The following is a 64,670-nucleotide window of genomic DNA, read 5'->3' on the forward strand; positions in this document are numbered from 1 at the left end:
CCAGGCTGATGGACAATGAAACCTGGTAGATGGACAGTGAAACCAGGCTGATGGACAGTGAAACCAGGCTAATGGAAAGTGAAACCAGGCTGATGGACAGTGAAACCAGGCTGATGGACAGTGAAACCAGGCTGATGGACAGTGAAACCTGGTTGATGGACAGTGAAACCAGGCTGATGGACAGTGAAACCAGGCTAATGGAAAGTGAAACCAGGCTGATGGACAGTGAAACCTGGCTGATGGACAGTGAAACGTGGTTGATGGACAGTGAAACTAGGCTGATGGACAGTGAAACCAGGCTAATGGAAAGTGAAACCTGGTTGATGGACAGTGAAACCAGGTAGATGGACATTGAAACCAGGCTAATGGAAAGTGAAACCAGGCTGATGGACAGTGAAACCAGGCTGGACAGTGAAACCAGGCTGATGGACAGTGAAACCTGGTTGATGGACATTGAAACCAGGCTAATGGAAAGTGAAACCTGGTTGATGGACAGTGAAACCAGGCTGATGGATAGTGAAACCAGGCTGATGGACAGTGAAACCTGGTTGATGGACAGTGAAACCTGGTTGATGGACAGTGAAACCAGGCTGATGGACAGTGAAACCAGGCTAATGGAAAGTGAAACCAGGCTGATGGACAGTGAAACCAGGCTGAGGGACATTAAAACCAGGTAGATGGACATTGAAACCTGGTAGATGGACATTGAAACCAGGTAGATGGACTTTGAAACCAGGCTAATGGAAAGTGAAACAAGGCTGATGGACAGTGAAACCTGGTTGATGGACAATGAAACCAGGCAAAAGGACAGTGAAACCTGGTTGATGGACAGTGAAACCAGGCTGATGGACAGTGAAACCAGGCTAATGGAAAGTGAAACCAGGCTGATGGACAGTGAAACCAGGCTGATGGACAGTGAAACCAGGCTAATGGAAAGTGAAACCAGGCTGATGGACAGTGAAACCTGGTTGATGGACAGTGAAACCTGGTTGATGGACAGTGAAACCAGGCAAAAGGACAGTGAAACCTGGTTGATGGACAGTGAAACCAGGCTGATGGACAGTGAAACCAGGCTAATGGAAAGTGAAACCTGGTTGATGGACAGTGAAACCTGGTTGATGGACAATGAAACCAGGCAAAAGGACAGTGAAACCTGGTTGATGGACAGTGAAACTAGGCTGATGGACAGTGAAACCAGGCTAATGGAAAGTGAAACCAGGCTGATGGACAGTGAAACCAGGCTGATGGACAGTGAAACCAGGCTGATGGACAGTGAAACCAGGTTGATGGACAATGAAACCAGGCTAATGGAAAGTGAAACCTGGTTGATGGACAGTGAAACCAGGCTGATGGACAGTGAAACCAGGCTAATCGAAAGTGAAACCAGGTTGATGGAACAGTGGAAACCCGGTGAAGGACAGTGAACCAGGCCAATGGAAAGTGAACATGCGATGGCAGTGAAACCAGGCTGATGGACAGTGAAACCAGGCTAATGGAAAGTGAAACCAGGCTGATGGACAGTGAAACCAGGCTGATGGACAGTGAAACCAGGCTGAGGGACAGTGAAAACCAGATAACGGATCTAAGAAATAAAGGTAAGGTTAAAGAATTTAGGATTTTATTGGAGAGCTGATTAAGCTTATTTGTGCATTATCACAGAATAATTATTAAATTAAACAAAACAAGTCTAAACTCAAAGATAAACGATGAAAGTATTGTGATCGATTAAGTCTGTTGACATAATTCCGTCTTCATTACATAGAAACAAACTGACACACTCTGAAAATATTTTGTAAAGTGGTGATCCAAACGTTTTTGTTTTACACAGAAAGATTTAAGGTGATATTCAGTGCAGCAAAGGGAGATGGAAACATAAACATTGGACCCTTCAACACTGAAACAACTTCGATCTACAGATCTGTCTGCAATCAATTCACAGGTAAAAAAGGAAGATCCCCTGAGTCATTCTAATGAGAAACTTTATCAAAATCATTTCAAAGTATTTATTTATATCTTTTTTAAAAGGAAAAGAAAAAAACCCCTCTGGTATGGTTTCTCAAAATAATGACTCATTATGCCACCAGCAACAGATGACAAACTGAAAATAAAGTTGTCATCTTTCCGTTAGAAATGACCACATTGTCATCCTCTCAGTCACTCAATCACTTCAGACTAGTGCTGTAACGTTACACCAAACTCACGATTCGGTTTGTATCACGATTTTTGACCCACGGTTTGATACGAACCGCAATCTTTTTTTTTCAATTGATTTAACATTTTATTGATGTAACATTTCAATAACTTCTGTATATGATACTCTAATAGTATCAGAGGCGCAGTGTTGGGAAATTGAACCAGTGTGAATGGATTAGCCGGCTAAGTGTATGGAAGGCGTGTCCATCATAAGGTCTGTTAGAAGTAGTGTCTAGTGGTATATATTTATAACATTTGGACACCTTTTAATCACCTCTGCGTCTACAGTGGCTGTTTTCTCAGTTTGTTCTATTACCACCTCCACTTCTTTGTAACAAGTCATCATCATGTGAAGAACAACTGATGTTTCTTCTTCTGTGTCCATCTGAATACTACAAACCCTTATGTTAAATTGACAGCATGCTGTTCCTGTTTATTACATGTGTGATGAGAAATTGTCTCCTATTAATAAACATATTTTGTGTTGCACATGTTGCTATTATGACATCATGTTTAACCACAGTAAAGTGTCTCTGTTTAGCTTTTTTTCATGATAAAATAAAACAGTGTTTGACACCACATTTGTTGTCGTGCCTGACCATCAAACAGCTCCCTCTGCTGTGCTGAAGCAGTACAGGAGTTTAATCATGCACAGTTTATGCAATAGCGACTGTAATGAGTGTGGCACAGAGGGATGGCACACAGTCAGATTACAGAAAAGGTCCTTGTCTGTTTCATTCCCGTAAAAAACAAACAGGAAATCAATCAGAGGCAAACAGAAGCAGGCAGGGGTCAGGGGGAGACTGATCCAAATAGTAAACAGGCAAAGGTTCAGGCTGGCACAGTAAACAAGGCTGGAGAGGTACAAGTAGGGCAGAAGGAGTGAGACGGGATTGGTGCTCGCACTTTCACAATAAAGACACCCTGTTAGATTTTGTGAAATGATTATCACATAAAATTATAGTGAAATATTCTTATGGTTCTTAGTAAGAAAAGGAGTAATAGTGTAACTTCAGTTTATCATGTGTTGATTCATATGCTACAGTACAGTAGGACTGCCTTCATTGACTTCACATTACTTTGTGTTTCTTTTATAACTAGTCTTAGTGCTTTTTGTGGCTGATATGAACCCCTTTGAGTTGCCGTGTGTCACCATGGGGCTTTGGTCCAGACCCGAAATGCAGAGATGAGAGGCTGGAACTCATGTTTAAGAGAATCTATTACAGGACAGAGATCTTGAGGAAATAAAGGACGAGGAGAGCAGACAGGAAGACAGGCGGACAGGCGGACAGGCAGGATGGTCTGGTGGCAGCGTGGAATGAAATCAGGTGAGGCATCAGAGTAGGAAGCAGAACAGAGAGGCGCTGGAGAATCTGCACGTGAGGGAGACAAGACACGAAAAACACTGGAGCAGAGGCACGAGTGAAATCTCAACACTACACACACACACACACGTGCACACACACTCAGGGAAAGGAGCAGGTGAGGGAAAGATTGAATGAACTTGCGCTCGTCTTGGGGGCTCAGTGAAAAACAAACATTTCCAATCTTTCAACCCCGCAGTAAGGATCGATTAAATGGTGTTTCCCGTAAAAAGCCACTTGTGAAACGGGATGTTGAATATTAACAGGTCATTATGGAGCAACATAAAATCAGCCAGAGAGGGATCACATCAGTCAGATTTCAGGTGACTGAGTGATCGTGAATCAACTTGGAAGATGCATTTCTTCAGTTTTTCATCTGCTTTGCTGTTTGTGGCTTGGTTCTGGCCCAGGATGATGGTAGTACTGCTGGAACAGAAGGAAATATTGAAGTACAGTCATGCTTTCCTGACATGTGTGATCTCCTGAAAGAGTTTGGTGCCATGACAGAAAAACTTAAAGCTATGGAAACCAGGCTGAAGGACAGTGAAACCAGGCTGAAGGACAGTGAAACCAGGCTGAACAACAGTGAAAACAGATTCTGGAACTGAGGAACAAAGGTAAAAATAACATTTAAAGACCTTATTAATGAATTAATTAAGTATTTAAGGTATTGTGATGGAAAAAATCCTCCAAACCCAACCGCAAGAAGTGTGATCAAAATGTTTTGTTTCACACAGAAAGAACCAAGGTGATGTTCAGTGCAGTAGTCGGGACAGCAGGAACCCTTGGACCCTTCAACACAGACACAACTTTAGTCTACAAAACAGTGATTACCAATATTGGTAATGCCTACAATCAATACACAGGTAATACTCACTTACATCTCCATCGGTATTCTTAAGATTTTTTGCGTTAATATTTACAGTGACTGAATAAAGAAAGATATTGCTAAAGATTATAATGAAATCATGGAGGGGGGGTATGCCATTCCCCTTTGTTAGCAAAATAACCGCAACACTCCCGTGTTAACCTGCCATCCCTCTCCATCACCCCTCAGATCACTAGCCAGACAGCTGTCTTGGTCTCTCACATGACCCACCCTAGTTCCCCTCTGATTGGCCTGTTTTTGGCCACTGTTGCAGTTAAGTTGGCAACAAACAGGCTACGAGTTAGTTTTAGGAAAGCATGATGTATTTGGTTAAAAGACATCCTTCACTACATTAACCACATGTTTTAAAGGCTTCCTGGCTGAAGCCCTGAGACTAACTTCTATATAACCATAGCTGCTGCTGTCTGTGAGATAGTGGAGGATGCAGTTTAATAAAAAATGTTAAGAGCCCAAGAATCTTTAAACAGGACATGACCAAAGGTGTCCTGTATTACAGCGCCTAACCTATTCATTACCACGGATGCTCTTGCTACCTCGTCTCACTTCCTGAAGCCAAATTCTTAAAGGGCTTTCTGTAGTTTTAAACTTCAGCCAGTCCCCCTCTAACAGCAGCAGGTCTGTGGCTGCGATCATGGGAAAACAAATGTCTTTTTTCAGTCTTTGGTAGATGCAGACAAAACGAACAAACACAATTCTCACATGTTTTGTCATTTTTCATTTGACAGATCGAATTGAATGATTGAATAAACTTTTTTTAAAAATTCATTTATTTGGTTGTAAAAACTGGAGACTGCTGATGATTTGTGATTTGAGTTCTCGGTTATACTCAAAAGAATAAGATTAAATGTGACCAACACCCTGTTGTTCCCGCAGGTATCTTCGTTGCACCGGTTGCAGGTGTTTACTACTTTACCATATTCTTTCATGCTGGAGGAGAACACGAGGCAAAGCTGAACCTGTTCAAGAACGATGAACTTATGATCATGACCCACGATCACAAGTCAACAACTGAGACAGCTGATAACGGAGGAAACGCAGTGTTCCTGCAGCTGCAGCAGGGAGACAGAGTGTACGTGAAACTGCCTGCAAACTGTCACGTTTGGGGATACAATCATCATACAACTTTCAGCGGTTTCCTGGTTTCTCAAATGTAAAAGACTGATGCATCTGTTAGTATTTTATTTTAAAAGCTGATGAAACAGAAATAATCTGAAAATGGATCAGTTCTTTTTATGCAATGCTTCATTTAACTCCTCACATTGTAAAGTTGACAGTTACGTTGAAAAGGATGAATTAAAGTATGTACAGTTGCTCCCATTAGATTGTTTACTTGTTGGGCTTATCACTTGTATGATAATGTTTTGTGTCTTCTACAAGGCTCTTTGGATTTCCAGGTTGTTAAAAGGTGCCTGTTATAAACCTAGAGGTCATAAATGTTTCTATTGTTTGTCTCTGTTTCAATAACCCTCTGTGTGATTGAGAGTGTGATTGGTTGGATATGCTCTCCTCTGTCAGCCAGACTGCCAGCATGTTTGATTGTGTACAAGATGTGTTTTTGAATAAAACCATTAAAGAACACTTTGCTGCTGGTGGTGCTGGGAGGATGGGAAAAGGGGAGTTTCGGTTTTCATGTTGTGCCAGGGTTTCCCCTAGACCCTGGGAGTAACACTGCCCTTCTGATGAATTGCCCTGTAAGATTTGAATAAACGTTTTCAACCTTTGAGCCCAACAGTAAAGATTGATGAAAGTGATTTTGGCAGTAAATGTATTAGTATTGCCTCATTGCTTTTCCACTGAACTTAGATGAAAGAGCTGAATAACAGATACTTTACAATGAGACAATAAGCCACGTGTCCAATGACATGTTAAATAATAAAAGATCATGACCAAACAACAGAACAGCAGAGATAACCATTTTATGGTTTGTTTTGATGCATATCATCTTGATTCTGACCCAGACTAGCATGATAAATTTAACTTACTCACACTGTAAAGTTGAAAATTTGGTTGAAAACAATGAAATAAAGAAGATAAAGTTGCTCCCATAATATTGCTTGAGTGTTCAGTTTTCTTCAATTGTGCTGTACAGATTAACTCGTAAAATCTGTGAAAAACTGCCATGTTGGGGCGCCGTTTAGCTCACTTGGTAGAGCGGGCGTCCCATGTGCACAGAGGCTTTGTCCTCGCTGCGGCGGCCTCGAGACACTCCCGTGTTAACCTGCCATCCCTCTCCATCACCCCTCAGATCACTAGCCAGACAGCTGTCTTGGTCTCTCACATGACCCACCCTAGTTCCCCTCTGATTGGCCTGTTTTTGGCCACTGTTGCAGTTAAGTTGGCAACAAACAGGCTACGAGTTAGTTTTAGGAAAGCATGATGTATTTGGTTAAAAGACATCCTTCACTACATTAACCACATGTTTTAAAGGCTTCCTGGCTGAAGCCCTGAGACTAACTTCTATATAACCATAGCTGCTGCTGTCTGTGAGATAGTGGAGGATGAAGTTTATTAATGAATGTTAAGAGCCCAAGAATCTTTAAACAGGACATGACCAAAGGTGTCCTGTATTACAGCGCCTAACCTATTCATTACCACGGATGCTCTTGCTGTTACTCGATAAGAATACAAACTTTTACTTTAGTTCAACAACTCCTATATTAGCGAACATCACCAGTCACACAACCTGAAGCACCATCTAACAACATCTGGATCCTTCACAATTAAAGTTCCCACTTAGTTCCAACACACAATAAAAGGTATCCTTTCCATACAGGCTGATATTTTGCTAACTGGATATATTAGAACAATACAACAGTATATGTAAGGGACAATGTATAGAACGGTGGTCACTATCGGGAAAATAAGCCCGGACAGGACGAACTCGTCCTGAAGGGACTTATTTTCCCAATAGTGACCGCCATTCTATACATTATCCCGCTTATTACACGGTTACTTGCCAACGCGAAAAAAAAAACTTGACACAGTGTGTCTTCTTACAATTGATTTGTTACCGTTCATAGTGTTTTTCAGCAGAGAAATATAGTTCGCCAAACCGACGCCTTTTCGGTTCTCCCTCTTCGCTGCTTTCCTCTCTTTTTCCTTTCTTAACAGGTGACGACAACTAAGCCTTTTGCCAAGAGTTGAAGCACTGTATTTTCCAAGATTATTCAAGTTAATGTGAAACTCATCCATTCTAGTGGCCAAGGAGTACGTTTTTTCCGATATGAAGTAGACTACAGATCAGCTGACGTCGCTTAGCCGAAGATGCTAGGGTGATAAGTGACCGGACTACTTGCGGAGCAAAGATTTAAGAGCGCAGAGTGCTACGAAATACGTGAATCAGAGGCAAAAGGCCACTTTCCTTGACAACAGTCGAATATGCTTAGCAGTGGTCAATTATACGAAAATAATTGACCGCCGAACGTTGGGAAGCCCCATTCAAGTGAATGGAGCATTCTACAGCATTAGTCGTGTAATAATGTAAGATAACACTCGCTACCTCATCTCACTTCCTGAAGCCAAATTCTTAAAGGGCTTTCTGTAGTTTTAAACTTCAGCCAGTCCCCCTCTAACTGCAGCAGTTCTGTGGCTGCCACCATGGGAAAACAAACATCTTTTTTCAGTCTTTGGTAGATACAGACAAAAGGAACAAACTAAATTCTCACTTGTTTTGTCATTTTTCATTTGACAGATCAAATTGAATGATTGAATACACTTTTTTTTAAATGCATTTAGTTGGCTGTAAAATGCTGAAGAAAGCTGATGATTTGTGATTTGAGTTCTCAGTTATACTCAGAAGAATAAGATTAAATGTGACCAACACCCTGCTGTTCCCACAGGTGTCTTCGTTGCACCGGTTGCAGGTGTTTACTACTTTACCATCTTCTCTCATGCTGGAGGAGCACACCCGGCAACGCTGTACCTGTTCAAGAACAATGAACACATTATCACAACCTAGGACCACCAGTCAGACTATGACACAGCTGATAATGGAGGAAACGCAGTGTTCCTGCAGCTGCAACAGGGAGACCAAGTGTACGTGAGACTGGCTGAAAACTGTCACATTTGGGGATACAATCAACATACAACTTTCAGCGGTTTCCTGGTTTCTCAAATGTAAAAAACTGATGCTCTGTTTATTTTTCCATTACTGCTTGAAGATGAATGTAACGATCATTACATAAATGCATCTGTTGGCATTGTATTTTTTTTTTTTTTACTATTTGTTTGGCCTTCATATGGCTTTATTGATAGTACAGCTGAAGACTTGGACAGGAAACAGGTTGAGAGAGAGAGGGAGTGACACACAGCAAAGGGACCCAGGCCGGGAGTCAAACCCGGGTCCGCTACAGCGAGGACAAAGCCTCTGCACATGGGACGCCTGCTCTACCAACTGAGCTAAACGGCACCCCAGCGTTGTATTTTAAAAGCACATGAAACAATTCTTTTGATACAATGCTTCACACTGTAAAGTTGACAATTACGTTGAAAATAATTAATTAAAGCAGATATATTTGCTCTCACTACATTGTTTGCTTGTTGGGTTTTCACATTTTTATTCCTTATCACATTTCTATGGAGCCAGAACGGTGACTTTAAAATTTGGCATCCAAAAAAAAAAAATTGGCATTGAAAACAAAACCAGTACTGAAAAAAGAAACATTGTCATTGAAACATTGGTATTGAAAACAGTTGTATTGGCACTGAAAAAAGAAAGTAATTCAAATCCGAAAATCTTATCATTTTATTTTATTGGGATTTTTTTGTATTTTTCAATGACAATCTTCAGATTTTTTCTTCATGTCACTTTTTTTTCAGTGACAGATTTTTTTACAATGTCAGTTTTTTTTCAGTGTCACTGATTTTCAGTTTCAACTTTCTGTCACTGTTTTGGCGTCGAGAGGGAGGGGCCTGAGGGGAGGGGCAAGTAGAGCGTGGTTTGCATATCATTTGAGAAGGTAATGGCAGCAGCCTGCGGGAAGGCGGGGCTGGACGGTCCAGCCATAATACCGTTGTAGCCGGCCGTCTCTGGGCAACACAGAGTCCAACTACCTCGCGGAATTTTCTTCAAGCTCTCTCCTGATGTGCCCAAGTCTCTGTGTATCTGGTTCTGTCCCGGAGCTCCCGAGCCCCGCTCCTACATGCGTATGGAGTGTGGTAGTAGTACCGGGGCGCCGAGCATGGAGCAATAGCCACAGTTAGCACAACAGTAGAACAGCCTGTTGCTCCGAGCCGGGGCTGCAGCGCCGACAGCAGTGCTCTGGTCTGCTCCCCGAGCTCTGTGCCACCATACCACTACCGGAGATCGGTTTGGGACACCTTGAACTTTCAAAAAATGCTGGTTGCCCACTTTTCCTCAAAAATGCCGACAGGGTCACATGATTCTGAAATTACAGCCCAGTCTATTATGTAATCATACACAGCTTAGCATCACATGGTATCGACAGTTAGGGACGTATGACCTTCAAGTTACCAGAGTTTCATGAACTTCACAGTTCTTTAAGAATGCAAGGAAGGGATTCCAGATCTCTTTGAATTTGGCTGATTTCTTTTTCATTGTGTATAACTTTTCAAGGACAAGGCATGCAGATAGTTCTCTCAGTCAGCAACCAACCGAAGGGCTCTTGACGTCTTTCCAGCAACGAAAAATCAAGCGTCTAGCTTGTACTGAACATAATTCAGTAATTTTCTTCTCTTTGCTGTTTAGCATACAGTCCTTTGATACAAATTAAGAATACAAAGTGTAGGGCAGTCGGGTACTGGATTCAAGGTCATCTAAGAAACGCATTTTATAACTTCATTCATTGTACTCAACTCAATATAAAGTGGCCAGAATATGAGTTTAAATAAATAATCATATAACCTGTCATTATTCACTTAAATATGCTCATAAATCTGTCAGTTTCCCTTCACTTCATAGTGTGGCGGCTGACAATATAGCCCGACAACGCCACCCAATTGGAGAGTTGGGACTCTTACGATATATAAACAACATTTTTTTTTTCTGTTTGCAAGTTCTTTGGTTTGGTGGGAGCAACACAACAGATTTACCCAGGCAACAGTTTGAGTACAAAAAATATATATATTTATTACAATACCTAATTAAATAAAAAGGTGTACACCATTCACACATTCAACTTAAAAACTGGCCTGTTCAAGCACACACATTAATGAGTCCATTAGATCGGGATAGTCCACAGTCCATAAAGGGTACCCCTAACACAAGTCCATCTCGCACCCGGCAGTGACTTCAACGCAGCCGCCGACATGTCAATCACTCACACACACCAGCGCAACACTCACACGAACAAAGAGAGAGCCGCCAGTATCTCCACAGTAGATAAAGAAAAAAAAAACCACAGCAACACAGCAATAAACACAGCAAAAAAGAAACACAGCAATGCAACGCTAAAAGAGCAATCATGCAATTCTCAAAACCACATCAACTTATGAATTATATTTATAGATTGGCTACGGTCAGTAGACAGTCTAGAGCTCCCATGGATTATGTGAGACCAGAGACGTTCTGCTATTGTGGAGACAGATCACTCTGATCATTTTGAATGGGGAAATCTGCGACGCCAAAGATGGCACATATCCTGCCCCTTTCACCAACAACCAATCACCTGCGTTGTCACAGCCGAAACGGGAAAATTATAGCCCAATCATGTTGTTTCACCAGCGCATGCGCACAAGTAGTTTTTACGACAGCGAGAACGTCTCTGGTAGAGTCATTAACACCGGAGTAGTGTCCGAAAGTCCGTTTTTCTTTTTGACGTTGAGCTCACTATATAGTGCACTATGTTGGACTCACTATGTAGTGACTACGGAGTAGGGATTGAGTGGGTGATTTCGGACACAGCCCCAGAGCACAACAGCCGGCACAGATTCAGCCGTACGATGGACGTCGGTGTCGTAAATCCGTGTGCATGCGCAGTGGAGTTCTCCCTGTAGGAAAAGAGCGTTTTAAACATCATTTCTACGGTAAAGTCAATGTTTTTTTGTTTTTATGTGTATCTTATTTCACTGGCGAGCATGTCTGTATGTTTTTTCCGTCCTGCTATCACGTTAAAGGGTGGATTTGACCAAGCCTCCATTCATTTAGATAGGGGTCTGGTCTCTTTGGGCTTTTCGAGGCGTCGCCAAGATGGCCGCCGAGTGGCATGACTTGCCTAGAAGGACTTTGGTGAGACGTAGATCTTGGAGAAAGCGAGGCCGCATAGCCAGCTAAAAAGCGTCACTCACCATCAAACTGGGAGCAGACTAATCTAACTCCCAGTCCTGTTGCACAGCACTTCACACAGCCACACCGCAGGACGAACAAGACAGGGCTCCGGACAGCACACCAGCGGCGGCAACAATCCCAGCGGTGAGAAGAAGGAGAATCAGCCGATGGAAAACGGATCACCGCAGGAGGGCAGGCGGAGAATCACAGCAGCCACCGGGCTTGATGCGAGGACGGGCACACCAGCAGACTTCTGCAAAACAGTACAATAATCCACACAATCGCGCACACAATCATGAGACAGTTAAACAAACCCCAACAAAATAACAGGAGCGACAGAACAGAGTCCACGGAAGCAGCACAAAACTCACGCTTTCAGTTCCTTCCTTTTTAAGCAGCCCGTGAGTATCAATCGGCATCGCAATTATCCACACCTGTTACACTCCAATCCGTTGGGCACGCAGCAGTGACAAAGAAGGGACGTTGCCCCGTGTTCCCAAATCATGACCATGACAATAGTGTAAGGTAGTGAGAGCCCTTCAGTGCGTCGTCATCCAATCCACTCCACATTCACATTCCCGTATGATTATCATCAGTGGATAATAATAATATTACACTAATAATAATCACTCCACCGCCTCTATTGACCTGTAGGAGTCAGGGCAGAGGAGCACAGGGAGTGAGAGGGGAGAGACCTCTACTGGAAAGGTGAGTCTAAAGGATTTCACAGGATAGAGTCATTTGTGATGCAGACAGTCTTGGAATTCCATGGAACTCAGTATGAATATGAAATATGAAACATGTCAGTCAAGGTGCACCATATAATACGTATTTAACTGGAGCTTTTATTGAGGACTGAGTATAATGATTAGAAAGTGGAGAAAGCAAAGATATATATATATATATATATATATAAGCCAAATTAGCCAGACCCAAATATTTTCAAGAGTATCTTAATATTACTTTAATTCAAGTAATTACGTAATATTTTTCAGGGCTTGAAATTACAACCATTTTAGTCACATATGTGCCTAATATGTAATCTGTGCGACTTCAAAATATTTGGGAGCAAACCACTATTTTGCTGTGAGCGAAAGTCATGGCTTTAGCCTCTCTGTTGATCAGTTATTAATTCAACTCATAGTGTTTCAATGTATCTTGAAGGGTCAGGCAGAAGGAGATGCTGAGGGAGAAAAAGATCAACAGGCAAGGTCAAGTCAGAGAGAGCAAGGGGATCCAGAGATGGATCAAGAGGCAGAAGAAGATCAAGTTATCACAGAGAGAGAAGGAGGAAGGAAGGAATAAATAATTTCTCAGTCTTTGTTAGCTGTTTGGGAAGTGTTGTGCTTGCGCACTACGTTCGCTCACATCCTGTGCATCTCTTGGGGCCAAACCTCCCCTGTCCTTAAAACCTAGTGACGCCCCTGATCACCACACAGGACTTAACAATCTGGCACCGGAGTGGAGGAGAGAGACCAGAGTTGAATGAGCTGATGATGTGCAGGTTTGCCTCTCCGCTGCTACGCCCACGCCCACACACACACACACACACACACACACACTCAGGGAAAGGAGCAGGTGAGGGAAAGACTGAATGAACTTGCACTTGCCTTGTGGGTTCAGTGAAAAAACAAACATTTCCAATCTTTCAACCCCGCAGCAAAAATCGATGAAATGGTTTTTCCCGTAAAAAGCCACTTATGAAACGGGATGTTAAATATTAACAGGTCATTATTGAACAACATAAAAACAGCCAGAGGGATAGTCAGAGTTCAGGTGACTGAGGGATCGTGAATCAACTTGGAAGATGCATTTAATCTGTTTTTGGTTTGTTTTGCTGCTCTGTGGCTTAACTTTGGCCCAAGAGGATGGTTATACTGTTGAAACAGAAGAAAATATCGAAGCACAGTCATACCATGCTGACATGGATGATCTCCTGAGCGAGTTCGGTGCCATGACAGAAAAACTTAAGGTGATGGAAACCAGGCTGAAGGACAGTGAAATGCAGATTCTGGAGCTGAGGAACAAAGGTAAAACAAAATCTAAATGAATTCTTAAAGGGACACTATGTAGTTTTGGAAAAAAAAATTCAAACTCAGAATTTCAACATCTATAAAATATATGAGGTAACAATACAAATTTAGAAATTTATATTTTTCCCATAACTGAATAAACTAATAAATAAGCAGTTTTGAATGGGAAAAAGGTCCACAGTTGATTGTTTGAGGCTAGGAAGGTGGCAGGGTCCGCTACATATAAACACAGTAAAACAGAATTAAATGCTATTGTCCTTCCAAGGTCAGTTTGTGTATTTAGTTAGTTTTGGCCCTATAAATCAGTAAAAAAACCATCTTTCTCTTGTGATCCCAAAAACTACATAGCGTGCTTTTAATTATTTTGTGCATAATAAGTGAAAACAAGTCCCGACAACAAATACTATGATCAAAATATTTTGTTTCGCACAGAAAGAACCAAGGTGATATTCAGCGCAACGATTGGAACTGGAGGAGCATTTGGACCCTTCGACACAGACACAACTTTAATCTACAGAACAGTGATTACCAACATTGGTAATGCCTACAGTCAATCCACAGGTAACACTCACAGTCACCTACATGTTTACTTGTGCGTCTGTGTAATTGAGACTTTTTACACAGAGTGTGAATCAAAAGTCAACTTAAACTCTGGTTTTAAATGTAAAGCCTCAGACAGATAGTAAACAGCAATCCAGGTACCTTTTAAGTGGATGAGAGCATGATGGCTATGATGAATGTAACTAAATATATTTACTCCAGTACTGCACTTAAGTACAATTTTAGTTAGAGTTTTTCCATTTTTATGCTACTTTAAACATCCATTTTGGAGGCAAATATTGTACTTTTTACTCCACTACATTTATTTAATAACTTTAGTCACTAGTTACTTTGCAGATTTTATGCATCAGAGCCAAAGCTATAAATACATTTCATAAATTGATTGGAAACTCATAAAAACAATTTCTGGTTGAATGTTAGATTAAATAAAGGGGTCAACCAACTGTATACATATTATATATTTACTTTTACCTGTATTTGTATTACTTAAGTACATTTCTTGCCAGAAAATTACTTGTAAAACTTAAGTACGTAAGTGTTAAAAGTAATTTGACACTTTAACTCGAGTACTATTGGTATTGTGAGGGAAATTCTCTAAAGTCCCTTTATTATTTTGATATGTTATTCTTGCATATGAAACTTAACAAATAGTAATTTGTGTGTAGGGTGAATATTTGTGTTTGTGGGCCTCCTGCATGGTTTCTGTCAAGTGACAGTTATATGTTGCAGAACATATACGGTATAAAGATTTTTTAAAAAACGTAACTAAATAGAAACGTTTATGTGTTCTGACAATGGTTGATGTATGACACACTATTGAATCTACCTGTATGTTAAATGTATATTTATGCTAATTCTGATGTAGAGAAGTGGGAGTGTTATTCTAAGAGAGTCCGGATGTAACCTTGTGACTGCTGCAATTGTGTGTAATGTTTTTTTTTTTTGCTATTATAAAGGACGAGGAGAGACCGCCTCTCTTCAGTCATCATATATGCTCTACTGATGAGTGATTCTTGTTTGCAAGCAATGAATAACTTTTAGAAAAGAAATATTGTGTCGCACTTGGTGTTTTGAGCAACTCTCATCTGCACTTAACAAGTGACTAATTATCAGTTGCCGTGACAGTATTGATGACATGAGTAACATTTTAACAGAGTATCTTTACTTTTACACAGGTGTGACTTATGGGAACTTTTTACACTTGTTTTGAAAAAAAAAAAAAAGATCAGCAATTAACAACAAAACTTTTAGGGCAGCCTTCTAAATAAACTGTCTGATTTTAAACTCCATAGTCAACAGTTACATATGCTCACGCCTTAACCTTGACTTTCGATTCCTAACAAATTAAGCATGAATAATAACATTTTCAAAAAACCCTTTGACACACAATGTATCCTCCAAAAAAGCCTGACTAAACAGTGTACACAAAGTTAAACAATTGCCAAAAGGTAACACACAGTTCAAATGTAGAAAAAGTAGAAAAAAGGTAAATTTATTTTGTATCATGTAATTACATAAAGAAAAACACTAAAGACTGCAGATGATTTGAGTTGTCAGTTCTAATTAAAATAAGATTAAATGTGACCAACACCCTGTTGTTCCCGCAGGTATCTTCGTTGCACCAGTTGCAGGTGTTTACTACTTTACCATGTTCTTTCATGCTGGAGGAGAACACGAGGCAAAGCTATACCTGTACAAGAACAATGAACTCATGATTGTAACCCACGATCACAAATCAAAATCTGAGACAGCTGATAATGGAGGAAACGCAGTGTTCCTGCAGCTGCAGCAGGGAGACAGAGTGTACGTGAAACTGGCTGCATACTGTCATGTTTGGGGAAGCAATTATCATACAACTTTCAGCGGTTTCCTGGTTTCTCAAATGTAAAAGACTGATGCTCTCTTTATTTTTTTCACTACTGCTTGAAGATGAATGTAACGATCTGAGATCATTACATAAATGCATCTGTTATAATTGTATTTTAAAAGCTGATGAAACAAAATAATCTGAAAATGGATCAGTTCTTTTTATGCAATGCTTCATTTAACTCCTCACATTGTAAAGTTAACATTTAAGTTGAAAACGATGAATTAAAGTATGTACAGTTGCTCCCACTAGATTGTTTACTTGTTGGGCTTATCACTTGTATGATAATGTTTTGTGTCTTCTACAAGGCTCTTTGGATTTCCAGGTTGTTAAAAGGTGCCTGTTATGACCCTAGAAGTCATAAATGTTTCTATTGTTTGTCTCTGTTTCAATAACCCTCTGTGTGATTGAGAGTCTGATTGGTTGGATATGCTCTCCTCTGTCAGCATGTTTGATTGTGTACAAGATGTGTTTTTGAATAAAACCATTAAAGAACACTTTGCTGCTGGTGGTGCTTGGAGGATAGGAAAAGGGGAGTCTCATTTTCATGTTGTGCCAGGGTTTCCCCCTAGACCCTGGGAGTAACACTGCCCTACTGATGAATTGCCCTGTAAGATTTGAATAAACGTTTTCAACCTTTGAGCCCAACAGTAAAGATTGATGAAAGTGATTTTGGCAGTAAATGTATTAGTATTGCCTCATTGCTTTTCCACTGAACTTAGATGAAAGAGCTGAATAACAGATACTTTACAATGAGACAATAAGCCACGTGTCCAATGACATGTTAAATAATAAAAGATCATGACCAAACAACAGAACAGCAGAGATAACCATTTTATGGTTTGTTTTGATGCATATCATCTTGATTCTGACCCAGACTAGCATGATAAATTTAACTTACTCACACTGTAAAGTTGAAAATTTGGTTGAAAACAATGAAATAAAGAAGATAAAGTTGCTCCCATAATATTGCTTGAGTGTTCAGTTTTCTTCAATTGTGCTGTACAGATTAACTCATAAAATCTGTGAAAAACTGCCATATTGGGGCGCCGTTTAGCTCACTTGGTAGAGCGGGCGTCCCATGTGCACAGAGGCTTTGTCCTCGCTGCGGCGGTCTCAGGTTTGAGTCCCAGCCTGGACGCCCTTTGCCGCGTGTCACTCCCCCACTCTCTCATCCTGTTTCCTATCATATCTTCAGCTGTACTATCAATAAAGCCGATAAAAGGCCAAAAAAATATTGAAAAAAAAAACTGCAATGTTTAACCTTTGAACCCTGCATTAAAGGCTGATAAAAAATGGTTTCTCGTAATGAATGATTATTTCCTCATTGCTCCTCGAGTTGAAAATTAACAGGTCCTCATTAAAAACATTATAACAGCAGTTTGAGGGATCACATCAGTCACAGATTAGGTTACTGATGTGATCGAGAATCAACTTGAAAGATGAATTTCACCACTTTTTGGTTTGTTTTGCTGTTTTGTGGCTTGGTTCTGGCCCAGGAAGATGGTAACACTGCTGGAACAGAAGAAAATGCTGGATTGCATTCATGCTTTCCTGACATGTGTGATCTCCTGAAAGAGTTTAGTGCCATGACAGAAAAACTTAAAGCTATGGAGACCAGGCTGAAGGAGAGTGAAAACCAGATAACTGATCTTAAGAATAAAGGTAACGTTAAAGACTTAAAGATTTTATTGGAGAGTTCATTAAGCTTTTTTGTGCATTATTATAGAATAATTATTAAATGAAACAAAAAAGAAGTGTAAACTAAAAGATAAATGATGAAAGTATTGCAATCAAGCATTACATAGAAACAACTGACACACTCTGAAAGTATTTTATAAAGTGATGATCCAAATGTTTTTGTTTTACACAGAAAGAATTAAGGTGATATTCAGTGCAGCAAAAGGAGACGGAAACATAGACATTGGACCCTTCAACACTGCAAAAACTCTGATCTACAGAAGGGTGATCACCAACATTGGTGATGCCTACAATCGATTCACAGGTAAACAGTTGTTCACTTCTGCATCAAGTGTTAATGAATACAGGCAGGTATGAAAGACAATTTCTTCCAATGTGATAAAAAAGGAAGATCCTCCGAGTCCTTATAATGAGAAACCTTCTCAAAATCATGACAAATTATTTATTAATTTATTTATTTTAAAAAGAAAAGAAAAAAAAAAAGACCTCAGGCATGCTTTCTCAAAATAATGACTCCGTTTTTCAAAATGATGATTTGTGAATGATAGACAGATTCTTTTTAATTCTTCAGGGATTTTTTTAAATCAGTTATTTGGTTGTAGAATGCCAAAGACTGCTGATGATTTGTGAAATTAGTTCGCAGTTTTATAATCATAAGAAGAAGAAGAAAAAAATATGACCAACCTCCTGTTGTTTCCACAGGTATATTTGTTGCACCTGTTGCAGGTGTTTATTATTTTTCCATCTTCTATCATGCTGGAGGACGATATCCCGCATCTTTAGCAATCTACAAGAACGATCAAGTCACGGTCATGACAGGTCATAACCCGTCAAAATCAGCTATTAATGGAGGAAACGCAGTGTTCCTGCAGCTGCAGCGTGGAGACCAAGTGTTTGTGCGCCTGGTTAGAAACACGTATGTTTGGGGATCCCTCTACCATACAACCTTCAGCGGGTTTTTGGTCACTCAAATGTGACATTCAGCACACTGTATATCAACTCATTCCTGCTAAATCTATAGTATTGTGGATAAAAGTATCGGTACTGAGCAAGGATTTCAACTTTCAACTTTGCAATGATATTCAGCCCTCAGATGTTGAAGTCTGTAGTTAGTTGAGCTCATTCATGATCTCCAGAAGATTAACCCACTCCTCCACTTGTCTGACGCCAAGCTTTCAAAAAGACGCTGTATCTCATAATCTGTTGGTTTTCCTGAAATGTGCCGCAGACAATTGACTGGCCAAGATGTTAAACACTGTTGATGTTTATGATCACTCTTTTCTGTGACATTACTCTCCAAATAAACATTTACACATCCATAATCTTCAGTATGGTGTTGTAGTGTGAAGCTGATTTTAGAGCAGAAAGATGTTAAGAAGCTTGATACTGGGTAAGTTGTTTCATAGATGTTATTATTCAGTTGTGTGTGATGATGATGATGATGATGATGATGATGATGATGGTCAGTAACAACAACAAATGTGATGTCAAACATTGTTTTATTTCATCATAAAGGCAAAAGCAGCAAACAGAGACACTTGTGATAAACTGCAGGATGTGTAATCTTGCTTGATATAACATGATGTCATGATAGAAACATGTGAACCACAAAGTATGTTTAACAGTAGGAGACAATTTCTCATCACACATTTAATAAACAGGAACAGCATGCTGCCAACTCAACATAACGTTTGTAGCATTCAGACTGACACAGAAGAAGAAACATCAGTTATTCACATGATGAACTTTTTTACAGGTGGTGATAAAACAAACTGAGAAAACAGCCACTGTAGAAGCAGAAGTGATTAAAACTCGTCCAAATATTATCTATACACCACTAGAAACTACTTGTAATGACACTTGTCTTAAGATCGATGGAAATATTATTAATTAGATTTCTAACAAGTTTCAGTGGGAAATGTGAACAATAAAATCTCATGAAAGATAAAAATGAAACTTGAGAACAATTTAAGAAAAACACCTCAAAGAAAATCTGATTGTTTTACAAACAAGAATGTCCCTTTTAGAATAAAAATGTGTGAACTGATCAAGTGACTGTGAGGATGAGAAAGTGGTCATTTCTAGCATGCAGCTGTTCTGAGCGGAGATCTCATCAACTCAGTTCACAGCACCAAACAACACACACAAAAGTTATTACGTACTTTTTTAAATTTGCCATTTGTAAATTTACTTTGGCTTCAAGTTGTAACATTTAAGAATCGCTGTGTGTATGGCTGTGATCGTTGCTCTAACAAGGAATTTCAAGGGCAGGGGTGAATGTGACGGTGATCAGAGGGATGATGTTCATCTCGTGTCGAATGAAATAAACAAATGAGAGTTTTGGAGCTTGTTAACTTGCTGTTCAAAGTCATTCCTGTTCAGGACTTTGTGCAGTCGCCATTTACAGCCTGGACTCACACCGCCTCTACCGGTTAGATATTCTTCAGTCGGATAACTTCTACCTCGGTTTGTACAATATCTTCACTCAGCCGACTGTCACAAGGCTGAATGCAAATCTCTTTGCATGAAGCAAACTTCTCCACGCTTTTAATATTATGGATATTAAAGTGTTACACAGCTGAGGTGTCTCACTGCATACACTCTCTCTCTCTCTCTCTCTCTCTCTCACACACACACACACACACACCACGTCATTAATTGACGTCTGTAAACAAGTTACTGTCAGTGTTTAATTTGCGAGTCGACTTAAAACACGAGAGAGAAAATCAGCAAATGTCCGCCATTTTTTGTTTGCCTCAGCTGTGTCAGAATGGCAGTTAGAATGAATTAATAAAGAGCAGAAATGAATCGAATGACACAGAGAAATAATTCCAATGTGTGTTAAGTGGCACTGAGGAGAAACTAGTTCTGCCACATCAGTCCGATTAAAGGACAGGAAACATCCTCAATGACTTTATGTCATTATTTGGATTTTATTGAACTGTTGTTTTGTGTTTCTCATGTATTTATTTTCATTAAGTCACATTGTTGTTCCTCCATATATGAGGTATCATGAGTAAGACTTGATCAGGTTCCCCTGATATAAAACTTACAGATGATATGAATCAGCAGGTCTAATCAAACAATCAAGCGGCTTTATTTTCATCTTCAGTGTGAACACCTTTAAACATAATTTATTTCCAGTGTGTGTTATTTTATAGCTATTGTATTGTGTCTCTGTTTGACATCATGTTTTTGTCTTTTATTGTGAAACAACTCCTGTTTCAGTGAATGAGTGCCCTTTCACGGAGAGCTGCTGTGTAGCTGTCAGGCTTCTGTTGATCAAACCAAATGCAAATGCTAAGATAGACGTGTCAGCCAGGGCTTCTAGTAAGATAATGCAGACATACTGCACACCATCACCTGCAATTGCACTAAAACACTGCAGAGCTGCAGCTCATCTAGTTCCTACAACAAATAAAGAAAAAGACTGAAACACAATTTAAAGTCAGAAACCTGCAGGTATTATTCAGTGGTGTGATGATGATGATGAAGGTCAGTAACAACAAATGTGACGTCAAACTCTGTTTTATTTCATCATGAAAGCAAGAAACAGCAACTCAGAGACAACATTTGAAGTTCAAATTTGATTCTGTCAGGCATGTTCGTTTGTTTGAGATTCGAGATTTGAAAATAGAGAAGACAGACTACGACGTACTGTTAACTATTTATTAAGAAGAATTGTATCATTAAGCATAGGCTTGATATCAAGGACCTTCTCTGTTTGAAAAATCACAGGCAGCAGAGCCCTAAGCAGCAACGCTATTAACTGTAACCAATCGCCCAGAGAAAGATGCACAGTTTCAGTGTACAATGTATTTTATGTTTTCAGCTAACACAGATGTGTGAATTGTCATTGGTTAAGCAAATAGATAAGTTGAATAGCTTTTATTGGTCAGTCAGCCAGGTAAAAAGGTGGGGAGATAGCCCTCCCAGTTTGGTACACAAACTGGTCCCAGTTCTGTGGCACAGAAATTTGATCCCTCGGAGACATCAACCTGTTGGAGAAAAAAGAGTCCCTGTCCTGTCTTCCTGCTCATCTGCTCTTGTTTAAGCTAGGGTTGGGAGTGTAAGGCGTTATCGCTGGCCTTGAGGCCTCCGCGGTGAAATGTGTGAAAGTAAAAGGGTGGTGGGTGCTTTCTCATATCCTGGCTTTGCTCTCCTATGTTTAGTCCCTCATAAAAAGGCCTAACGCTTCTGACCTGTCTCATTTGTCAACAGGATATGTACAGCTCTGTTAATAATGTGCAATAAGATAAGATGGGAAAAGTTATAGTTGATAGTTACAATGGGGCAGACAATGAGCGATGCATGGCAGTGTTAGGCACAGACTATGCATGGGGCAGACATAAGATGACTGGGATATATGAATGCATACCATTTAGCAGGACAGGGGTCATAGGGTCACTTCTGAGCAGTCGACAATGGTGTGGTGGTTGTTAATGAAAAAGTGTGAATCCTAACAATTCATTTCATTTTAATGTTTCAAAGATTAATCAAGGCATCAATTTGATTGCATACAAAGCAAAACAAACAGGATTACAATAAAGTGTCAAACAAACATTTTGAGCTAAGCGTACATGTTTTAACAAGTTTGTAAATTAGTTTTTAGGTTAAAGGTACAATACGTAAGAACTGGCCCCCTTTACTTCATACGACTAACAAATAGGGGGCAGCATATCACCAGAAAAACTGCTAACTGCTGCTGACTGAGTTCTTCTTAAACAGTCATGACTAACTTCAGTGGATATCTCTTCAACACACACACATCTTTGACACAATGTCTCACATATTGCACCTTTAAAATGGAAACCTCGCCATAGTAGATAATGTTTAATACAGGACAACTGAAATTGTATAAAGAAAAATAGTACCGTTATTCATAGTTGTCTCTTCATGTCATATGTAGCACTTGTTTCTTCCATAATGCTCATCTCACAGAATGTTGTGGAAGAAGCTTTAAGATGTATCCGGCAGAATTTGTGGCTGAAGAACAAGATCAATGATTTTTTTTGTATTCTTATAAGCAGAAATCATTTAATCATTAAGTTGAGCTTAATTGAAACTTTAAACATCAGGGATATATGAGCCTGGCAGCTGGAAACAGAGTGAACTAACTCACGATGATGTGTGTCAACTGCAGAGTACATTTGTTGGTTGTTGATTATTGTATTTCTCATAATGGACAGGGCGGCACAGGTTTCCAACATTATTACACGCTACAACAACATTCTGTTGGCGAGGAATTAGACTTGTAACCGTGCATTGCCCATTCACCTGTTGAGATATAACATCATATACAGTCATGATTGAGTTGCTGATGCACAGGTTTCCTCCATCCACCACACGCCGGCCACTGTTATGGCAGATCTGCTGAACTTCGTTCTCTGAGGCGTCGATGAAGGACTGAACTGGAACTCTGCCACAGAGTCCCTTCCCTGTTAGGTAGCTGTGTAATGAGATCATTGTTTAACTGCACAGTGTTGACATTGTTTATGTACAACTTTCAGCTTTCATAGTCTTCAGTGTTTGTACTTATGGCCGTTTTCTAACTGTAGTCATACAATCATCATCAACTGTTGGTACATGTTACAACTATTAAACTGATCATCGTTTGTCAAGAGCGGGCTGGTCCGTCTGGACCACAGAACCGGCCTGATTGGGTGATATCATGGCCCCCACCACTTAAAGATTCAGAAATGGGCCCCACTAACCCAACAACCCTTGTCAGTTTAGGTAGCTTGGATTCAATTATCCAAAATTGCTCTCTGGTTAAATGTAGCTAGCAAGCTGACGGCCCACAAACATGGTCAGGCCTATTCAACGTCTTTATAAGAAGAGCCATATTAACTTCACTTTGTTTATTAGTTTTCACAATGAAAATTGAAAAACAATTACTATGCAAAAGGAAAGAAAAAAACATTGCACAACATTTTGTCATTCTGTGCTTTGGACATAAATAACTACTTGTGATCTTGAGAAACAAAATTGAACTCACGGGAAAACAAAGGAAATAATATGTTTGACCCATGACCATATATGGCTTCCATACTGTTGTGCTTATTGACAGACATAAGTCTTAGTCTAGTTTTAGTCGACTAAATATCATAAGAGTTTTAGTCTTAGTCTAGGCTTAGTGAGTGGTAAATCTCTCTCTCTCTCAATTCATTTTAATTCAAATGGCTTTATTGGCATGAGGTAACACTGTACATATTGCCAAAGCAAGGGTTTGGAAATAATAAATGATAACAATAAAGGAAAACCATATTTACAACAAATTACTTATAATCTATACTGTTGGTAATACTGTAACTATGATTGACTCAATCATAGTTACGATCAATTAATCTCAGTCAATAAGTAATTAATAACAATGAATCAATCAGTTTGTGTCAACTGAAAATCTCTCTCTCTCTAACTCTCCGTAAATGTCGCTTCAATTTGGTGGTGTTTTTGCTCCACACGGTTTGCAGACGGTCTGGTTGTCATATGTGATGTGTGCCCAGATGTCAATTCTTCGTTTTCGTCCTGGACCTAGCTCTGACATTTCTGTTGTTCATGAGGCATGCTGTTGCCCTCGGACCGGGTGCACTGCAAACCGTTAACGCTAGCGTCTTGCTAACGAGCGAAGTCAGCGGAAATCCACCAAAGCTGTGCAACTAAATATCATGTTAACAACCTAACTCTTGTGAAAACGTCCACAAAACTGTGCGAAGTTCTGCAAACTCGTCTATGCTCGCCTTCTGTGTAGACGCTGCTGCCTGTTTAGCTTGCCGTGGCTTTTTAGAATGGCTCTGCTGTAATCTGCATCGGTCAACCTACCCTCAAGAGATTCGCTCTGATTGGATCTCTTCTCCATTCGTCCCACCCTAACATTTTTGTCTCGTTTTTATTCGTTGACTAAAGTGTCAGTTATATTTCGTCACAGTCTTCGTCATTATATCTGACTTTTTATTTTGTTTTCATTTAGTTTTCGTCCGTGATAAAGGTTCGTTGACGAATATTTTTCGTCATAGTCTTCGTCAATGAAATTAACACTGATGAGTGAGCTAATTAACATACTAACAAAATGAGCAGGGGCCAGACTGATTTGTTAAAGCATTTGGGAAGCAAACTTTGAACAGTGCAGGTTTGAAAACACCCTAAATTTTTATGAGAACAATAAAACTGAATGTGGCTCACTGATAACACACAGCTGGTGCTGTTTGAACCTGAGTGTTCCTGTGTTGTCATGTCACTACCTGATAACAGATGCTAGTTAAACACTAGCACTGAACTGTAGGATTGAGTTCAATTAAACTGCAAAAAAACAACAATTACTGGTTCTTTCTAAAGGAAATAATTGATCAAACTTTTAACTCACCTTGCCCATGAAGCTTCAGAAGTTCTGTTCAAGTTATTGTCGTTCAGGATGTGTCTGTGGACAAATGTGTCGTACGCATTGTTGCTGTTTGTCTGCTGACAGGGCTGTGAAGCAGGGACTCCGGCGATATAATTATATAATCTGAGGATGTAAGAAGACTTTCCTTGCCCCCCGAGATCGAGGGCTACAGCCAAGATGATGGCAGTCAGGAGAAGGACTTTCATTATGTCTAGAGTGAGAAAAGAGATTAAAAGCTGATTAATGCCTTGTTCTCAACAACATTAACATTAATAATGACCAAACACTCTGTAACAGTGATGACTGCTGGAATATAAAGCTATTCAACACTTGTTTCAATAAGTAAATATCACTTATAGCAGCTTTAAGAAAGATTTCATTTAAACCTCAGTTTAGTTCAGGTCTAACTTAACAAGAGTCCTGGTTTTACAAAACAGAGTTAAATTTTGAATTGTGCAACAATAAACTCTACTTAATCATAATCTGGATTCAAACCTAGTTTTGCAAAACTCTGATTAGAACTAATCTTAAACTAATTCCACACAGCTTTGGTGCTAAGTGATATAAACTGAAATTTTGATTAAATCTGCTTTAAGAAGCTGATTCCTTGTTAGTGCAACACAACCATAGTCTACAGTTATCCATCAGCCCATCATTTGTTTAAAGAAGTGTGATAGAGTAGCAGTGAACAAGCTCTTTTTATTGTATGTATCGTGATTTACAATCCGTCTATTATCATCTGGACTTGACATACTGTGTGGGCTAACTGGTTGCAGGTTTTCTCTATATGTTAAGTACAGTAAGGACAAACAGACACACAAAACAATAATGTAATTTGAGTTAAATAAAGATCAATATGGCAAAAATTTAATTCAGACAGATGCAGAGAAGGTTTCTCACCGTCCCCGCTTGCGTTGTCAGTCTGGGGTTGATCAGCACTCTCTGACAGATTTCTTTCTTTGTTTGTAAATCTCCTTTCGTCTTCATGAACGACGATAAATGATCACAACCCAGAAAGTTAACAGCCAATTGAAATACTGCAAAGTTGTGCAACGTCCACATGTTGGCAACCAACTGCATTTGTGCATGAGGAAGCGGACTTTTCTTGGCAGCTGGGAATGAAACTGTGTGGACGGGTACAAGAACAACAAGAAAAACAAGATCAACTCATAAGCACCAAGTCACTGTGAGACATGATAAGATGCAAATTAAGGACATGAAAGATTCACTTTCCACCAGGTTATTGTTTCTTAAATCAGCCCAAGAAAATCAGTCAGGGGTAGTGGGGTTGCCCTTAAATATGTCCGTCCTTTCCCAATTTCACAAAGAGGTTTAAAAGTCTAAATCTTTATTTCTATGTTGCTTCTTTATTTGAGAACAATCAGTCCAGCCCAAAAATGTTGCTCAACATGGTTAGCCAAATCATGAGTGAGATATTACGTGTCAGCCCTGAAATATGTGAAGAATTTCTTTCTTTCTGTCTTATTGTATATTAGAAGTTGCATCTCTCCCCAAGATTGTCCAATCATGGTCTCCCTCTGGTAATTTAATCCTATTTTGTTAACCTCTCTAACTGATTTGGTAATAGAAATGAAACCTTCAACCTGTCCTTCATGTATTCTCCCTAAAAAATTCCTGAGGCACATTTTTTAAAGCTCCTGTTGGTAAGATAGTTTTCAATCTCATTCCCAACTCTTCAAATACGCGCTTTGTGACTGTAGGTTGGGTCGGCTGCCATCCAGAAGTGTCAGTATTTGATGAGTTGGGAATGAGACTCAACTGTTATCAACCATCTTATCATTGGGAGCTTCACTGTAAATACCACTCTGGTTCAACCACTTTGAAAAAGATGTTCTCAGTCACATTTCTCAGTCTTCTGAATGACAATGAATGATCACAGCCCAGAAAGTTAACAGCCAACTAAAATAATGCACACTCGTGTAACGTCCGCGTGTTGACGAAAACCAACTGTATCTTGTGAATGAGGAAGCGCACTTTTCTTGGCAGCTAGGAATGAAAGTGTGAGGATTGGTACAAGAAAAACAAGATGGGTCAGTCATTGATTAAACTCCCGTACTGCTTCAGCACAGCAGACGGTGATGTTTGATGGTCAGGTACGATGACAAATGAGATGTTTATCATGAAAGTAAAAACAGCTAAACAGAGACACGAATCTTGCTCAGAGGCAGAAGGGATTAAACGGTGTCCAAATGTTATACATATATACCACTAGACAATGCTTGTCATTAATGACACTTGTTTTAAAAATGGAAGGAAATATTATTCATTAGATTTCTAACAAGTTTCAGTGGGAAATGTGAACAATAAAATCTCTTGAATGATATACATGAAACCTGAGAACAATTTAAGAGAACATCTCAAAGAAAATCTGATTGTTGTACAAACAAGAATGTCCCTTTTAGAATAAAAATGTGTGAACTGATCGAGTGACTGTGTGGATGAGAAAGTGGTCGTTTCTAGCATGCAGCTGTTCTGAGCGGAGATCTCATCAACTCAATTCACAGCACCAAACAACACACACAAAGCAGTGATAACGTACTTTTTTTAATGTGTCATTTGTAAATTTGCTTCAAGTTGTAATCATAAGAATCGCTGTATGTACGGCTGTGATCGTTGCGCTGACCAAGACTTTCAAGGGCAAGTGGTGATCAGGAGGATGATGTTCATCTCGTCTAGCATGAGAGAACAAAATGAGAGTTTTGGAGCTCGTTAACTCGCTGTTCAAAGTCATTACTGTTCTGGACTTTGTGCAGTCGCCATCTACAGCCTGGACTCACACCGCCTCCACCGGTTAGATATTCTCCAGTCAGATAACTTCTACCTCGGTTTGTAAAACATCTTCACTCAGCCGACTGTCACAAGGCTGAATGCAAATCTCTTTGCATGAAGCAAACTTCTTCACGCCATCAGTTCATTTCAATAGATAATAAAACCAGAGTAAAGATCTGACATCCCACGTCCTCACACACACTCTCTCTCTCTCCCTCTTTATTAACATTATTATTGTAGTTTAGTTTATATGGCTGCCTCACACTTTTTCTCACTATGAAAATAAATGGTATTCTAATATTAGCCTCCAAATGAAGCTTTAAACATAAAGGCCTACAGGCTTTTAATATTATGGATATTAAACTGTTACACAGCCGAGGTGTTTCACTGCATACACACTCTCTCTCTGTCTTTCTCTCACACAAACACACCATGTAATTAATTAACGTTGTGTTGTACTTTGTGTAGGAATGAAATAACAAAAGATATCCTGACTTCCTGTTGAAAACAGTGGAGAGCTGATGTTGGACGTCTGTAATCAAGTTATTGTCAGTTTTCCTGACGACTCAAAACAAGAGAAAGAAAATCAGTAAATGTCCGACATTTAGTGTGCCTGAGCTGTGTCAGGATGGCAGTTAGAATGAATGAATAAAGTGCAGAAATGAATCGATCGACATGGAGAAATAGTTCCTTCAGTGTGTGTTAAGTGGCACTGAGGAGAAACTAATTCTGCCACATCAGACTGACTAAAGGACAGGAAACATCCACAATGTCTTCATCTCATCATTTTGAGTTTATTGAACTACTGTTTTGTGTTTCTCATTCTTTAATTGAAGCTTAATTGGCGAAGTTTCAGGAGCAGGACCACACCTCAACAGCGCCAACTTCAGCATTTCTATAAATAACCACCTGACCCTCTCATCTGCTTCGCTCTCGTATTCTGCGCTCTCGCACCCAGAAACGAGATCACGCGACATCGCCTCGCCCGAGCACATCCAAACTTTTGTACGAGCAACATCAGGCTCTACTCACCTCATCATGGACTTCGTATCACTATCCCTGTGGGATGATCTTTCAGACGAGATCAGGATCACCATTCATCTGAAGCCGACAACTTTCCCGTCACCTCCGTTCCCGAGACCCTGATTCCAGTGGCCCTACAGCCGGCTAGGGCGCGAGCGAGTTCGCATCCCGCCTGGTTCATCTCTCCTCAACATCCAAGATTATCATAGTTCGTCCAACGACTCTCCCGTGTCTCCCAGCCCACCTCCTTCCGCAGCAAAGAGAGGACGAGGAAATTCCGGAACAGAAAGTCACCGTCGCTGCAGTTCGCCATGGTTCGCCGACTCCTTCACCTCCAAGAAGCGAAGCCTCCCGCCATCGTTCCGCCAACACCGGCCGAACAACTCGCCGGTCTCAACGTCTCCACGCTCCGGTGAGTTCCCCCGACCGGCTTTCATCTTCTACAGTCACCGATTGGACAGTAGCCACTCCCCAGAAAACTTTAAACGACAAATGAATTCTGTTTCACCGAATGGACTATAAAGCCAAACTTTCTCCACACGCATGTGTGCTTCTTCCGTCAACACCAGCTCTCTTCCGGGTGACGTCATCACGCGCACGCAACACACCGCGACGTCGACGCTCCTGTTAAAAGGGACAGTACAATTAAATACTACAGCCCAAAGACAGCAGAAAGCTCATAGACAACAGAAAGTGCAGCAGCAAAAGTGGAGACAGAGATCCTCAGCCAGATCAAATGACTCTAGAGTTTCTGCTACCACTTCTCGTCATCACTCCACTCCAAAGGGAGTGCCCAGATGGATTTCAGGACCTTCCAATCCCCATCAGGATTTTCATCATCGACACCAGATCGCTTCCAGGTGACGTCATCACGCACAGCCCTACAGACAGTGACGTCTACGCTCTTGTTAAAGGGACAGTACAATCAAATAACACAGCCCAAAGAAAACAAAGAGCAGCAGCAAAAGCAGAGACAGAGATCCTCTGCCAGATCAAACAACTCCAGAGTTTCCGCCACCACTTCTCGCATCACTACACTCCAGAGGGAGCGCCCAGATGCATTCTAGGACCCTCCAACTTCTATCAGGATTATCATCATCAGCTACAGCAACCTACAACCTCAAGGGCAAACTCCACAGTGCCCACCGCCATCCAGTTCCAGCCATCACCGCAGCTAACCTTTGGGGGGGCTCCTGGCACCGGGATGCCAGCGCCCCCCGCTGCTTTTTTCCAACAACCACAGCAGCGCGCTTCAACCGGGGCTCCTGGCACCGAGATGCCAGTGCCCCCTACCGCCCACTGCTAGCAACCACAGCAGCTCGCTTCAACTGGAGCTCCTGGCACCGAGATGTCAGCGCCGTCTGCTTCCTGTTTCCAGCAACCACAGCAGCTCGCTTCAACCGCTCCGGTCTGTATATTAAAAATTACTGTCCATTCTTGCACTACATCATGTAAATATGTATATACGTCGATTCGATTCCATTTTCTTTCCCTTTTTAATTATAGTGTCCATTCTATTATCTATTTTGCTATTGCTCTGTTCTCGTAATATTCTGCTGCTGCGAGAAACAAATTCCCCCGTCTGCGGAACATTAAAGGATTCTGATTCTGATTCTCATCCTGGCACCGAGATGCCAGAGCCCTCTGCTTCCTGCTTCCTGTTTCCAGCAACCACAGCAGCTCGCTTCAACCGGGGCTCCTGGCACCGAGATGCCAGCGCCCCCTGCTTCCCGTTTCAAGCAACCACAGCAGCTTGATCAACCGGGGCTCCCGGCACCGAGATGACAGCACCCCCTGCTTCCCGTTTCAAGCAACCACAGCAGCTTGATCAACCGGGGCTCCCGGCACCGAGATGTCAGCACCCCCTGCTTCGCGTTTCAAGCAACCACAGCAGCTCGCTTCAACTGGGGCTCCTGGCACCGAGATGCCAGCGCCCTCTGGTGCCTATTTCCAGCAACCACAGCAGATTGCTTCAACCAGGGCTCGTGGCACCAGGATGCCAGCGCCCTCTGCTTCCTGTTTCCATCAACAACAGCACCTCGCTTCAACCAAGTCTCCTGGCACCAAGATGCCAGTGCCCTCTGCCGTCTAATTCCAGCAACCACAGCACCTCGCTTCAACTCCTGGCACCAGGTGCCAGCACCCTATGCCGGGATGCAGGGAGCTTCCATCTCCCAGCTCCATCAGTCCCAGCAGCTCATGTCGGCTGGGGTCGTCAGCACCGGGATGCCGGCACCCGTTCTTCCCCCTCAACAGGCAACCACTAATTTCACTTTATACACAGCTACCCACACTGGGCCGCACAAAAAACCAAACAAGAGCTTCAGCCTTCTCTCGCCTGTTGTCGGCAGCTCCACCAGCACCCATACCTCCAGAACAGATGTCATCTACCCCTTCTGTCATCTTCCCATAATCAACGGCGTATATAAGAAAGGCAGGCCCGTCATGCACCAAGGAGGTTGTTCGATTTGCAACAGCTTCAACAGTACCGGATGCACCGTGTCCCAGTGCCGCTTCCTCCACGTTTACTCCTTCTGCAGCGGGGGCCACGCCCACCCCGAATGCCCGTACAACCTACCTCGCCAAAGCTAGTTTCTCATAAAGGACTTGAAGAAGGTCTTCACCCCGGACTCCACACAATCATCTATCTCTTTTGAAATCGAAAATCTTCAGTCGACCATAACCGAGCCAGATTCAGTTGACCGCACGCTCGCTAAGGAAGTTAAGGAAGGTCCAGGAACAGACCAGTGCTCTTAAAGTCCTCCCTATTCACCCCGACTTCTGCCGTTTCTTCAGCATCCATTGGCGTGGTATATATTACTTCGCCGTTAGGCTCACCTTTGGTCGCAAAGCAGCCTAAACTCTTCGACACCCCACCTGAAGCCCTCAGCTGGATCCAGTCTAACAATTTCCCCCCACCACATCGCCACCCGCTTCCGGCCTGATTACCCTGACTTCAGTCTTCTCCAACCTCGGGGTCCCATCGTCGCAGAGAAAACAGAGGGCCCCTCCACATCCCTTGAGTTTCTCGGAATCATTCTTGACACTAACAAGTTTTAGACTTCATTCCCGGTCGGAAAGCTCAGCCGAACCTTCTTCTGCGCCCAGCGCCGCACCAAACGTCAACTTCTGTCCCTTCCGTCCCATCACTCTTGACCTCCATCTCCCTGGATAGCTCGAGCCTTGCTGAAATCTGTCCGTGACTCAACCCTATCACCAATTGGAACGGAATCACTTTCTTTTACGATGACCAACCAACTAACCCACATGACATCCATCTGTACAGCGATGCTGCTCCTTAGGCCGGTTTTGGGGGTTTCTACAAAGGAAGATGGCTTGTGGCAGAATCGCCCCCGAAGCTCGCTAATGAATGCCAGAAGTTCAGAAGCTTGGCACCTCACGCAGATACCTTCCCTACGCCAGTTGGGCGTCGACATTTAACTCGTAAATCCTGCGCTTATACCCCTGATAAGCGACTACCAGAGCTCCACCATCAACATCCTATCACCCTCGACCCTCTCTTCCTACTGGACAGCTTGGAAAGCTTCCATTACTTTCACGACCAATACAACACAACCTTTCCGTCATTCGATCTCATCACCACGACTTCTTCAGTACTTACACCCATTCCTCATGACAAATCACGCACCACCAAGCTTACCTTAGCGGTATCAGCTTCTTTCCAAGACAATAACCGGCTGTTCGTTAACAGTTCGTTAAGCCCTCGCCGTCTTCCTCTTAATGCCAACTTGCCGTTAATCTGCCTCCACACAATCCGTTCCGGGTACGGCACTCCTCAAGTCGCCCAAACCCTGGAAGCCATGTTCTTGCTTGCCTTTTGGCTTCCTCAGATGCTCCGAATTCACCTCCTCAACCATTCACTTCGACTCAAGCCGTCATGCTTGCATTTCTGACTTGTCTTGCTTTTCAGACGACACTATGGTGTTCCACTTAAAGCAAACCAAAACCAATCAATTTGGTCCGCCTACACCCGTCTTCTTCTTCAAGGTCCAATCACCACTGAATCCCTTCGAAACCCTCGCAAATTTCTTGCAATTCCGTAAATCTCACAACAACGACAGATCCTCTTTTCATCTCCGAATCCAGCCAAGTGGCTACTCGATTCTGGTTCCACCATCACTTTCGCCGGGTGCTCTCATTGTCTGGTATTTTGCCCGACAACTACTCTGGGCACTCCTTCAGAATCGGCGCTGCCACTTCAGCCTCCCGTAATGGCTTCCCAGAACACTTCATACATCTCATAGGCCGCTGGTCCTCCCAAACGTACCACCGTTACATCTGTTCAGACCTCAAAGATCTCAGATCCGCTCAATCTCTTCTCAAGTAATTGGAGGTTTTTGGGGGTCCGTCGCTGCCCGGGAGCGGCGGCGGATTCTCTACAAGAATCCCCACAACGCACTCGAAGAACACAAAAGAACCAAGATCTTCGACACTTCGTTATCCTTTGTCACTAATAAATCCTTAAACGCATCTCGTTGATGGTGTGGTCCTTGCTAGTGAATTGAAGCTTAATTGGCGAAGTTTCAGGAGCAGGACCACACCTCAACAGCGCCAACTTCAGCATTTCTATAAATAACCACCTGACCCTCTCATCTGCTTCGCTCTCGTATTCTGCACCCCTCCCCCCCACCCCATTTCTCTCTGTCTGTTTCTTCTTTCTCTCCTCTCCTTCGTAGGTCCATGAGGGGGTCCGTCGCTGCCCGGGAGCGGCGGCGGATTCTCTACAAGAATCCCCACAACGCACTCGAAGAACACAAAAGAACCAAGATCTTCGACACTTCGTTATCCTTTGTCACTAATAAATCCTTAAACGCATCTCGTTGATGGTGTGGTCCTTGCTAGTGAAGTTGTGTTGTTGTTCCTCCATATATGAGATATCATGAGTCAGACTTGATCAGGTTCCCCTGATATAAAACTTACAGATGATATGAATCAGCAGGTCTAATCAAACAATCAAGTGGCTTTATGTTCATCTCCAGTGTGAACACCTTTAAACATCATTTATTTCCAGTGTGTTTTATTTATAATTATTGTATTTCACATCATGCTTTTGTCTTTTATTGTGAAACAACTCCAGTTTCAGTGAATGAGTGTCCTTTCATGGAGAGCTGCTGTGTAGCTGTCAGGCTTCTGTTGATCAAATCAAATGCAAATGTTAAGATAGACATGTCAGCCAGGACTTCTAGTAAGATAATGCAGACATACTGCACACCGTCACCTGCACGTGCACTAAACTACTGCAGAGCTGCAGCTCATCTAGTTCCTACAACAAATACAGGAAAAAGACTGAAACACAATATGAAGTCAGAAACCTGCAGGTATTATTCATTGGTGTGATGATGATGATGATGATGATGATGAAGGTCAGTAACAACAAATGTGACATCAAACACTGTTTCATTTTATCATGAAAGGAAAAAACAGCAACTCAGAGACACATGTAGAGAAACATGTGAATCACAAAATGAGTTTGTTAATATACATTTTCTTATCACTCATTAGGGTGGCTGTAGCTCAGTGGGTAGAGCTGCTGGACTAGTGATCGGAAGGTCACTGGTTCGTATCCCGGCTCCCCTGGGGTGGAACTGAGCTACATGCCGAAGTATCCCTGAGCAAGATACTGAACCCCAAAATTGCTCCTGATGCGCAGTTGGCACCTGTGTGGCAGCCACTGCCATCAGCAAGGGTCCTGCAATGAGCTGGCAACTTGTTTAGGGTGTGCCCAGGCCTTTGCCCACAGTCGCTGGATTTGGCCCCAATAACCTCCCCTGAAAAAGGGGGGATAAAACATCTCTGTGACCCTCACGGAAAAAGCCGAAAAGAGAACGGAACATGTGATGAACAGGAACAACATTTGAAGTTCAAATTTGATTTTAATGTTTCAAAGCAGCTTTAAGGAATCAATTTGATTGCATACAAAGCAAATCAAGCAGGATTGCAATAAAGTTTCAAACAAACATTTTGAGCTAAGCATACATGTTTTAACAAGGCTGTAAATTAGCTATTAGGTTAAAGGTGCAATAAGTTAGAATTGGCCTCCTTTAATTCATATGACTAACAAATAGAGGGCAGCATATCACCAGACAAACTGCTAACTGCTGCTGACTGTGTTCTTCTTAAACAGTCATGACTGTAGCTACTAGCATGCTAACTTCAGTGGATATCTCTTCAACACAACAAACACATTTTTTACACAATGTCCCACATATTGCACCTTTAAAATGGAAACCTCACCACGGTAGATAATGTTTAATACAGGACTACTGACATTGTATAAAGAAAAATAGTACCTTAATTCATAGTTGTCTCTTCATGCCATGTGTAGAACAAAACATCTGACAGAATGATGTGGAAGCAGGTTTAAGGTGTATCTGACAGAATGTGTGGCTGAAGAACAAGATCAATATTCTTTATATTCTTATAAGCAGAAATCATTTAATCATTTAGCTCAGCTTGACTGAAACTTTAAACGTCAGGGAATTATGAGCCTGACAGCTGGAAACAGAGTGAACTAACTCACAATGATGTGCCTCAACTGCAGCGTACATTTGCTGGTTGTTGATTCCTGTATGCCTCATAATGGACAGGGCGGCACACGTTTCCAACATTATCACACGCTACAACCACTTTCTGTTGGCGATGATTTCGACTTGTAACCGTGCATTTCCCATTCACCCATTGAGATCCAACATCATATACAGTCATGATTGAGTTGCTGATGCACAGGTTTCCTCCATTCACCACACGCCGGCCACCGTTACGGCAGATCTGCTGAACTTGACTCGCTGAGGCGTCGATGAAGGACTGAACTGGAACTCTGTCACAGAGTTTCTTCCTCGTTAGGTAGCTGTGTAATGAGATCATTCTTTAACTGCATAGTGTTGACATTGTTTATGTACAACTTTCAGCTGTCACAGTGTTCCATGTTTGTACTTATAACAATGGCGGTTCTCAAACTGTAGTCATACAATAATCATCAACTGTTGGTACATGTTACAACTATTAAACTGATCATCGTTTGTCAAGAGCCAGACTGAGGTTGTTAAAGGGGCCTTTTGGGAAGCAAACTTTGAACATCACAGGTTTAAACACGCCCAAAATTTACCAACTGTCCGATATGTGAAACTTTAGTTTTGAGAACAATATAACTGAATGTGGCTCACTGAAAACACACAGCTGGTGCTGTTTGAACCTGAGTGCTCCTGTGTTGTCATGTCACTACCTGATCACACAGATGCTAGTTAAACATAGCACTGAACTGTAGGATTGAGTTCAATTAAACTGCAATAAAGCAACAATTACTGGTTCTTTCTAAAGGAAATAATTGATCAAAACTTTTAACTCACTTTTCCCATGAAGCTTTAGAATTTCTGTTCAAGTTATTGCTGTTCAGGATGTGTCTGTAGACAAATGTGTTGTATGCATTGTTGCTGCTTCTCTGCTGACAGGGTTGTCCTTGAGCCCCGATATCGAGGGCTACAGCAAAGATTACGGCAGTCAGGAGAATGACGTTCATTATATCTAGAGTGAGAAAAGAGATTTCGAGCTGATGAATGCCTTGTTCACAAGAACATTCATGTTGATAATGTATATGTATATAAGGGTTGAAAAGCAGGCCTGATGATGAGGAAACTTTTCAAATAATTTCGACTGGGTTACACCAACGATGATTAAAATGATTTAAGATTAGTTCTGTCAAAATCGTTGAGATCCATTTACTCCTGTCTAATATAAATACCAGTATGTACACACACACGGAGACAGTGTCAGAAAAGTTGAGAGTCATACACTCCTGCCAGACACAAATACAAGAAAGGGACAGAATACTTAGGCCTGAAATGATTCTGAAATATATTAAAGCTTTGCCGGCTGCATTGTGTTTGCCATAAATTCACTGGAAAGTGTTAAACCATTACATTAAAGGTGTGTTGAAATAGGAAGTGAAGAGGAAATGGCGACACATTGTGTGTGTGAGAAAGAGGAAATATTACACTCAAGGCTTTGTTTTTGTCTGGGGTTGAGCTGAGGTCATGAGAAAGTGTTAAGAACTGGTCAGGTCAACGTGAGGCCAAAAGGAAGTGTCAACATCTGATTTGGGCACGGGCAAAGACCGTGACCGAGGCATGTTAGATCATTATGAAATTGTTAGCCGTCATCAAGAGACTATTAGTCATTGAACGGAGAGATGGTGGGAAAATGTCCTAATAAGGACATAAAACCGTGCCACCGTCCAAAGCAAGAGAGAAGCATTATGAAATGTTAATCAACGTGTTATCAACCAGTGAATGGAGAGATGCTGAAAACCTGTCCTAAAAAGGACACAAAAACAAGCCAGTGTCCGAAGTGTATATAACCTGAGGAGCACGGACTAAAGTTCGTTCTTCCACTTGCTCAAGCCTTGAAGAAACACCTGAGACGGAGAATGTGAGCAGCCTTAACATCGCAGAAAGGACTTCAAGAAATCTTCAGCAGAAACAGACCAAGGAATTAAGAGCACAACAGATTAACCATTTTTGCCAACATGATGTGGATTACAATTTGGATATTGGAGTGCTTTTGTTCACTTTGCTAGCGTGAAGTTTGGACATTGAGGAAGTTACGAGAACTCGGCCGGGGTTGTGATTTGCCTCAGGGACTTGGACTCTCAGCAGGAAGAGAAGGCAAGCCATGAAAAGACCTGACCCTCTCCATCTCACTTAAATTTTAGTATTTCTAACCAGGCTTCAGCTCTTTAAGATTAATTTGTTATTTACAGTATTGTGATTTATCAATAAGGATTTTTCATAATGATTGATAGTAATTGAAATAAGTATTGCGCTGTATGTTTTGCCCTTGCTAAAATCTATGCAATAAAACCTCCATAATATAGTTAAAGTTAAAGTTGTGGACATTGATTCTATGTCTCTTTGAAAGTAAAAGTCAGGTGTTAAGTGTGAAAAATATCTTAAAGGTTCTTAAAGGTTACTCTAGCCAACCAAATTGAAACAGTCCCTTAGGGTTCTGACGCAAGGGCTATTCATGTCAGGTGCCAAACCAGAGGAAGCAGGGTGGACGTTTGGATTCAGGCAGTTAGAAGCTAGGCGAGTCTCCTCACCACCAGCTTAAGCAATCCCTATTTAAAATTGCAAGTTTTAAGCAACCTCTTGTAGGTTCAGGGATCTAACCCTTTAAACGGAGATCTGGTCGAGTGCCTCCTGGAGGGGTAAACTCGGGATCTAACAGTTCTAATCAGAGTTTAGTTTTAATCTCAATGATGTTCAATAAAACCAAGTTTATCAGTGTAAACCAAAGTTAAACCTTCCCTCTTCACTTCCGGCTGCTCATCATAATCTTACATTATCCGCTTTCTGCCGTTTGTTACTGCTGGTGAAATCCCCTCATTTCCTGAATTTGCAGCTTCATAATGAAAACTTTTAAATAACAACATAACAGGGGAATTTTATTGTGAAGAATTTATAGAAAATGTAACGTGTTTAAGACCGAATTAGAGGACGTTTGTCAGTGAAGATTCTTCAATTATAATAACACTGTGCAGGGAAGAAGAACACTTACAGCTGCTACTTTCAATGCAAGTCACAGCCACGGATCAGTTTGACGTGATTTGCCTCTCACCACAATGAAGCTTCCTGCCTGACGGTGTCTCTTTTGTCATGAGTCGATGATGTTTAAAGGCAGCAAGCTGATCCATGGCTGTGACTAGCGGTCAGTGGAGTTGCTGTGAATGCTTTTCCTTTTCTGCAATTTTACTGACCAATCGGTGCTGACAAATCCTCTGTTAATTCAATAAAACACACATATTTAAATTCCCTGTTGTTAAGTTGTTTATAGGCTTTTTTTCTATGATGAAGCAACAAAAATAGAACATTTTTACCAACAGTAACATGAGATGACTCCTGAAACAACCGAACATGATGAAACGTTTTAAGTAGCTAGCAAATAATGTACGTTTTTGTCAAGTACTACAGAGCAGCCAAACGGAGACACAGGCTGCCAGTCCTGAAGTTGTTTTTATTTACCTATTTATTTTCATTTGGGGGCATCTCAATATTACTTCATCAAATTTTGGTTTACATCAATAAACGTAGTTTCGCAAAACAGACATCAATTGGTAATTGTGCAACAGATCTCTGGTTAATTTCAAATCTAAATGTATTCATTTTAAACCTAATTTGCTGAATTCTGCTTAGAAGTAAAAAAAAAAAAAAAAAAAAAGAAAAACAAGCAATGAAGATATTTTTGAATAAAAATGAAATGTAGACAGACGTAGAGGTTTTCTCACCTTACTCTGTTGCTGTGTCAGTCTGGAATCTCTGACAGAAGCCTGGAGTGAATTTTGCCTTTATAAACCTCCTCTTGCCTTGTGAACATCTGATCACAACCAATAATTCGGCCAATTACAATACAGAGAAATTGTGTAATGTCCACGTGTTAGAAAAACCCACAATTTCTGCTGAATGAGGAAGTGCACATTTCTAGGTAGCGAGGTCATGAGGTCACATGATAGGATGCAGGACAAATCAGGACATGCAAGACAACCAAATCAGCTGGGAGTGGCTAAAGATGGCGCTCTAACCACACACGTTTGGACAAGCTCCGCAAACCTAACTTTTTTTTAAAAGTGTAAGATGTGAACAGACTAACTACCTTAACTGATAACGACAGTATCTTTACCCGGCTACTTCTGGAGAATGTCGAAACCCAAAATGAAAAGCTCTGACAAAAGAAAAAGCGATGTTTTAAAGATGCTAGCGAGTGCTGCTAACTCTATTAGCAAGCCTGCTACGCCCACGCCGCCCGCTGATAACGGCCAAGTACAGGTATCATTTATGGAAGAAGAGTTTCCACCTCTTCCCATGACACCAACTAAACCTCCTGCAGTTAAAGGATAACTTTGGTCGATTTCAACATGCAGCTTTATCACTCAAGCTACCCTTGACTTGCCAGTACCGAAGACGCAAACACTTTTGGTCCAACCATTACAGAGCTCCTTGAACGGAGAGTTAGCATTGACAGCTAACAGCATGGGGTCAGAAGTTTACACTGTGTTTTAAGCGTTTGCTCCAAATCTCCCCCCAAAAGTTATGCAACATCAGCAGACACCTTACAACACAGCACTGTAGCGTGTATGACTCAACATGAATAAAAAAGTGGTTAAAACAGTGTGTTTGTGCAAGGAGCTACATACCGTAGTTTGTTGACATCCCTGTCTTCCGTAAGACAGGCTGTAACATGAACATGTACGTTATGAACAAAAACGAAAATGCTGGAATACGTTTCTGTCTGCAAAATTCAAGTTTCCGTTTCTGCCAGTGAGGGAGTAAGCGCACGCTCCAAAGATCGACTAGTTTGGACTACCGGAAGACAGGGATGTCAACAAACTGGTATGTGGCTGCTTGCACAAACACACTGTTTTAACCACTTCTTTATTCATGTTGAGTCATACACGCTACAGTGCTGTGTGCTAAGGTGTCTGCTGATGTTGCATAACTTTTGAGTTGAGCTTTGGAGCATGTAAAGATGCTTAAAACACAGTGTAAAGGAGCTCTGTAAGAGGTAGACCAAAAGTGTTCATGTCTTCGGTACTGGCAAGTCAAGGGTAGCTTGAGCAATAAAGCTGCATGTTGACATCGACCAAAGTTATCCTTTAATTAACGTTGTATTGTACTTTGTGTATAAATAAAAAAAACAAAAGATATCCTGACTTCCTGTTAAAAACAGTGGAGAGCTGATGTTGGACGTCTCTATTTCACATCATGTGTTTGTCTTTTATTGTGAAACAACTCCTGTTTCAGTGAATGAGTGCCCTTTCATGGAGACCTGCTGTGTGGCTGTCAGGCTTCTGTTGATAAAACCAAATGCAAATGCAAAGATAGATGTGTCAGCCAGGGCTTCTAGTAAGATAGTGCAAACATACTTCACACCATCACCTGCACGTGCAATAAACTACTGCAGAGCTGCAGCTCATCTAGTTCCTACGACAAATACAGAAAAAAGACTGGAACACAATATAAAGTCAGAAACCTGCAGGTAATATTCAGTGGTGTGATGATGATGATGATGATGATGAAGGTCAGTAACAACAAATGTGACGTCAAACTCTGTTTTATTTTATCATAAAAGGAAAAAACAGCAACTCAGAGACACATGTACAGTAACATGTGAATCACAAAATATGTTTGTTAATAAACATTATCACACGTGACTAACAGGAACATTTTCTTTCAAATTTAAAAGATCAATTAATGCAGCTTTAAGTCATCATTGTAATAGTATACAAAGCAAAACAAGCAGGGTTACAATACAGTTTCAAACAAACTTTTTGAGCTAAGCGTACATGTTTTAACAAAATTGTAAATTAACTTCAGCATAAAGGTGCAATATGTAAGGAATAGTTTGTAGTAGCACAGTAGTAGTACTTAGTAGTAGTAGTTTTTACAATTTATTTGTTACAATTCATAGTGTTTTACAGCAGAGAAATATAGTTTGCCAAACCGACGCCGTTTCAGCCTTTTGCCAAGATTCGAAATGACCGTATTTTTCCAAAAATATTAAAGTTAATGTGAAACTCATCCATACTAGCAGCCTAGGAGTATGTTTTTTCCAATATGAAGTAGACTACAGATCAGCTGACGGCGCTTAGCGACCGAATATGGGGTGGTAAGTGACCGGACTACTTGCGGAGCAAAGATTCTAGAGCACGGAGTGCTACGAAATACGTGAATCAGAGGCAAAAAGGCCACTGCTGGGAGAAGCTGGTTAGCATGCTAACTTCAGTGGATGTCTCTTCAACATAATACAGAGACGTCTTTGACACAATATCAGAACTGTAGTTTTTTAGTCTGCTGATAATTTTTAAATGATTTAAACTATAATTCTCACATATTGCACCTTCAAAAGGGAAACCTTGTCACAGTAGATAAATAGTACTTCAATTCATAGTTGTCTCTTTGAAAGTCATTTCTCTCTTACAATGGTTTCTTACAGCATCATGCTCGTCTAACTGAATGTTGTTGCAATAGGCTTTAACATGTATCTGACAGAAAGTGTCACTAAAGAACAAGAAGGAACGTCAATATTCTTTTATATTCTCATAAGCAAAAATCATTCATTTAGGAAAGCTTGATAGAAACTTCAGATGTCAGGGAATAATTAGCCTGACAGCTGCAAACAAGGGAGAACCATCCCTCCATTAAAGTCAGTTACTCTCAGGACACTAACAGGGTTTATTTATCACTTTTGCTTTACTTTTTGCCTGATAATGGACAGGTTGGCACCCATCTCCAAATTTATCACATGCTAAAACCAATTGACGTATCCAACAAGTTACTCCTGTGACAGTGCAAACTTTACCATTCCAAGTAGAGACAACATCATATACAGTCATAGTGTGAGGGCTGACACACAAGTTGTCTTCTGGATTCCGACAGTCTTTATGACAGATCTTGCGAACATTTTCCATTGTGTTGTAGATGAAGGACTGCGGGAGCTTTCCAGTTCTGCCGCAGAGGCCTTTGTCCTTCAGGTATCTGTGTAATGACATCAGTGTTTTACTGCTTAAGTACTGATGTTGTTTCAGTCCAACTTTTAGCTGTCACAGTGTTACACGCTCCTGCTGTTGATTATGGGTTTTTATTCTTCATTGGATGAGTTTTTAAACCTGTTTGTTTTTCACACATAAAATAATATATATGGACCATAATGCATCACTAAAAGCAGAGTGAGAACGTTCTCTCTGCTCACGTAGGAAACAAATCCTGTCCATCCAAATATAAAATCAGGAAACACTGATGTTACTCTAATATAAAACTACTCTGCCGCTGCTTTGTTGGTTGGATTTAGGCACAAGGATTGATTATTGATTAGGATACCACTGAAGCTGATCAAAGGCAGAGTAAAGTAAGCTGTGGGAGGACGTAGCTTCAGTACATGAGGCACACACTCTAACAACTGACACCAACCTACTGGTGTGACCCTAGTTTGATGCAACATATTCTCAGGTGAGTATTTAGCATATTTGTGATGTTTATTTATTATGTCCCTGGTATGTAAAGGACTTAATTTGTATGATGCTACGGCTTTTGACACATTTAGTGTGTTATTAGAAAATGCGTGTGCATCAGAGAGAAGACAGCAGTTTTTAATTGTTCCGTCGCAGTGGTGGTAGTTTTTTTCAACTCACATGCTCCACCTAGCTTTGTCCACTTTAAGGTCCTCCCGAAGGATGTGTTTCTGTTTAAAGTCCTTGTCTTTACCCTGCATACAAGGTTTGGGATTCTGCCCATTAACAAGGGCACGGGAAAGGGAAAGGGCAAGCGCAAGAGCAAGGGCAAGGGTGACTGTGACGGTGATCGGGAGGATGATGTACTTCTTGTCTAGAATGAGAGAAGAAAGAAGAGTTTTGAAGCTCTTCAACTCATTGTTCAAAGACATTCCTGTTCTGGACTTTGTGCAGTCGCCATTTACAGCCTGGACTCATACCGCCTCCACCGGTTAGATATTCTCCAGTCTGATAACTTCTACCTGTGATTGTAAAATATCTTCACTCAGCTGACTGTCACAAGGCTGAATGCAAATCTCTTTGCATGAAGCAAACTTCTTCACGCCATCAGTTCATTTCAATAGATAATAAAACCAGAGTAAAGATCTGACATCCCACGTCCTCACACACACTCTCTCTATCTCTCGCTCTGTATTTATCAACATTATTATTGTAGTTTAGTTTATATGGTTGCCTCACACATTTTCTCACTATGAAAATACATTATCTTATAATATCACCAACAGGCTTTTAATATTATCAACATTAAACTGTTACACAGCCGTTTAATAAATTAACCTTGTGTTGTCGTCCAGTTGAATCACTGTGGTCCCTCATCAAAAGTATCAGTTTCACACTCACAAATGTAGAAACACTGTGGTCACATGTGGAAGTCAGGTCATAAACATGTAATGCCATAGATGAAGTGCTGATGCACAAGTTAACAGACACATACTGGCCATGTTCACTGCAGATCTCCTTAACTTGATCCAGTGGGGCGTTGATGAAGGTCTGCACCTCCTCTCTGCTGCAGAGACTGTTGATCCTCAGGTATCTGTGTAATGAGATCAGTGTTTTACTGCTTAAGTATTGACGTTGTTTCATTCCATCTTTTAGCTGTCACAGTGTTACACGCTCCTGCAGTTGATTATGGGTTTTTATTCTTCATTGGATGAGTTTTAAACCTGTTTGTTTTTCACACATAAATCATCTGTTTATGGGACAAATTGTTTGGGAAAAAGACCTTTTACTTATGCATCTGCTTATTTACTTTTGTTGACTGATAATAAACTGCTAATAAAACAGGTAGATACTCCCATTATTCATGATTGACCCTGGGATGGACCAATCACAGCCGAGGCCCCCTTTAGTTTTGCTAAATTCTGATTAGAAATAATCAAAATTAATAGTTGGTTCAACTCAACCTTAGTGTATACTCGAGCTCCTTGTAGGTTAGTATGTATTTTTAAATAAAATTCATTTTTGAATGAAAATTAAATTTTCCAAAAATAAAATCTAGACAGACGTAGAGAGGTTTTCTCACCTTACTCTGTTGCTGTGTCAGTCTGGAGGAGATCGATACCAACTGATGTTGAAGTCTCTGATAGAAGCCTGAGGTGAATTTCACCTTTATCAACCTCCTCTTGTCTCATGAACATCTGATCACAACCGATAATTTTAACTCAAAAAGTTAGCAGCCAATTACAATACAGCAAAATTATGTCCAAAACAACAATTTCTGTTGAATGAGGAAGTGCATGTTTCTTGGTAGCGAGGCGTTAAACCGTGGGAATGGGATTACACATGAAAACACATACTCAGCAAGTCAGACATGATATGATGCAGTTTCAGGAACCAAAAACCAGGGCCGGTGTTGATATGCAAAACCACAAAACAGCTCTCCAATTGGTTTTTATTTGAGCTTAAAAAACAAGCCATTTTCAGCAGCAATCACTCCTGTGGTCTGATGGCACATTGTGTCAGCTAATCCAAGCTTCTCATATTAAAAGTTTAATTGATCAGTAAAAAAACCCCGTGAAACCCAGTTTTTTTTTTAAATCCTCTTGAGAAAGGAGAAGTGTCTGTCATTAACAAAATGAAATTAAGGAACCATGCATCCGTTGATCATGGTACAGTTCTGTATTATGGATATAAAAGTGCTGATAGATGTGACCAAGGAGGTTGAGAAGACACAGATGGCTGAGAAATAGGGAACTAAATAGATCAAAATAAGGACAACTTTGTTCATCATGGGTTATATGTTTTCCATATAACCTTTTGTTTCCTAGAAAGTGGCTCACACCATCTGATGCTCCACCCAGGCCTCAGCTTACTAATATTGAAAGTAGGATCCATTTTAGGTGATTAGGATATTAAAAGGTATGAAAACCTAGGTTTTAGAGAGAGATCAGCATTCAGGTTAGCAATTTGGCCAGCAATGAGGTCACTACGTCATTCTGAGCGAAGAAAGTCTTGCAGAGATTGAGGGAGCTTTCACATATGCCCTGCAGTTTGTTTGAAAGCTGTCAGTCAAACCCTGGGAAAGAACAAACAACCATCTTTCTCAATCACTTCTGGCCCAGAAGCAACCTTTGACACCACTGTCTCAACCAAGCAGGGTCAGGTGCTGGTTCGGAGCCAGCGTCTACTTTGGAACAAATTCTTTGCATTTAGACAGAAATGTTTCCGTATTCCCCTTTAAAGATGCAATATGTAAGAATAACAGTTTGACATTATGACATCCTCATGCTAAACCAGCTAGCTCATATTTCCCAGTCTGGACCACTAGATGCACGGCTAACCAAGCTAACTAGCTAAAGGTAGCTACTGTTTCTCAGTTACTCAGGATTTTTATATATAATTTGAGAGGTGGCCAATTCTTACATGCTACACCTTTAAACTGTAACAAACTAAGAGAAGCAAAATAGATGAAAGTTGGTTTGTGATGTTGGAGATCTGCTCGCACCTCTTCTGACAAAAGCCACACAAATTGATGTCTTAGTGTGCTCTGTAGTTTTGATTATGGACCAATCTCCAACTGCTGACAGATGGTGACAGGGACTTGGCTCAACTCTGTAAAAAATAACTGATCTAATACATCCAATGCCTCTCCTATGCTACTTGTTATATGAAGCAAACTTACAATATGGTCTTAACCAACATTGGTAATGCCAACAATTCATCCACAGGTAATACTCACAGTGATTTACATGTTTATCGCTGCATTAGTAACACATTACTGAGTTATGAAGTTTGTAGTATGTGATTGGTCAGAGGTATGTTTGTTTAAGGCTCAATTCACTTAATTCACACACTCAATGTGCACCAGTTAAATAATTTATTCAGTGAAAGCCACACAAACAGGATACCTGACCCATCACCCCTCACAAGGAAATGTCTCAAAAGAAAACTGAGATCATAAAACATTAAGAAACAAAAGTAACCCTGCTTTTCCGGTTGCTAAATTAAATATCAAAGAAAACTGAGAACTCATTTTTTAGTTTGGGTTGTTGTAAGGAAGTTCAAGAAAAGAAGAGAAAACTGAAGAAGTGCTGATGATTTGTGATCTGATCCGTAAGCTGTAACTGACACCTTGTTGTTTCCACAGGTATATTTGCTGCACCTTTTGCAGGTGTTTATTACTTTTCTATCTACTATCATGCTGGAGGAGCGTGTGAGGGAAAGAAGTTTCTCTACAAGAACAGACTGTTAATGATCGCAACCCACGATCAAAAGTCAGACTCTGACACGGCTGATAATGGAGGAAACACAGTGTTCCTGCAGCTGCAGCAGGGAGACAGAGTGTACGTGCAACTGGATGCAAACTGTCATGTTTGGGGATCTGACATCCAAATACGATGAAACAGGTTTCAGTGTCCCTGTCAGCGTAATGACAGATTTCTGTAGTGCCTCTACAGAAAACCATTTTGCAATTTAAGCTAAATACTTAAAAATCAATGAATGTACTCCTGACTTGATCACTCACTAATTCAAATCAATCAAATGAAGCGAACATTGTGAGGTCACATGCCATGTTTCCTTAAAACCTAATACATGCTTTGTATTTAGATTCAGGAGTCTCACAAAATTCTCCTTTCTTTTAGATCAAATGAAGTTACATGATGCCTAACCATAATGTGTTCTTTCATCTTTTTTTTTTTTTTTTTGCGCATGTTGAGACGTTAGTTTCATTTACTTTGCATGCCAGAGTGGCACTGTGGCTCACAGGATCAGAGGAGGAGAGGCAGCATGGAGGGAGCTCCGACAATCGTGAAATTTGGATTTAAAGATTATGTCATAGAAAAAAAAGAGAACAGCTGTATGCCGAGTATGCAGCTCTAAAATATGTGACAACAACAACGACCACATCAGATTTCATCCGTCACTTCAGGACCCACAAAGAGAGGTAGCTGACCATGTGTCTTTAGCTAACTTTAGCTAACACCATGACGTTTTAGATGCAGGACAGAACAGACATGTCCTTTAATTTTCAGCCTCCTTTATAGAGGGAGGGGGAACAATACCTGAGAGTAATATTCTCAGCTGTCAGGATGTGCAGTATGGTGCAGTTCCAGGGTTGATATTAATCTAGTCTTATTCTTGTATTCATGGGTTTAAAAAAAAATTCTAAACTTGATCAACTATGCAATTACATCATATTATTGACTAACCACCCACTTCTGTTTACTGTGTCTACAGATATGAAGAATACATTCATACAAAAGGGACGTCGGATCCCTTGCCTGCCTCCCATCTCCCACTACATCAAATCAACAAAAGTGCAGTTATAGGACTGCAACCACTCCCAGCAGAAAGCCATTACACATTCCATCCTGTCAGACCTCATTATAAATTGCAACATGCCACTGTCCATCATTGAAAATCAAAGCATTCATAACTTTTTGTCAGTAGTGGACAAGAGTAGTACTCTTCAGTGAGTCGCAGAACAATTTCTTCAAAGCTAAAATGTGTGGTGGCAGAAAGGCAAACATAACTAAAGAGTGAACTCGCAGGGGCAGATCATGTGTCAGTGACAGTAGACATATGGTCGGATCGCAGGATGACAGACTTTCTTGGAGTCACAGCACACTGGGTGAATATCGAAGACGACTATCTTCAGTTGAAGTCCCAGTTGCTTGCGTGTAACCGCTTTAAGGGTTCCCATACAAGAGAAAGGATATGTGAAGAGCTTGAGCAAATATGTGAAGAGTACCAGATCAAGAAAAAGATTGACCACATCAACTGTGACAATGCTGCAAACATGAAAAAAGCATTCACTACATGTTTTCCAGGACAGGGAGAAGAAGATGATGACCTCGATGATCCTGACATTTAGATGACCTGACAGTGGAAGAGCAACAGAGGGTTGAAAACTCCTTGAGCGCAAAAACCCAGACAAGACTTCAATGTTTTGCTCATACTCTTTAGTTGGTTGTAGGAGATGGCCTAAAAGAGACTAAGTTAGTCAGTGCAGCTCTCTCCAAAGCTTCCAGGTTGGGCTAGTTGCTCCACACAAGCACCTCTTTCAAGGAGAAATTTGAGGAGGAGTTTGGCCAAAGTGGAATCCCTGCCTCTGTCATTACACGCTGGAATTTCACTCTGAGACATCTGAAGTCAGTGCTCAACTGTGACCACCTCAAACTGTGTAAAATTCTTGAAGATGGGGGACACAAAGAGACAGTATTTACAGCTAGAGAGTGGAACTGGATTAAAGAACTTGTGGATGTCCTTGAACCTTTTGGAGAAGCAACAGAGCTTACACAAGGAGAAAAAACTGTGACCATAAGTGCTGCGGCACCCTGTGTCCCTTCTCTTAATCACCATCTGGAAAATCAGAAAGAGAGAGTGCGCTACATGGGTGGCTTGGTCCGTAGCTTGCAAGGATCACTCAAAAGACGATTCAGAGGAATCTTTGTAAATGTGAGGATGGAAGATGACCAGAGTGATGGAGGAACCTTGCCCTTCTCTGACCCTTTAAACCTTAAAGCTGCTGTGCTGGATCCTTCCTTTGGCAGCATGTGGTTGAACCACGATGTTCTGGCCCCTAAAAACGAGAAGGAGTCTGTGTTCGCGGTGATAAAAGGTATGGAATGTTTTTAGTGGTAATGTAAGTTAATGTCAGACTATAGAAGCAATAGGCTATAAAAGACATTTTCAATATGTTCATTGTTATGACATGGCTGTTAGTAAAAACCCAGTTAGATGTTGAATACTGTATCCCAACAGTTTAACACATGAATGCACTTTCTGACTACTATTTGTTCTTCTTTATCAGATTTATTTCTCAAATCTCAAATCGCAATGCATTGTAAGTTGCCTGTTTCCAGGCAGCAGGATTGCTACCAGTATTTTTTCTCCATGACATGTTAAAGAGAATGATCTAATTAAGCAGTCTTGTCCATATAGATGTATAAAGTGTTTGGTGTTACAGAAAAGTTAGAGATATTTCCATAGAGATTCAAAGAGTGAGCAATGTGAAAAATTCTGTTGTTCTCATGCCATGTGTGGTAAATTATCTTCTACAGCTTGTGTAGATTGACTCTATACGGCCACCTGAGCCTTTATTTTGTTAATAGGTTGCAGATTTCAGTCACTTTTTCCACTAAGTGACAGTATTGCAGAAAATTCAGTGTTTAAAATAAGATGAATAGTGAGCCATATTTGAGGAAAGCCTTTTAGTGACATACAAAAACCATTATACTTGAAAAGTTTGACCACATTTTTCAGGGATTGATGTGAGTCATGTTTACACTTTAGTTTATATATTTTTTATTTAATTTAATTATTTAATGTTTGATGTTGAAAATAAAATTCCACCTTTTCATGACCACTATGTCTACTTACTGATTTAAATGAGGAAACTGGCAGATCATAATTTTGTGTGATGAAACTTCTTGTGACTTGCTTGACCTTAGCCATGACTTGACTTGCTTGATTTTCATCACAGTAACTTGGGACTTGCTTGAGACTTGAAGGTTAAGACTTGAGACTTGCTTATAACTTGCACATATGTGACTTACTCCCACCTCTGCCGGTAAGTATTCCTATTGAATTAACACGAACAATTGAAATATTTTTCTTAACTTACCTTTTTAAAAATAGGATAACAACTCAGCAAAACCGCACGACGGTAACTGGTTGACGATGTTGATCTTGGATATCTCAGTTGAAGGTCTTGTGGGCCCTGGTGAATTTTCCATGCACGCTGTGTATCGGATGTAAACATTACATAGTGGTCTCAAAAACGTATGTATAAACTATATTTGACTTCCCCCATTCTGAGGTAATGTAATGGGCACAGTCAAGAAACTTTCAGTAGCCCTGGAGGTCCATCCATCACTAGCAGTGTTGGGTATAGTTACTTTGGAAAGTAGTTAATTAGGTTACAACGTTACCATCAATTAAAAGTAATCAGTTATGTTACAGCATTACCTATGAATGAAAGTAACACGTTAGAGTACTTAAGCGTGACCAAAAATTAAAAGCCGTTTGCAGCGCCTCGCACATGCTGCAACTTAACTGACACACACACAGCCTCCTTTAAATGCACCATGAAGTCGTGACAATGATGAATAACGTCAGTCATCTAGCCTTTTTTTTTTTTTAATTTGAAGTGGAATTTTTTGCGGTCGACAGAAGCTTTTCACCAACGCAGAGTATGCACTTTACCGTTATGTTGTTCTTGTCCTTTTCAATGGCGAATTGAAAATGGTGTGCGTACTTCCACGATGCAAAACACGAAAACACTCACACACACACAGACACACACACACACACAGGTAATGTAGGTCAGCAGCAGGGCACAGACGCATCACAGCGCTGACACATCCGCAGGTGGCATAGTACTGTCTGACAAAAAGCAGGCTGCAGTCGGGATTTTCCTTTCCTTATCCGGAGAAATTCTTAAAATAACGGATTACATTAAAAAAAAAATAACAAAGTTACTGATTGCTTGACGCACAAAACTAGCGCGTTACGTTACACGAAAAAAGTAATTAGAGAACTCTAACGCGTTTCCTAGTAACGCGTTACCCACAACACTGATCACTAGTAAGCGCTACAAAGGCTATGTCAGACAAGTCTTTAACAATTCCTCGTCGGGTCTCTTCATAAAGTGCTGGAATTACCTGCTGAAGTGTTTGCGGCGGGGAATTTAAATTGTGGCTTAAGTGTTTCAATCATACAACAAAATGCCGCACCCTCCACCACAGCAAAAGGCTGCATATCTTGGCTATGAAATACCTCACTCCTTTCATTATGCATTTTGTGCTGTCTGACTCATCACTGTAAGGCTGTTTAAAAGCTGCGGGGAGTAGAAGTTGTCCTGTAGACTTTCTCCCTTTCCTCCTTGTTAGTGTTAGCCTAAACAACATGCATATGTTGCACGATGCACACTGTCGCACTTTTGTCAACAACTTTCTTACCGCCGTAATCGTAGATCACTCTAAATGCAAATTGATCCCATAAAGCAGACCTATACAGTGCTGCTGGCGCATCTTCTAGCTCGGACTCTTTTCCACTCGCCATGCCCACAAACGGCTTCATAACTGACCCAAAGATATTCTATTACTATCTGCTACACCGCTTTGCTTCTTCTTCTTGTTTACTGGCGGTTGGCATCCAGCTCAGTACCGCCACCATCAATGTTTTACTGCATAGTATTGATTCTGTTTAAGTTCAACTTTAAAAACCCTGTGCAATCATGGCAACACTAAGTCTGCCAGTATAAATGAGACTTAAAATTGTGTTTACAGTTTCAACATTTTTAATTGGGTAGTAAACTGCTGAGACACTTTATTTCCGCCTTTCCCTTCAGAACAAAATAATCGCAAAAAATCTGTCATTTTATCATTGATGCAGACTCTTTGTTTGGGGAGGCCACAGGGGGTCACTGGCCCCTGTTGGTGCCCCTGGGACTGCCACTGCTTACAGATTATATGAATCAGCAAGTCTAATAAAATAATCATGTGGCTTTATTTTCTTCAGTGTGAACACCTTTAAACATCATTTATTTCCAGCGTGTTTTATTTATAACTATTGTACGGTGTCTTTATTTGACATCATGTTTTTGTCTTTTACCATGAAACAACTCCTGTTTCAGTGAATAAGTGTCCTTTCATGGAGAGCTGCTGTGTAGCTGTCAGGCTTCTGTTGATAAAACCAAATGCAAATGCTAAGATAGACGTGTCAGCCAGGGCTTCTAGTAAGATAATGCAGACATACTGCACACCATCACCTGCACGTGCACTAAACTACTGCAGAGCAACTTCTCATCTAGTTCCTACAACAAATACAGAAAACTGACTGAAATACAATTTAAAGTCAGAAACCTGCAGGTATTATTCAGTGGTGTGATGATGACGATGGTCAGTAACAACAAATGTGACATCAAACACTTTCATTTTATCATGAAAGCAAAAAACAGCAACACAGAGACACGTAGAGTAACATGTGAAACACAAAATATGTTTGTTAATAGACATTTCCTTATCATCATTATGATAGCATACAAAGCAAAAATAGCAGGATTTCAATAAAGTTTCAAGCAAAACATTTTGAGCTAAGCATACACGTTTTAACAAGGTTGCAAATTAGCTTTAGCTCAAAGGTACAATATTTAAAGTGGGCCCCTTTGAATTCAAATTAACAACCAATAGGTGGCAGCACATCACCACAAAAAAATGCAAATTGTTGCTAACTGTGTTCTTTTAATACAGTCACAACTATAGCTACTGTTAGCTCTGTTAGCACAGGAGCTTTTGACTCTTTTCTGACCCATGGTTAGCTGGTTAGCATGCTAACTTCAGTGGATGTCTCTTCAACATACAGAGACGTCTTTGACACAATGTCAGAACTGTAGTTTCTTCACAGTCTGCTGATCATTTGAGTTATTTTTTGAATCTTGTAAACTATAATTCTCACTTATTGCACTTTTATAATGGAAACCATGTCACAGTACATGATGTTTAATATACAGTAGGACAATAGAATTCAGGTAAATAAATAGTACTTCAATTCATAGTTGTCTCCTTGAAAGTCATTTTTCTCTTACAATCATTTCTTACAGCATCATGCTCATCTCACTGAATGTTGTTGCAGCAGTCTTTAACATGTATCTGACAGAATGTGTGGCTAAAGAACAAGAAGGAATGTCAATATTCTTTTATATTCTCATAAGCAAAAATCATTCATTTAGCGAAGCCTGATCGAAACTTCAGATGTCAGGGAATAATTAGCCTGACAGCTGGAAACAAGGGGGAACCATCCCTCCAATTATTTAGTGCAGGGGCCACCTTTCGGAATTACATTAATCTTTGCCTGATAATGGACAGGGATGCATTTATTTCCAACTTTATCACATGCTACAACCACTTTATGATCTTGTTGTTTGCTTACGTTTAGGACCTCGCAACCCTTCATTTTAAAAGTGGATTCAACATCATATACAATCATTGATGATTTGCTCAGGCACAAGTTACCAGACACATGCAGGCCCTCTTTACTGCAGATATCCTTAACTTCTTTCTCTGGGGCGTCGATGAAGGACTGGACTGGAACTCTGCCGCAGAGTTTTTTCTCCTCCAGGTATCTGCCCAATGAGATCAGTGTTTTACTGCTTAAGTATTGACGCTGTTTCCGTCCAACTTTTACCTGTCACAGTGTTACATGCTCCTGCTGTTGATTATGGGTTTTTTTTCTTCATTGGATGAGTTTTTAAACCTGTTTGTTTTTCACACAGAAAATTATATATATGAACCATAATGCATCACTAAAAGCAGAGTGAGAACGTTCTCTCCGCTCACGTAAGGAACAAATCCTGTCCATCCAAATATAAAATCAGGCAACTCTGATGTTTTTAATATTTTTTTATGGCTTTATTGACAGTACAGCCGAAGATACAACAGGAAACAGGGAGAGAGAGAGGGGGAGCGACACACAGCAAAGGGACCCAGGCCGGGAGTCGAACGCGGGTCCGCTGCAGAGCCTCAGCACATGGGGCGCGCGCTCTACCAACCGAGCCAAACGGCGCCCCGGCAACTCTGATGTTACTCTAATGTAGAACTACTCTGCTGCTGATTGGCTCACACTCTTTGCCTTTGTTGGTTGGATTTAGGCACGAGGAGTGATTATTGATTAGGATACCACTGAAGCTGAACAAAGGCAGAGTAAAGTAAACTGTGGGAGGACGTAGCTTCAGTACATGAGGCACACACTCTAACAACTGATACCAACCTACTGGTGTGACCCTGCTGTGAATAGTTTGATGCAACATATTCTCAGGTGAGTATTTAGCATATTTGTGATGTTTATTCGTTGTGTCCATGGTGTGTAAAGGACTTAATTTGTATGATACTATTGATTTTGACACATTTAGTGTGTTATTAGAAAATGTGTGTGCATCAGAGAGAAGACAGCAGTTTTTCATTTTGTCTATCGTAGTGGTAGTAGGTAGGTACTCACGTTTTCCCACTCAGCCAAGTTCTGTCTTTCAAAGTCCCTCAGAAGGATGTGTTTCTGTATAAAGTCCTTGTCTTCACCTTTCATACAAGGTTTGGGATTATACCCAAGAACAAGGGCATGCGGAAGGGCAAGGGCAAGCACAAGGGCAAGGGCAAGGGCAAGGATGAATATGACGGTGATCAGGAGGATGATGGTCTTCTTGTCTAGAATGAGAAAAAAAATGAGAGATTTGAAGCTCTTCAACTCATTGTTCAAAGTCATTACTGTACTGGGCGCGGTGCAGTCACCATTTACAGCCTGGACTCACACCGCCTCCACCGGTTAGATATTCTCCAGTCAGATAACTTCTACCTCTGATTGTAAAATATCTTCACTCAGCTGACTGTCACAAGGCTGAATGCAAATCTCTTTGCATGAAGCAAACTTCTTCACACCATCAGTTCATTTCAATAGATAATAAAACCAGAGTAAAGATCTGACATCCCACATCCTCACACACTCTCACTCTCTCTCTCCCTCTTTATTAACATTATTATTGTAGTTTAGTTTATATGGTTGCCTCACACTTTTTATGAAAATAAATGATATTATAATATCACCATCAGGCTTTTAATATTATCAACATTAAACTGTTACACAGCCGTATAATAAATTAATCTTGTGTTGTCGTCCAGTTGAATCACTGTGGTCCCTCATCAAAAGTATCAGTTTCACACTCACAAATATAGAAACACTGTGGTCACATGTAGAAGTCAGGTCATAAACATGTAATGTCATAGATTAGGTACTGATGCGCAAGTTACCAGACACATACTGGCCATGTTCACTGCAGATCTCCTTAACTTGATCCAATGGGGCGTCGATGAAGGACTGCACTTCCTCTTTGCTGCAGACCTCTTTGTCCTTCAGGTATCTGTGTAGTTTTGACGTTGTTTCAGTCCAACTTTTAGCTGTCACAGTGTTACATGCTCCTGCTGATGATTATGGGTTTTTATTCTTCATTGGATGAGTTTTCAAACATGTTTGCTTTTCACGCATAAAATAATATAGACGAACCATAATGCATCACTGAAAGCAAAGTGAGAATGTTCTCTCTGCTCACGCAAGAATCAAATCCTGTCCATCCAAATATAAAATCAGGCGATGCGCTCTGATGTTACTCTAATGTAATACTACTCTGCTGCTGATTGGCTCGTACTCTTTGCCGTTGTTGGTTGGTTGGGTTAGCTTTAGCATCGGGAGAGGTGATTGGTTCCAGTGAAATGCCAGGGTAAGCCAATCAGAGGCAGAGTAAGGCGGGTCTTACCTTTGCAGTGGTATGATTCATAAAGACATTCAATCCCAACTGTTGACTTCACTTATCCTCATCCAGTTACACTTATACTGTGTAGTTCACTTACATTATGTAAGCTGTAACTTTACTATTGCTTCATAATTGGTTGATAAAGCATTTTACTGTTTGTTAACAGTAAAATTGCTTTTAATGAACTTCATGATGTTATGTTCCATAATCTGTTTATGGGACAAATTGTTGCAAAAGTTGTCTGTGAGGGTATATTGGTCCACATCTGACATACTGGGAATTTGCCCAATGTGTCGGCAGGTCTTTTGGGAAAACGACCTTTTACTTATTTATCTATTTATTTACTTTTGTTGACTGATTGGCCAATAAAACAGGCAGATACTCTGTAAATTGGTAAATAAATTAATCGATGGTGCAACTCAACCTTAGTGTATACTTGAACTCCTTGCAGGTTAGTACGAATTTTAAAGAAAAATACAATAAAAAAATACAATAAAAATATAAAAGAAACAATGGAGTCATTTTTGAATGAAAATTAAATTATCCCAAAATTAAATGTAGACAGACATAAAGAGGTTTTCTCACCTTACTCTGTTGCTGTGTCTGTCTGGAGGAGATCGATACCGACTGATGTTGAAGTCTCTGATAGAAGCCTGGAGTGAATTTTCCCTTTATCAACCTCCTCTTGTCTCATGAACATCTGATCACAACCAATCATTTTAACTCAAAAAGTGAGCAGCCAATTACAAATACAGCAAAATCATCTAATATCCAAAACAACAATTTCTGTTAAATGAGGAAGTGCATGTTTCTTGGTAGCGAGTGTTAAACCGTGGGGACGGGATCACACATGAAACCACATACACAGCAACTCATAAATGATAAGATGCAGTTTCAGGAACCAAAAACCAGGGCCGGTGTTGATATGCAAAACCACAAAACAGCTCTCCAACTGGTTTTTATTTGAGCTTGAAAACAAGCTATTTTTAGCAGCCATTACTCCTGTGGTCTGATGGCAATTGCAATACAGCACGTGTTGACAAAAAAAACCAACAATTTCTGCTGAATGAGGAAGTGCACGTTTCTAGGTAGCGAGGTCATGAGGTCACATGATAAGATGCAGTGTCAGGTCAAACCAGGACGTGCAAGACAACCAAATCAGCCGTCCAATGTAAGAAACAAGTCTGCACTAATGTTTACAAGTTGTTTGCGGTTCAACGAGAAAAAGGGAAATGTTTCCTTCAGAGACGATTTTATTTACTGATTAATTTTAGTGCCTATGGCTTTTTTTCTTATCGTCTCAATCACCTTCTAACCCCTCAGATTTATCTCCAGGGCCGTTTCTGTCTTTTTGCGGGCTCCATGCAAGATGCTGTTTGGGGGCCCCTATTTTGTCAAACTACGATGGATAGATTCCTAACCCTTTTGGGTGATCCATAAAGATGCAACAATCTGTTACATTTTAACAGGAAAACAGGCTAGTGTCGTGAAAACCTCTCTCAAATTAAAATCAAACATCTTAAGTTGACCCACACTAGTAAGTTGAACTGATAATGATAATACAAGGTAAACAATAGGGATCCTTGATAGGTCAATACATGAAATGATGATGGAGTGTTTCTCAATTTTATTTTATTTTAAGTTGACATTAAACATATAACATACATACACACAAAACTAAAGTTAAAGTTATATAGAAAATAAAATAGGCTATTATTTAGAAAAGAAAATCACAATGAGCCAGCATCCATATCAATATGCAAACAATAAAAACAAAAAAACTAACAAGAATAATACAGTTGAGGTAGTAAGGAACCTTTCAAATGCAACACAAGACCTCCAGGACCAACACAATAAACCAGCATACAATAAAAATGCAACAATGAAAACAAACCAACAATAAAAACAATACTTTAAAGGAACCATACAGAACTATATAACACAATCACACCACTTTCTGATGATTATCAGTATCATCTGAGTCTTGTGTTTTAAGCAGATCTACCCTAAGCCCCTCCTCAAAATTTCTGCTTCCTTGCTGGCTCCAAAATACTTCAGAATTGCTCCTGCAAAGACAAAACTTCTCAGGTTACCAAGCAAAACAGATCCTAAGCATACTATATAATTGAGTTCTGTTACACTAATGGAGAAATTCATTATCTGTTTTTATTTTAAACCTTGCAATATACAGCACAGTGTCCCTTTAAAGCATGCACACAATTTCAGAGTTGTCCCTTTTAAGCAGTTTCAAAGAGTTATCCAACAAAGATAAATGACTGATGAGCTTTATGTGATATTGAAGGAATATCTTAGTTTATATTTCACAGAGCATTACAAAGTGAACTACTTGCTTAACTGATGATTTGGTCTTAATTTATATTCTGTGGGCAGAACTAACGGTCCTATATAGTATAGTTCTTTTTCTTTCTTTTTTTTTAGTTCCACTGTTCACTCGGCAGGTTGTGTGTATGTGTGCATATGTTAATGCTGACCATGTTGCATGTTTGTTGCCACTAAAACAGTTGCAGGAGGGAAGCGAGCCGACGAGTGTCGGGCAGATCAGTGTGTGCACCCTGTGACAGTCGTATGGTATGTGTTGCTTGCATTCTAGTTTGTGTTTTAATATTATAAGATGGATGTTTTATAGCTTGTATGTTGCACTGCTGGCTTGCTATATGTTGTTGGTGAATAGTATTTGTTTTGTGTTGTAGGTGCATGAGGAGCAGCGGTGTATGGCCCAACTGCTGTTCCTTTTCCTCTTCCTTTCTTTGTTTGGTTGATGTGTTCAGTTGAGCAGCTATCGCTGAGCAGGATTGCGCTCCTTTGTATGGCCTTGTGTTAAGATAACAGAGAGCGGAGCTGTTCAGCTGAGCTGTCATTTATTTTTGTTTTGTTTGTTTTGAACACTCTCCTACCTATTGACCAGGTTAAGCAGTCAGCTTTAAGTCTCCAAGGGTGCTCAGCCTGCCTTAAACCGAGGGGCTTAGGGGTTTGCTGTGTACACCGGCAGGAGTTGTATTTTGAGTGTGTGCAGTGGTTATGGTTGCTCTGTAGAGGTGCCGTGTTATAGTTACTGTCAGGTGCGTGTGTAACATTATTAATCACTGTTTTGTTTATCCCATCTCTCGCCCGCAGTAAGCCCGAGGGAGCCAGGCCAGCTGTGAATCTGGGCCCGTATTCACAAAGAATCTTAAGGCTAAAAGTAGCTCCTAACAGCCGAATTTAGGAGCAACTCCTAAAAATAATGGGCGTGTCAATCGTAACTTTAGGACTCCTAATTTTTGAAAATAAGAGTTATTCACAAAACAGCCTAAAAGTAGCACCTAAGTGTGGGAGACCTTAGAAGTAGTCCAGAGGACTCCTAACTCGCCAAGACCTGGTCACAGCCGAATGTTTTGGAGACGCTAAATAACAGGGAATTATTAAAACGATATCAGATGGACCGCAAAGGGATTGAAGTTGTGGATGAGTTGGTGAGGGACGCAATAACAGTCCCAACCAACTGAAACAATCCAATAACGCCACAGTTTAAATGTTTGGCAACACTCCGGTATATACGGGGAAAATGCAGCTCTTTGCAAGGGACTAGTATTACCTGGGGACCTCAAGTGATTTAGAAATTATCCCACCACGTCCGTGTTTCGTGCAGCGCATTCGCACAGGATAAGCGAAGATTGTGTTTTAACTCGGATTTACTGACATTATCCCCCGGGTCGATCGCACCGGAGCCCTTACTGGAGCAGCACAACAGTTAGATATGGATATTTTTAATATAATAACTGGTGAGCCTGATAAAAGATGGAAAAATGTTCCTTACCGCATGCTGCCATGCATGTAATCCATCTAACCATCTTTCGAGATTTCGCTCTTCTGATGAGCCTCCTGAATTCACACCCAAAATGCTGTCTAAACTTTCATTTATAATTCCCAGCGCAGCCTCCATAATTCTCGACCGGGAAAAAGGCAGAAAAAAGGTGGAAAACACAAAAAACCTTAAGAAAAACAAAAAACCACCCCAAATCACAGAGATGCCGATTCGCACAGGACTCATATTATCACATGAACTCTGTTTGGTGAAATATGGTAGGTAATTTGCAGTGGAATTTTTACATTACAAATTACAGACATGGCAGATTCGCACAGGATTAAGACCACAGACGACCTCTGCAATTATTACAAATTACTGGAGGTCCCCACGTTATACTAGTCCCGTGCGAATAGGGCTTTTGTCAATCGGAAAAAGTTGCATTCCATCAACACGCAAATTGTATTTGACGCATGTTACAATATACTGGACATTGTTGCAAAATGGCCCGATTCCCGAATTTTAATGGAGAATTGTTTGACGCAGCTTTTCGAGCAAATGCCGCTTTTATTGACAATTCATGCTTTTCATCGCAATCTTCCAATCAACCAGGTGTCAGGTCGTTTTCACATCTTTTCCTTCGGGTCATTCCTCAGGTATTGCAGCTGACTTTGCAACTTGAGGGGGCCCCCTAGTGGCGTGGGGGCCCTATGCACCCGCATAGTCCGCTTATAGCAAGAAACAGCTCTGTTTATCTCAACAAGCATATCTTGACAAAAACTGAAAAAACATAATGTCAAATATTAATACAGTCTAGACATCAGCTATGTGGTTAATGACTATTTCATTGGGAACTTTTTTTTTTAACTAATTATATTCATATGTATACAGAGGGCCATTTTTAGCAGCCATCACTCCTGTGGTCCAATAGCATTGTGTCAGCTAATCCAAGTTTCAATGTTAAAAGTTGAACTGATCAGTAGAAGACCCCTGAGCAACCATGGCGGCACAACTAAAAACTGTTGTGCTGATTAATGAAACAATCAGCCTTCCTGAGACTAATTGCTCTCTTGTGTCATGTCACTACCACATGACACAGATGCAAGGTAAACATATCACTGAACTGTAGGATTGAGTTCAATTAAACTGCAATAAAGCAACAATTACTGGTTCTTTCTAAAGGAAATAATTGATCAAAACTTTTAACTCACCTTGCCCATGAAGCTTCAGAATTTCTGTTCAAGTTATTGTCGTTCAGGATGCGTCTGTAGACAAATGTGTCGTGCGCATTGTTGTCTCTTCTCTGCTTACACGGCTCCCACAAATACTGTCCTTGTGCCCTGTGATCGAAGGCTAAAGCAAAGATGTCGGCAGTCAGGAGAACGACATTAATTATATCTAGAGTGAGAAAAGAGATTGCAAGCTGATTAATGCCTCGTTCACAGGAAAATTAATGTTAATAATGTATCAATACTTTACTTGGAATCATTGTTATTATAATAATATATTATGATTATTACTGGTATTATTATTATCGTCATTGTTATTAATTACTGCAAAAATCAGTGATAAATAAATCATCTTCACACTGACTTGAAACTTTTTAAGATGACATGGTCCTAAATCCAAGGTTTGTGCCCTGTAGCTGGGACAAGAGGTGCCCCATGTGCGAAGCCATCGCCGTCTGGAACTCTTCCTGGCGTGTGATGTGGGCTTCTTGGGTTCGCAGGACTTCCGACAACTGAGTCCATACTGGCCAGAGTTTACTGTCAGGTCTGGGCTTTAGAGAGGACTCAGATGCAGAATGAGAAAAGTCCAGGCAGGCTTTTATTCTGAAAATGCTTTATTCTCTTAGACAGAGCGATAAATAAACAGGCTATAAGAAACTTCTTCCTAATCTAGAAATGCGAGGAATCATCAAGAAACAAAACAGACACTAAACACTGAGGCAAAAGACCTCAAAGAAAAATCGAAATAACAAAAAATCACTCCAAAGGACGCAATGAAAAAGGCTATAAACTAAACTACTCTGCGAGTCTGCGCTATGGTCGTCTTGACGACCAGGCACAGAGTGACAGACAGGGTGAGCAGATAGAAGAGACAGATTCAGAGAGTGAGAGAGAGGAGCCCCCTACCGCCCAGTGGACCAAGAGGATCTATCTAAAAAGTTAGACACACTGAATATTATTTGATCTTTTCCACCATTACCTGCATTCCAAATATTGTGGAGTTGTGTGGTTTAGGTGCCCTAAATACCCCTATATTTTCTAGTGAGACATTACCACCCCAAAATGATCACATAACGATCTTGGCCACCCCACAGAAAATGTCCTGTTTATTTCTGCTGCAGAGACCAGAAATATGCAGGTAGCTGTGTAATAAGATCAGTGTTTTACTGCATGGCATTGATATTGTCCAACAAGTCCAACTTTTAAAACCCTGTGCAATCATGGCAACACTAATTCTGTCAATACAAATGAGACTTAAAACAGTGTTTACAATTTCAACATTTTTATTTGGGTAGTAAGCTGCTGAAACACTTTATTTCTGCTTTCCCTTCAGAACAAAATAATCGCAAGAAATCTGTCATTTTGTTGTCGATGCAGACTCTTCATTTAAGGAGGCCTCAGGGGGGATCTGGACTCAGAGTTATGGGGGCACTGGCCTCTGTTGGTCCCCCCCTAGAACCACCACTGCTTACAGATGATATGAATCAGCAGGTCTAATAAAGCAAACAAGTGGCTTTATTTTATCTTCAGCTGTAATGTCAGATTTCACAACAAACCTAACGAACGAACGAACGAACGAACCTAAGTATCCCTGACGTCCTACCTTCAAACACAGCCTCATTTGGCCATCCATGAAAAAGCTACTTAACCTCCCACTTTTCTATAGGAATACATTTTTCTTACGGGCACTGCACTAGTTAATAACTAATTGTGATCTTGAGAAACTAAATTGAACTCATGGGAAAACTGAGGAAATAATGTTTGACCAATGACCATATAGGTCTTCCATATTTTTCTGCTTACTGACAGACATAACTAACAAATGGCCTAATTAACCTATTAACACAATTCAAGGGGCCACACTGAGGTTGTTAAAGCATTTGGGAAAAACACTTTGAACAGCGCAGGTTTGAACACACCCTAAATTCCCCAACCGTCCAATATGAGAAACTTTAGTTTTGAGAAGAAGACATTGAATGTGGCTCACTGATAACACACAGCTGGTGCTGTTTGAACCTGAGTGCTCCTGTGTTGTCATGTCGCTACCTGATCACACAGATGCTAAACACAACACTGAGCTGTAGGATTGAGTTCAATTAAACTGCAATAAAGCAACAATTACTTCTTCTTTCTAAAGAAATAATTGATAAAAAATGTTAACTCACTTTGCCAATAAAATCCGAGAATTTCTGTGAAAGTTATTGTTGATCAGGATGTGTTGGTAGACAAATGTGTCGTACGCATTGTTGTCGCTTGTCTCCTGACAGGGCACCCGCTGTCCTTGTGCCCTGTGATCAAGGGGTATAGTGAAGATGACAGCAATCAGGAAAACGACATTCATTACATCCAGAGTAAGACAAGAGATTTCAAGCTGATTAATGCATTGTTCACAGGAACATTAATGTGAATAATGTATCAATACTTTACATGGAATTACTGCAAAAAAGGAGTGATTAATAAATCATCATCGAACTGGCCTGAAACTTTTTAAGATGTCAGTGTTTTCAGGGCCGTTTCTTGCTATAGGCTATGCGGACTATGCAGGTGCATAGGGCCCCTGCACCACTAGGGGGACCCCTCAAGTTGCAAGTCCGGTCTCAATATCTGAGGAGTGACTCGACGGAAAAGGTGTGAAAAGTACCTGGCACCTGGCCCGCTGATTGGTCAGATCCGCTCTCTACAGATGGTAGAGAGATCTGGTGTCTACCAAGCGAGAAGAGGGGAGGCGAGTTGCGCTGAGCCGCTGGTACCGGTACTTCACTGTATGGGGTCAAAACAAACCTATTTATCAAGTTCAGAAAAAAGAAAAACTAGATGGGAAAAAAACGCTGACAGGATAAAGGTAAGGTTTGTTTTCATGATGTGGGTGGAGGGGGAGCTAATGCAGAATCTTTAGCTAGCTTAAGTGCCATCAGACTGACTGACTGAAGTGACACCTGGTGAATTATAGCAGGTCCAGTTTGTTGGCATCACATTTGAGAGGGAGGGTGTGTGTGTTAGGCAGATGTCTGTCATGTCTGCTGTATCCTCATCCAGTGGGAGCTGCTGGTCCGTCTTAAACCTCCTCTTCTATTAAATATTCGCCACGTAACATTACTTTAGGATTATTTTAGTGTGTCAGTTTATAGGTCTCTAATGTGAAGTGTGCTAAACAACACACATATTAGGCCTATTGTGGATTATTATGGACTATTGTGTGGCAACAGTGTGGCAGTGGATTATTGTTAACTCTACTGAGTTAGTTGCATCTTTCTTTACCACATTTATTAGAATATTTATTGTGACAATATCATTTGAACAAATTTGCCCACATTCCTACAGTTTAGTCATGTTTTTGATGTATTACTTTGTTTTATTCAAAAAAAATCATAATAACAAAAATTAAAGTAAATTTAAAGTAATCTACACTATATGTGACTGTTACTTCTGCCCACAGAATATAGGTTAAGACCAGATCATCAGTTAGACACAAGTAGTCCACTTTGTAATACCTGTGAAATATACACAAAAATATTCCCTCAGTATCACAAAGTGCTCATCAGTCATTTATCTTCGTTTTATAACTCTAGCAAGTACAATGTGTCTGCTTAAGGGTAACAACTTTGAAATTGAGTGTCTATTTTAAACTGTGCTTTATATTGCAATGTTTAATATAATTTCTGCATTAGTGTAACATAACTCAATTATATAGTATGAATATTTGCTTAGGATCTATTTTGCTTGGTAACCTGAGGAGTTTTGTCTTTGCAGGAGCAATTCTGAAATATTTTGGAGCCGTGGACCCCAA

At 40.6% G+C, this 64,670-nt stretch overlaps 2 protein-coding genes and 2 long non-coding RNA genes across 7 annotated transcripts; 2 read left to right on the plus strand and 2 right to left on the minus strand.

Moving 5' to 3' along the window:
• The first annotated feature begins 3,941 nt into the window (after positions 1 to 3,941).
• LOC115578115 (complement C1q-like protein 3) lies at positions 3,942 to 16,383 on the plus strand. Of its 2 annotated transcripts, XM_030410952.1 has the most exons (4): positions 3,942 to 4,144; positions 13,650 to 13,701; positions 14,137 to 14,265; positions 15,873 to 16,383. In XM_030410952.1, the coding sequence occupies exons 1-4, from the start codon at positions 4,028 to 4,030 to the stop codon at positions 16,151 to 16,153; spliced, it is 579 nt and encodes a 192-aa protein (XP_030266812.1). In that variant the 5' UTR covers positions 3,942 to 4,027; the 3' UTR covers positions 16,154 to 16,383. The 2 variants fall into 2 exon arrangements, with proteins under 2 accessions (XP_030266812.1, XP_030266811.1); XM_030410951.1 differs by lacking the exon at positions 3,942 to 4,144 and having other exon boundaries at positions 13,348 to 13,701.
• Positions 16,384 to 17,533: 1,150 nt separating this feature from the next.
• On the plus strand, positions 17,534 to 19,161 carry LOC115578116 (complement C1q tumor necrosis factor-related protein 6-like). The gene is made up of 3 exons (XM_030410953.1): positions 17,534 to 17,797; positions 18,006 to 18,137; positions 18,536 to 19,161. The coding sequence occupies exons 1-3, from the start codon at positions 17,575 to 17,577 to the stop codon at positions 18,808 to 18,810; spliced, it is 630 nt and encodes a 209-aa protein (XP_030266813.1). The 5' UTR covers positions 17,534 to 17,574; the 3' UTR covers positions 18,811 to 19,161.
• A 15,740-nt stretch (positions 19,162 to 34,901) lies between these two features.
• LOC115578117 (uncharacterized) lies at positions 34,902 to 44,650 on the minus strand. 3 transcript variants are annotated; one of them, XR_003983382.1, is made up of 3 exons: positions 44,630 to 44,650; positions 36,395 to 36,569; positions 34,902 to 35,895 (listed from the first exon to the last, which is right to left on the minus strand). It is a non-coding gene; the product is annotated as an uncharacterized LOC115578117 (long non-coding RNA). The 3 variants fall into 3 exon arrangements; XR_003983380.1 differs by lacking the exon at positions 44,630 to 44,650 and adding an exon at positions 39,328 to 39,422; XR_003983381.1 differs by lacking the exon at positions 44,630 to 44,650 and adding an exon at positions 37,403 to 37,436.
• A 7,866-nt stretch (positions 44,651 to 52,516) lies between these two features.
• LOC115578119 (uncharacterized) lies at positions 52,517 to 55,505 on the minus strand. Its single transcript, XR_003983383.1, has 3 exons — positions 55,361 to 55,505; positions 54,547 to 54,749; positions 52,517 to 53,674 (listed from the first exon to the last, which is right to left on the minus strand). It is a non-coding gene; the product is annotated as an uncharacterized LOC115578119 (long non-coding RNA).
• Positions 55,506 to 64,670: the final 9,165 nt, after the last annotated feature.

The sequence above is a fragment of the Sparus aurata genome, unplaced genomic scaffold (genome assembly GCF_900880675.1).
Source record: "Sparus aurata unplaced genomic scaffold, fSpaAur1.1, whole genome shotgun sequence".
Classification (NCBI taxonomy): Eukaryota; Metazoa; Chordata; class Actinopteri; order Spariformes; family Sparidae; genus Sparus; species Sparus aurata.

Coding starts and splice junctions, on each gene's coding strand:
- LOC115578116 (XM_030410953.1), top strand. CDS start 17,575: ATGAATTTCACCACTTTTTGGTTTGTTTTGCTGTTTTGTGGCTTGGTT. Junction 17,798..18,005: donor AACTGATCTTAAGAATAAAG/GTAACGTTAAAG, acceptor TGTTTTACACAG/AAAGAATTAAGGTGATATTC. Junction 18,138..18,535: donor TGCCTACAATCGATTCACAG/GTAAACAGTTGT, acceptor TTGTTTCCACAG/GTATATTTGTTGCACCTGTT.
- LOC115578115 (XM_030410951.1), top strand. CDS start 13,479: ATGCATTTAATCTGTTTTTGGTTTGTTTTGCTGCTCTGTGGCTTAACT. Junction 13,702..14,136: donor TCTGGAGCTGAGGAACAAAG/GTAAAACAAAAT, acceptor TGTTTCGCACAG/AAAGAACCAAGGTGATATTC. Junction 14,266..15,872: donor TGCCTACAGTCAATCCACAG/GTAACACTCACA, acceptor TTGTTCCCGCAG/GTATCTTCGTTGCACCAGTT.